The sequence below is a fragment of the Ictalurus punctatus genome, chromosome 26 (genome assembly GCF_001660625.3).
Source record: "Ictalurus punctatus breed USDA103 chromosome 26, Coco_2.0, whole genome shotgun sequence".
In the NCBI taxonomy this organism is placed as follows: Eukaryota; Metazoa; Chordata; class Actinopteri; order Siluriformes; family Ictaluridae; genus Ictalurus; species Ictalurus punctatus.
The window spans coordinates 8274716-8346804 of record NC_030441.2 but is presented as its reverse complement, the minus strand read 5'-3'; the positions used below and the strand labels follow the sequence as shown (position 1 = coordinate 8346804).

Below are 72089 nucleotides of genomic sequence, written 5' to 3'. Positions count from 1 at the left end.
CAAGCTCCTCTGGCTCTTTATCTGTGTACTCACCATCCTCTGGTGATCTGTTTATAATAAATTGAACAATGTTGATTTTTTCCCCAAGGCCAATTCGCCTTCTGAGCGTCTTGACCATCAACACAACAAAGAACATGAACGTTACACCAGCAGTCAAAGCAAGACAAAAGGCGGCAGATCAATTAAAAGATTTTTTTAATTATCCAAAGACTACATGTTTTATAGTCACAGATTATAATGAATGCTAAACATTGTTTTTTTTCCAGCCAAAAATCTATCCAATGCTGACACATGGTAAGCCTCTGCAATTACAACAGGTCTTGCTTAGGTGTTACGTTACTAGTTTTCACAGTTAAGTAATAGCATATCCCCCGGTGTACTCCTCAAACTTTTACTTTTTCCGGCGGCAGCAGCAGCAGATAATGATCATCAGGAGGAGGAGAAAAACTGCACAGCCTCCAATTATCCAGACTCCAATGTTCATGGAGTCTGAGGCTAAGGGACAGAACCACACAAATGAAAATTTGTGAAATGAAATGAAAAAAATGAAAAGAGAAAACCAAAAACTGATAAACAGGAGAACGGGTCAACATTTTAGCATGATAAATACACAATTATTAAAATACTTGCGTGGCATGACGGCCAAAGTCAGAATACAGGATGCATTGCTAATTTTATTGGCAGACGTGCAGATATAATAACCACTGGTCTCCGTGGAAATATTGTAAAGTGACAAAACTCCATTTACTGAAGAGACACATACAAAAGAGTTATGGTAAAAGAATGGAAAGGGCAGGAGGCAATGTTTCCAGATATATAACTGGACACTGAAGTTCAATATAATACCCATACAAAGACACAGGATGAAGACCAAAACACATACCATCAGTGGCCATCGGTGGATTCTGTCGGGGATTATTACTGACATCATATCTTTGCCATGTGTACGTTGGTGCTGGCATGCCCTCCTCTGAACGACAGGTCAGGCTGATGTTCTGGTAAAACTCTGCTTTTCCCTGAACAGCGCAGATGGGTTTGGAAGGAGCCACTGTTTAACAGGAGAAGATCTGTCAGAATTACTGCACTGCAAATTAGTTGCACATCTACAGGTTACTGAATAACATTATGTGGGTTTTTCACCCGACGACACTGATTGTACAGCTCTCCTGCTGCAGTCTATAACTATGATACCCTACAACAAAACGTTTATTTGTAAATCATTCATAGGACAGTTTCTGTAAGAAATGTGGTAAGACTAACTTCACATGGATTACTGTACTTTTATATATGGAATATGCTGTCGAGTTTAAATCTTATTTTTATTACGTTTACAGCATTTACCAGATGACCTTATCCAGGGCGACTTACAGGAGTGCTTTGCCGGCTCCATCAAAAACTCATCCCTCACCAGACAGGGACTAAGAATACCATCGAGAACATTTTGTGAAACCAGACATTATATACTAAGCCCATTTCCATAAAAGTTGGGATTTTTTCTAAAATGCAATAAAAACAAAAATTTGTGATTTCTCAAGTCTCTTGAAACTTTAATTAACTGACAAAAGTACAAAGCAAAGGTGTTCTGGAAATGGGGTTAATATTTCTGGAATTATTTAAAGGTTATGAAAAATGAAGAAAGTGAGTTACCACAAACTTACAAATAAACCCAAACCTAATCATTCAATTGTTTAAGAAATGCCGCCATATAAAGAAAAATGAAATATTTAGTGCTTCCTTATTACTGTTACCATTATATATATTATTAAATATTTTTTATTGACATAGGAATCAGTCAAAATAACATCTACTTCTGCCTTTCAGCCTTTACTCTCATCGCTCATTTCATTCCCTCAGCTGTCTGTGCACTTGACCTTTTATCCTCATAATTACACAATGAATTTTAACTTCCAAATTTAAAACTTCAAATCATCCAACAAGCTGAAATGTTTGTTTGCATCTAAGCTGCTCCAACAGCTTCTGAAGAGTCCCAGCGCCATCAAGTAAAACATTAACGTCTGAATATTTCTTCAATGAAATGGGGGAAATTATATAGAAAGGATCTTGAATTATTATTAATTTGCTGTTTGCATACTATTAACTGTTAGCATTACATATTTCCAGCCCGTGTACTTACCCAAAACCACAACTGTAGTGATATCTGATTGTTTTCCTTGGGTGTCCTTAGGAATTTTAACATCGCACTGATACACTCTACTGTCCTTCGATGTTAGAGAACTGAGCATCAAGTTCGCCCATCCTTTAACAATGTCTACCTGAAGTGAAGCTCGGTTAGTATATTCATCACTGACGTCCACATTATCCGTTGTACTTGAGAAGTGGTAATACCTGAGGATGTCAATCTATAAGACCAAAGAATTTAGAACAAACAAAATTTCATGATAATAGTTTATAGCAGAGCATGTGTTTATACCGTGCAAACATTACACATCTTTAGGTTTTTCATTATTTAAGGCATGTTCAGGAGGGTTATAGTTTGCTGGACTTAAAAATAGATTTAGTGATATGTAAACTGTATGCTGTATGTTATATCTATGAATGTAGATTGAATCAAGTGCTGGAATTACAGCTTCTCTTATCAGTACACACACCGGGAGTCCCAGCAGGCCATTTCATACCTCACTTACAATCATTAAAACAATTCAGAAGAAATATAAGGAAGGTGAAAAGGAAGGTGCTGAAGCAGCACAAGAAGCAAATTTGCTGAAGTGAGTTCATTACTTCAGAATCTGCAGGATTATCTGGATTTGCAGTCCATGAGATGATGATTGATGGGTTGTCTGCTTTCTGAGGTTTGAAGTTGCATGGTATAGTGCCGGTGCCCCCACGGGCAAATTCATAAGATTGGAGTGGGATATCAACAGTTAATGATGAGGTCAGGTGAATCACTGTAGAGGGAAAAAAAAAAAAATTTCCATTATTATTATCTCAAACATAGCAGTGTAAACAACATAGCTAATACTTTCCAGTTGTTCTGGAAGGCAGCCACCTGCAACTTGGAAAGAAAAACACTTAAAGGGTTTCTTTTCGGTGTGTTTGAATTTGTCAAAGCTCTTAATTGAATCATTTTGGTGCAACACTGGATGGTAACTGTTAACCCAACCCCAGGTGTTCAAAACTTTAAGCACATTGCAGTATTTACAGACCAGAATCTCAGAAATATCCTTTCCATGCATGAAAGCTCTGAGACTGTAAGCTTCTCATTTTGAGAGACTTTATGTAGTAGTAAAGGTAGAGGGTCGATCAAGCTGAATTTACTGGTTTTGTGTGAGTTCTTCTATTCTTAATATTAATTAATATAGATTAGACCATTTATTTGTGATTCAGTACCATCCTCTCGGCTTATCTTGAGGCCATATCTGTCATGTTTACCTGAGACGTTACATGAGAAATTTAATGTTTTGTTACATACATATATATATAATGTATGTATGTATATAGTCTAATAGTGTTTTATGTATAATATCATATAAAGTGTATATATGCATATGTATAACTGTATATATACAGTATAATACTGTTTTATATATAATATTGTATATATGCATATGTGTAATTGTATATATACAGTATAATATTGTTTTGTGTAAAATATTGTATAATGTGTATATATGCACATATATAAATGTATAGGCTATATGCACAATATAATGTGTTTGAGTGTTGTGTGAATTGTATTTGCATGTTGTATTAGTGAAGTGACCTTGGGTGTCGTGGAAGGCACTTTTAAAAAAATAAAATGTAGTATTATTACTATTATATAACAAATAAAATGACAATATGTCTTTTCAGTGCATGCAGAGACATATCTGGGTATACAGTGTGTAGTTGGCTCACGACTTTCACCATTCAACTGGAGAAGTTTGCACCAGACCACTTTATCATCTAACAACATGCTGGGAAAGCTTTCTAGATTTATTTATTTATTTTAATCAGCTTTCTTCCCCACTGGTTTCAGAAAATGATCAATATTAACAATTTTATAACCGTGGTACTGTAACCTACACTATAAGACATGTGAAATATATTCCTATGATGTTACATGTGATATGTACTTATGTGTGTGTACTGTACATATGTGATGTATAAGTGTGAGGGAATTAATGTGGATTTAATCTACAGTTTATCTCTAAACTAACACAATTCACAGAAAGAAATAAACATGGGATTACAGGTATTCTGTAATTACAAACTGCTGTTCAGACAGATCCTGAGTGACAACACCTCACTTAGAAGACTAATTCATCTACAGATCATGTTTATGGCCTGGGATGTTAATAAAGACGTTTTTAAAAATGTACTTACCTGCATAAAGTGAATAAATCTTTACAATCATTTCTGCGTTAAAATGAAATAAACCTTTAAGGGGGCAAAAAAGAAGAAACTGCTTCAACTGAGCGCGCTTCTGTTCTCAGCCTTAAATAAGAGCCGCTGAAGCCCCGCCCACAAATCCACTCTCATCTTGTTCATGTCTACAGGTCCCAGGTCTCATTACATTTATTTCATGTCCCCTCCAAACAGTATGCAGAAATAAAAGCAGTGGGAGCTCGACAAAGTATTTAGTCTAACATTGTTCAATTCAGATTTCTTTTCCGTGGGCTTTCTTTAGAGCTCACAAACTGCTGCACAATTTTTAATGCAGTGGTTCTCATACTAGGGACCACTAGGTGGCGACAAAAGGGACTACATACTATATAGAAATTCGAGAACATTATTTAAAGCGCACCAATTATGGTTTTGAAACGTGCCTAATTTTGTTTAAAATTGTCTCATTCAATAGATTTACATGCCTCAAGGGTAAAAAAAAAAAAAAAAAGAAAAAAAAGAAAAAAAAGAAAGAAAGAAAGGAAAGAATAAATAAATAAATAAATAAATAAAACACTCATAATTTAAACTGCAGCATTACCCCCTCACCCCACCACCCCCACCCCCACCCCACAGTGCCACAAACGACTCCTTTCAGAGAGCATACTGTGCTCTGATTGGTCAGATGTCCCAGTCGGTTGTGATTGGTGTACTGCTGTCAGCGAGCAGCCCATGAATACCAAAGATGGGGCTTTTGTTACAGACCTAGGTTAGTGCAGGAAGTACAGTTTGGAATTACTAGCGACTCGTTTCAGCTGTTCAGAATCGGTTCATTCTTTTGAGAGTCAAGTGTGCTTAGATTTTTGAAATTTGCAGACGTGTTTACATTCAAAAACAGTTCTATAACAACACACTACATGAGGTAATAGGTCATATTTGAAAAACCATAATAGGTACACTTAAAAAAAATAATAAACGAATCCAGATTTACACAGGTCTCTACGGTAACAATTTTTTAGAACCACTTGTGCTCCTAATTACAAAAACTTAGGAGCACAGTCAAAAATTTAGGAGCACGGTTGAAGTTTATTATTTTTATTTTTTTTAGAGATGGTAACCTTAATGTAACAATATAACACACAAGTAGGCATGTGAAAACTTGAGCTTGAAAATTATGACAGAACTTGCAAATGAATGTACCTTCTGATAAACTAAACGTTATATTTTCAGTTAAATTTACAGGCTGTATGCAAAAAAAAACCCCAACCGTTAACCTGTTCCAGCTTGTAAACAAATACAGTAAACCTCAATGTCTTTGAAGTCTGCTCCTCTTAAATATATTTAAAGCTACACTATTAGCCATTCTCCACTGTCATGGTTCTGGGCTGAAGCCAGTTCTCGATCCGCTCTGCGTATATTTTGTATATATCTGAATAATAATGTGTCATTCATGAACGATTCGTTAATTTTTAACGGATCTTTAATATGACTCGGGAACAATGAGTTGTCTCAGAGAGTGATCCGTTCATTTTTGAATGCGCATGTGCAGCAACATCCCAGTAGGTTCTAATCTCTAGGAGGAGTTCATTAAAGTATGAGGCCTGGAAATGGCAAAATCTGAGCAAACATTTTAGAGAAAAGTCAAAATGGCTTACTTCCTGTTGATTGTATGGCATGAGTTCAAGAGACTTTTTTGTAAGATTACACATGGCTGCCAAATTGTGTACATGTAGGTGAAACGTAGTGCGAGGCACACAAATTTTGTAGGTGGCGCTATTAAGCCATTTTGGCACAATCCATTCTCAAACCTGTATCAGATCTGAATGTTCTCCACTCTTGAGATGTCTGCAAAGTTGCATGAGTTTTCGAGCATGTTTAGGCGTCAAAAATGTGATTTGTTTCACATTGAAATTTGTCAGGCTGCCACGGACACGCCCTTCAATGATAACTCAGAAGCTTCGCAATTTAGCTTCAGCAAGGTGTTGAGATTATGTAGTCTGCATATGATGCTGATCGGATGAAATCTCTAAGAGGAGTTTGTAAAAATACGTGGCATGTAAATGGTTGTTGCCAGCAGGTGGTGCTATGACTATAACTGAATATTGGCATGGAAATGTCTTCAGTCCTGGACTGTTATCAAATATGTGAAGTTCGGAGCAGATTGGACTATGTATGTTTGAGTTATAACAACTTTCTTTCTCTTGGCGAAACATCAAAATTTGTGAGATCGCCACACCCACGCCGTGCAGTGAAAACTCAAAAGCTTCGCAATTTAGCATCATCAGTGCCTTTAGATGAGACTGACCCAATATAATGTCGATGTGATTAAATCTCTAGGAGGAGTTCGTTAAAGTACGAGGCCTGGAAATGGAAAAAAAAATAGCTGACTTCCTGTTGAGTTTAGGTCATGGGTTCAAGAGACTTGACTCGTCAGGAGCTTGACTCGTCAGACACAGACCTAAGCACAGTTTTATCAGGAATTAAGTGTTAAAGTGGAAGATTTATACAAGACTAGGCTAACTATGCTAATAGGCTGAGCACAAACCAGAGCACCAGGAGTCCCATTTTGCGCTATAATGCGATGTTGCCTTGATTGTTCTACGTTTACATTTTTACATCGCACACATTTTGTAACATTTTATTTATTAAGTTCAAGAGTTTCTTTAACACTTGTTTATTTAATCTTCATATAAGATGTAAGAGAAGATATTTGTTTAAATTTAATTTTGTTTTTGACTTTTTGAACTAAAATTATTTGTTGTTTGCCTTAATAAAGTGGGTACATTAAAAATATAGTGGTTAAATCCAAACCTTTTTTCTACTGGTCTTTGTTTAAAAAAGATACAAATTTATCAATAATTATGTATACCAAATAATATGAAACATTATATTGTGCTAATTTTTTTAGCTGTACCGCCAAGCCCTAGGTGGTACTTTCTGGACTTGAAGAGGAAATATTCATGTTCCTGAAATCCTCAGTTAATCCTGGGCATTCATCTCACTCATCATAACTGGGCGACAGTTCTGTGGGTGAAAATGCCTTGTTAAGAAGAATGGTTCAAGCTGCCAAGAATGATATTTTAACTAAAATAATCACTCTTTATAACCGTGGTGGTCAGAAAAGCACCTTAGCATGCACAAAACATCAAACATTGAGGTGGATGGGCTACAACAGCAGAAGACAACACTGGGTTCCACTCATGTCTGCCAAGATAAGGAATCTGAGGCTATCATGGACACAGACTCACCCAAACTGGACAGTTGAAGATTAGGGGAAAAATCACCTAGTGTTTTTCCAGTCTTCAAATGTCCAGATTAGGTGAGTATATGCCTATGATAACCTCAGGTTCTTGTTCTTGGCTGACAGGAGTGGAACCAGATGTGGTAGTTCAGATGTGGGCTGTTGTAGCCCATCCACCTGGTTTGGCTCACTGTGTGAGCTAGTGTTTGGCAGAATTGAGACCTGTCAGCCAATAAGACACAAGTAATTCCACATATTTTCCTGTAAACCCTGTCTGACTCGTCTCATGTCTGTCCAAGATATAAAATTACAACAGTTTAATGATGTTCAGTGACATAGTGACAAACCGCTCCAAGTGGATTTTGGGCTAAAGTAAAATCTTGGGGGCTACAGTCCTGAATGCCCACTGCTAATTCTAGAGATTCACACACTTTTGCCACTCACAAATATGTAATATTTTTCTTAATAAATAAATGACCAAGTATAATATTTGTGTTTCATTTGTTTGTTTGGGTTCTCTTTTGCCTGGTAACACCATGCACAAAGGTGATAGTGGTACACACTATCAGGAAATGAAGAGTCAGGAAATAAAGAGCTGGTCATTACTCCTGAAAAGGCTATTTGTATCCATGTAGGCCATGTAGTGCACACACAGGACATAGAGCATTCAACCTCTGATCCTTGAGAGAAAAGAGGAGGATGAAAAGCAAAAATCTCAATCTCACCTTACAGGGGAAGCATTTAGGCATAAAGGCCGGGTTGGGCCTAAGAAAAACCTTATCTCAACTAAGTGAGAATTTAGTGCATGAGGAATGAACAGAGCGTGCATGTAAATCACTGACACGTTTGGCTGAAGCCAAGGCTAGGAGTAAAGCTGTCTTCAAGTATAGAAGCTTAGGGGAAATGTCCCCCAGGGGTTCAAAAGGTTGCTGACGACATGGGTCACATAATTACAGGAAGTGCTGCCTGCTACACACTAAAAGCTAGAGGTAGTGCATGAAGCTTAGGGGAGTGCATCATGCATCCCTCCTTGGCGTTTGATGTGTGCTACACTCGTGGTGTTGTCGCAGCATACCAGCATATGATGCCCCTTCAGAGCCTTCCATACTGTAATGAGCTCTAAATGTGGGCTGAGTGGAGTTTCTTTGCCCACATGCCATTCTCTGTTCTGCCCACCTGGCTGGGTGGCTCCCCACCCCGTTGAGGACGCATCTGTCTTCACCACTTTTTGCAACATGACCACCCCAAGGGGAGTACTTGGAGTGTAAAACCCTGAATACCTCCAGTGGCGCAGGGCTGCTGGGCACGAGTGCATCACTGGGGGCTACAGCCCAGAATGCCCAGGCCAGGTTATATCCCATGTTATTTCACAAACTTTTATTGTTTTATTGTTATTACACAAAAGAATTTCAGATCTATCCTGCACAAAAGTCCTGCAGGACATCATTCCTGGAGGATATCATTCCTGCATATAATTATTTCCTTCATAGAATTCTTGCAGGTGTTTCTACAGAAAAATGAGCTGAAATCATTCTATAGATGTATATCTGCATAATATTCCTGTAGGGTTTTTTTGTAAGGGGACATCAGATCCCGCTGATAACGCTGTGCTATCCTACTGAAAGGTAAACAGCTCTAAAGAGCATACATGCTATGAGACGTGACTGTATAGTACACCCCTTACTCCTGATCCCAATTACACACACACCTGATTTATACTGGTTTTGACCTTAACTTTACTTACTGTTTTTTATCTCTAATATCATGTTTGTTGATCACGTGAAATGTTGATCGCCTAAAACCCCCCAAAATATCAGCGTTAATTACTAGTAGAGAGAAGTCCAGAATAGAAATATGACTAGAGTTGTTTTTTTTTGTTGTCCAAAGGCATCTGTGGTCCAGGGACGCCATTGTGAGGGTGTAATTATTAACCACAAACAAATTAAGCTTTTTATCATTTTAGTTAACCAACCACTACCCAAAAGCTCAACATAGATTACACATAGTTCATAAAATATTTAACATTTATTACCATGCAATTAAAGGCTTGAAAGTTAAATAAGCCATATTCAGAACAGCAGTACACACCAATGTATTTAACAACTCAGGTCATCTGTCCTTAACAAAAACATTTTTAAATCCTTTTGGCAATTGAAATAAATTCAGAGTTTAAAAATATATTTTAAAAAAACAGATCTTGAGGCCTACTTAGCTTCTAGTTGGCTTATTAGTGGGGACATTTGGAGGTCTGCTGCAGTCATCATAGCGATAATCATGGGTGGTCATAACGGTCTCGGTGATCATAACAGAGGTCATAGTGATCCCAGGGATCATCATATATATCATAGTGGTTTTGACGGTTGTCATAGCAATCCATGCGCTCATCGCATTTGTCATTTCTGTCAGCTTTGCTCTCGAGACCTTTGTCTTGGTGCTCTTCAATTTCTTATGGCCCTTTATCTCTGTACTCGCCCTCATCTGGTGATCTGCTTATAATAAATTGAACAATGTTTATTTTTCCCCAAGGGCAATATGCATGCTGAGCATCTTGACCATCAACACAACAAAGAACATGAACATTACACAGGAGACAAAGCAAGAAGAAAAGCAGATCAATTAAAAACTCCTCAGGCTTGTCTTATTTTCCAACGGTGGCTGCAGCAGAAAATGATAATCAGGAAGAGAGCAATTGCACAGCCTCCAATTATTCGTGCTGTACATTCAATGTTCATGGAGTCTGAGGGATAGAACAGCACTAAACAGGAAAAAAAGGAAAATTTAAAAAGGAAGCCAAAAACTTGGTCAACATTTTAGCATCAAAAGCACACAATTATTAAAATACTTGCATGGCATGACGGCCAAAGTCAGATTACAGGATTCACTGCTAATTTTATTGGCAGATGTGCAGATATAATAACCACTGGTCTCCATGGAAATATTGTAAAGTGACAAAACTCCATTCACTGAAGAGAGAAATACGAAATAGTTATAGTAACAGAATGGAAAGGACAGGGGGCAATGTTTCCAAATAAATACAGTGGTGCTTGAAAGTTTGTGAACCCTGCATAAATATGAACTAAACCATCAGCAGATTTTCAAGTCCTCAAAGTAGATAAAGAGAATCATATTAAACAAATGTATATATATATATATATATATATATATATATATATATATATATATATATATATATATAAATATATATATATATAAATTATATTTGTTCATTTATTTATTGAGGAAAATGATCCTCAATAAATAAATGTTACATATTACATATCTGTTATGTTATAAATAAATAAATAAATAAATTTATAAATGTTATAAATAAATAAATGTTACAATATTACATATCTGTGAGTGGCAAAAGTATGTGAATCTTTGCTTTCAGTATATGCTATGACCCCCTGCAACGAAACATTTCCAGTAACTCTTGATCAGTCCCGCACATCGGCTTGGAGGAATTTTAGCCCGTTCCTCAGTACAGAACGGCTTCAACTCTGGGATGTTGGTGGGTTTACTCACATGAACTGCTTGCTTCAGTTCCTTCCACAACATTTCTTTCGGATTAAGGTCAGGACTTTGACTTGGCCATTCCAAAACATTAACTTCATTCTTCTTTAACCGTTCTTAGTAAGAAAAACTTGTGTGCTTACGGTCATTGTCTTACTGCATGACCCATTTTTTTCTTGACATTCAGTTCGTGAACAGATGTCCTGACATTTTCCTTTAGAATTTGCTGGTAGAATTCAGAATTTACTGTTCCATCCGTCCTGTCCCAGATGCAGCAAAACAGGCCCAAACCATGATACTGCCACCACCATGTTTCACAGATGTGATACGGTTCTTATGCTGGAATGCAGTGTTTTCTGTTCTCCAAACATAATGCTTCTCATTTAAACCAAAAGTTCTATTTTGGTCTCATCTCTCCACATTTTTTTTTTCTAATAGCCTTCTGGCTTGTCCACATGATCTTTCGCAAACTGAAGAGGGGCAGCACTGTCTGTTTTGGAGAGCAGTGTTTTCCTGATGGTGGACTCATGAACATTAACATTAGCCAATGTGAGAGAAGCCTTTAGTTGCTTAGAAGTTACCCTGGTTTCCTTTGTGACCTTGCAAACTATTCCAGGTCTTGCTCTTGAAGTGATCTTTGTTGGTCGGCCACTCCTGAGGAGGGTAACAGTGGTCTTGAATTTACTCCATTTGTACACAACCCATCAGATTGTGAATTGGTGGAGTCCAAACTCTTTAGAGATGGTTTTGTAAACATTGCTAGCTTGATGAGAATCAACAACTCTTTTTCTAAGGTCCTCAGAAATCTCCTTTTTTCATACCATGATACAGTTCCACAAACATGTGTTGCGAAGATCCGACTTTGATAGATCCCTATTCTTTAAATAAAACAGGGCACTCACTCACACCTGATCATCCCATTGATTGACAACACCTGACTCTGATTTAACTGCTAATTATAGAGGTTCACATACTTTTGCCACTCACAAATATGTAATCTTTTTCTTAATAAATAAATAAATGACCAAGTATAATATTTGTGTTTTATTTGTTTGATTGGGTTCTCTTTGTCTACTTTTAAGACTTGTGTGAAAATCTGACGATGTTTTAGGTCATATTTATGCAGAAATACAGAAAATTGTAAGGGTTCACAAACTTTCAAACACTACTGTAACTGGACACTGGAGTTCATTATAATACTTATATAATGACACAGGTTCAAGACCAAATACACATACCGTCAGAGGATTTGGGTGGATTCTGACGGGGGTTATAACTGACATCATAGCTTTGCCATTTGTATGTCGGTGTTGGCGTGCCCTCCTTTGAAAGACAGGTCAGGCTGATGTTCTGGTAAAACTCTGCTTTTCCCTGAACAGCGCAGATGGGTTTGGAAGGAGCCACTGTTTAACAGGAGATCTCTGAGAATTACTGCACTGCAAATTAGTTGTACTACAGGTGACTGAATTAGGTTATGTGGTGTTGTTTTTTACTCTACCACACTATCCTAGCGGCAGTCTTTAAAACAAAGTGTTTTCCTATCAAAAATGGTCCAAACTATTTTTTTTGGAAGCCAAGCACCCTTAACTATACAGCATATCCTTAAAGAACAACAGGTTACTGTCTGTAACCCTGGTTCTCTGAAACATCGAGTGGAGAGATTGACCTATGGAAGGGCATTTGTACCTGACCATCCAATTGCACCAAGTCTGGCTGTTACAGACAGGAGTGCGTGTCCAATGCCGGCTAAGGGCACACCCCTTACCCGAGTACATAAATGTCCTGCACCTCTTCCTCAGTTAGCAAATTCGCTCCTCATGTAGCAAGCAGGGCAAGCTTGGTGGATCTCTCCACTCAATGCTTCAGAGAACTAAGGTTACAGACCTTAGCCTTAACCTACTGTTCTCTTTCATTAACTTGTGTTTGAGATCCACCTATGGGAGGAATGGACAACTCCTGAGTTGTCCATCACACTCACAATGAGGCCCTGTAAGCCGGGGGGGGGGGGGGGGGGGGGGGGGGCTACATGAGTGCTGCCGGGACTGGGGAGCTACAGTTCATCGAGGGAACCATGAATGCCAACATGAACCGTGACATACTGAAGCAGAGCATGATCCCTTCCCTCCGGAGACTGGGCCACAGGGAAGTATTCCAGCATGATAACGACCCCAAACACACCTCCAAGATGGCCACTGCCTTGCTAAAGAAACAGAGTGAAGGTGATGGACTGGCCAAGCATGTCTCCAGACCTAAACCCTACTGAGCATCTGTGGGGCATCCTCAAATGGAATGTGGAGGAGCACACGGTGTCTAACATCCATGTCATCTTGGAGGAGTGGAAGAGGACTCCAGTGGCAACCTGTGAAGCTCTGGTGACCTCCATGCCCAAGAGGGTTAAAGCAGTGCTAGAAAATCATGGTGGCCACACAAAATATTGACACTTTGGGCCCAATTTGGACATTTTCACTTAGGGGTGTACTCACTTTTGTTGCCAGCGGTTTAGACATTAATGGTTGTGTGTTGAGTTATTTTGAGGGGACAGCAAATTTACACTGTTATACAAGCTGTACACTCACTACTTTACATTGTAGCAAAGTGTCATTTCTTCAGTGTTGTCACATTAAAAGATATAATCAAATATTTGCAAAAATGTGAGGGGTGTACTCACTTTTGCGAGATACTGTATGTGAGCACATGATGAGTGTTTTGCACTGCTTTCTCTCTGGAATTGGCTATGATAAGCCAATTGTCTATTTAAGTTAGGATCCTGAGACCCGTCATTTTCAGCATGGCTAAGCCTACCTCCGCACACAGACAAAACACTCTTTGACTCAATGAGAGAGTGGGGTACTACTTAAACTACCTTAGGAGGGAGGAGATGTTGTCTTTCAGAATGTGATCGGAGTTCTCCTCTGTATGAGAAGAGATAACTTCTTGCAAACTGATTCGGGGTCTGACCCCACCAACAGAAAGCTTACTTTTCTTTTGGATGTGGACTCAAAGCCCCCTAGGGCCATGTATCAGTGGCTTGTTACAAGTTTTCAGTCTGCCAGCGTTCTGGAAATGCCGTCATACAGGAGGAATAGGTGGCCACGTGGGGTTGGCCTGGCACGCCATTGATTTCCTCAGCAGACACAGCTTGCGAGCCTTTTCATGCGAGCCTTGCAAGCCTTGTCATGCGAGCCTTACGAGCCTTCTTTTTGTCATCGCAGTGTTGTTGTCAAAGCAACAGCGCAACCAAAAAGTGCCAGGCTGGGCTCCACCGGCACTCCTGCGATGTGCTGCTTCTTGCTAATGAGGAGAACTGATAGGTTAAGCCAGCGCGCATGCTTACCAACTACCAAGAGGGCCATGGAATGTCCACTTGCCTAGATGGCTCGGCATGCATTGCAGAGGAAAAGTTAATTAATGGTGATATTCTCCTTCCAGAGCACCCTTTCTCCAGTTGCTCCCCATGTCAACCAGGAGCTCAGCCTGGTAAGCTGATAGAAGCAAGGAGACATTGAGGGCCTTGACAGGCAAGGCAGAGGCCTTATAAGAGGCCTGGTGGATGGACCCAGAAAAACGGTCCATTTTGCTGGGGAGAGTGGGCTTGAGGGGAACAAGCAGGCCACCTTGGGAGGGGTTAAGTTGTCAAACAATGGAGGGCTCAATGGTGGGGGGGGGGTCACCCATGCCGAGAGCCACTGTATCCTTAACCTCAAGGTCTCCCCAGCAGTGTTTCATGTGCTTGGCACATGCAGGGAGGACTAGGGGGAGCCGTTTTCTCAGGCCATGCTGTGCTGTGAAAAAGTATCTGATTTCTTCTCACACTAAATTCTTTTAGATCTTCAAATGAAATACAACATAAAACAAAGGCAACCTGAGTAAACACACAATACTGTTTTTATTTTTTTATTGAAGCAAAAAAAGTTATCCTACACCTATCACCAATGTGAAAAACAAACTGCCCCCTTAAACTTAAAATCTGGTTATGCCAGTTTTGGCAGCAATCACTGCAACCAAATGGATTTTGAATTATTATTAATGTGCTGTTTGCATACTATTAACTGTTAGCATTACATATTACCAGCCGCTGTACTTGTCCAAAACCACAACCGTAGTGGTATCTGATGGTTTTCTCTGGCTGTCCTTAGGAATTTTAACTTTGCACTGATACACTCTACTGTCCTTCGATGTTAGAGAACTGAGTGTCAAGTTCGCCCATCCTTTAGCAATGTCTACCTGAAGTGAAGCTCGGTTAGCATATCCATCACTGAAGTGCAGATCAGGTGCTGCACTTGAGTAGTAATACGTGAGGATTTCAACCTATAAGACAAAGAATTTAGCACAAACAAAATCATAAACCATTTCATGATAATAGTTTATAGCAGAGCATGTGTTTATACCGTGCAAACATTACACATCTTTAGGTTTTTCATTATTTAAGACGTGTTCGGAAAGTTATAGTTTGGTGAACTTAAAAATAGATTTAGTGATATGTAAACTGTATGCTGTATGTAATATCTATGAATGTAGGTTACATCAAGTGCTGGAATTACAGCTTCTCTTAACAATACACACACCGGGAGTCCCAGCAGGCCATTTCATACCTCGCTTACAATCATTAAAACAATTCAGAAGAAATATAAGGAAGGTGAAAAGGAAGGTGCTGAAGCAGCATAAAAAGCAAATTTGCTGAAGTGAGTTCATTACATAGTAACTATCAGGATTATCTGGAAATGCAATCCATAAGATGGTAATTGATGCATTGTCTGCTTTCTGGGGTTTGAAGTTGCATGGTATAGTGCCGGTGCCACCATGGGTAAATTCATAAAATGGGAGTGGGATGTCAACAGTTAAAGATGAGGTCAGGTGAATCACTGTAGAGGGAAAAATACATTTCCATTATTATTATCTCAAACATAGCAGTGTAAACAACATAGCTAATAGGTTTTTTTCTGGCAGGCAGTCACCTGCAACCTGGGGGAAAAAACACACTTAAAAGGTTTCTTTTTGGTGTGTTTGAATTTGTCAAAGCTCTTAATTGAATCATTTTGGTGCAACACTGGATGGTAACTGTTAACCAAACCTCAAGGTAAATGGGATGATTCAAAGTAATAAAGCACTGGCTAAGACAGAAATGTGACTGGTGGCACAAAAAAAGATCTACCTTTCAGATTAGGCTCAGCAATTTAATTTAGTTCCTCAACTATGATTTTTTCCAAAACTTTTCATCCATGAAAGCTCTGAGAGTATATGCTTTCTCATTTTGAGTGATTTTATGTAGTAATAAATGTAGAGGGTTGGCCATGCTGTTGCTGAATTTGCTTCTGATGGACTGTTTTTGTGCAAGTTCTTAGATATTCCTACTATGTGTTTAACTGGCAAGATTTAATTTTTGATTCAGTACCACTATTTCGGCTTATCTTGAGGCAATGTATGTCATGTTTACCTGAGAAGTTACATGAGAAATAGAATTTAAAACAAATTTGTCATTTATACAATCATGCTTGAAACCTACATTTTATAACTGTTTTGTAAATTTAATACTCTTGTTATTGCTGAGATTCTTTGAGAATGGCATTGAGTGTTGGGATTTTAATTATGATTTAATATTAATCAAATAAAAATGATAACTACTACAATAAGTGGTGTAGCAGCTTTTAAAACACTTCTCTTTGCAGTTTATACTCATTTCTATCGGACATTACTTTTTTCTGACATTACAATTTGTTCTATTGCTTCCCTGGCGATCTCCAGCAACCAGTCCGAATCAAATTATTGACACTGTATGCATCCCTATAGACATGTAGAAATGTATGGTATTTGTAACAATCAGAAAGTGTTACAGCGGATGTTTTCAGGTCAGGTCACCAGTCACTCCTCCATAAACTTGTGCTGATTTAAAGCTGACTTCTTCACTTTGCAATAAGGCGTACACACTGATGTATCATCACATAGCAGAACCCACATGTACATACTACATGTACATACATCTACCCCTTCCTTACCTGCGACACATGAGCAAGTTATAGAAGCTACAGGCCCAAAACCACATACTGCCATATTTAATAGTAGACCATGTGGAATAGTTTTTTTTCTTTTTTTCTTTTTCCTTAGGCATTTTGCAGTACTGAAGTTTTTTTCCATGCATGCTAAATTCTGAACAAGCACTAGATGCCACCTCCTGTATACACTGCCGTAAATATTTATTATGAAAACAATAAAATGACTTTTTTTGTTGCATTTGGTCTCTCATTTGTTTTTATGCACTTGGAAATGGAGAATGCAAAACACAAAAGACCTTATGCAAAAGAAATCATTATTTCTGTACCTATATGTCCCGAACACAGTGTTTGATATTTTTTGGTGTAGTGTCTAATGGTTGCTCAGTAGCGTTAACATTTTGACTGGCTGTGTTCAGGATCCAAGGGCATATTTTGGTTTTGGGCAAAGTTAAAATGATTATGAGGTGATTGTTTCATTTTGAAAGAGAAGTTATAGGTTTGGTGAATTTAGCTTGGATATTTGGAATTGTGCTTATAGTTTTGAGAAAGGGATAGGAAGTTTCATGAAATATGTTTTAGCGATTGTGAAAAACTATAATACAAGTTTCTCTTATGCTCCAAAACGACAAACCACTAAAACCACTACTTCCTTCAGCATCCATTTAAAAACACACAGTGGTTTGCACTATATGGTTTCAACAAGCACTGACAGTGTTTCAAATGAATATGGGTGAATAATCAAGTGAATCAAATGAATAATCAAGGGTGGCAGCATCATTCATATATTTATTTATATAACTATTGTATCACTGTGTGTAACTAGTCAGTCTCATGACTTCCACCACTCAACTGGAAAAGTTTGCACCAGACCACTTGTATCATCTAATGGCATGCTGGGAAAGTTTCTAGATTCATTTATGATTTTAATGAACTTGTTTTTCACTGGTCTCAGAAATTAATTTATATGAACAATTTTATAACTGTGGACATGTGAAAAATATTCATATGATGTTACATGTGATATGTATAAGTCTGAGGGAATTAGTGTGTATTTAATCTACAGTTTATCTCTAAACTAACACAGTTCACAGAAAGAAATAAACATGGGATTACAGGTATTCTGGAATTACAAACTGCTGTTCAGACAGATCCTGAGTGACAACACCTCACTTAGTATGCTAATTAATCTACAGCTCATGTTTCTGGCCTGGGATGTTAATAATAAGTTCATAACATGCTAGAAATGTTACTTACCGGCAAAAAGAGAATAAATCGTTACAATCATGTCTGAAATTATGAAACAAGCCCTTTCTTTGGATGAGAATAAAAGTAAACCTGCTTCAAATGAGCACGCTTCTGTTTTCTGCCTGAAATTAAAGCCACAGAAGCACCGCCCACTAATATATTCTCATTGTTTTCACATCAAGTGCCCACCCCGCACACACTTCCTTTGACCTATATCTCTGGCACCTTGCCTGCATAATAGAGTTCTAAATAATTTTGGTGAGAGTCTAGAATGACTTTGTGCAGTTCTACTGCTTGTATCAGTCTGCACTGCACTTTCTACTGTTTTCTTACAAAACTTTTGGATCAGCTCATTAACCTCAGTCCCCCTAACAGGGAACAGAGAATACATAAAACATGCAGCCTAAGAACTCTACAACCAGGATTGGGAATACATTAGTTATTAACTGGAATATCATCCTGTACATTTGACTGAAAGCACTCCTGTACTGGCCAGAACTTGAACAATATGATCAATGTTTAGGAACAGGTTTTAACCCAACTCCTGTAAAGAACTGTAGAGAAATGTTTACTGAATTAACACCCTCTGAAAATTGTCCGAGCTTTTTTTTATTCATTTTAATTTTATCAGTATAATGTAGTTTGCAAAACTATTCCCAAATAAAGAAATATAAATATAAATATTGCATATGTATTCACCCCCATTGAAATATAATGCCAAAATTAGTTCTGATGGAACCAGTTGTTATTAAGTCACAGAATTAGATGAATAGAGTAAGTCTCACTGTTTACCTGTGAGTTACTTGCTTTTGTTGGCGTCTCACAGCTCACAGCTGTGAAAGCAAATCTTACAGGTTTTTTTACTTTTTATTTCATACACACTAATACAAACTAGTAAATAATGCACAATAATACAAACTTTTGTTTCACAAGATAAAAACAAAACACAAATCAAATAAGTGAAACAGATTCTGGATTTTGTTTGATTTAATATCAATAAAGTCGTAGTAAATTGTATGACTTCTGAAATCTAATCTTAATCTTACTATTTATAGATGGTGATGAGTGGAAATGGTGAGGGGAAAATCACAAGGATGTCTTAAAACAGTATGAATAAGGCCCTGAAGTTTAAATACTCAACTAAACTTACATGTGATTTTCTTAATGGTTCTACAAATCAGGGGCTGTAGTAATTTATATGATATCTCAGAGTTATTTTTTCTAAGTGGTTTCTTGCATTTTATTCATTCGTAAGGTGCAATTTAGCATTGCCAGTCTGCCTACTGTACCTGCATGTTTTGGACAGCTTGAGGAACCCAGAAAACGTTTCTTTCCACTGTCCAAAATCATGCAGGTTGGTGGTTTAGCTATGCCTAATGGCCGCTAGGTGTGAATATGTGTATGTGAGCGCATGTGTGGATGGTGTCCTGTGAAGGAGTGGCATCCCATCATAGGTGAATTCCCCTGCCTTGTGCCCAGTGTTGCTGGGACTGGCTCCCTGATCAGGACAAAGTGGTTAATGAATGAATGAATGAATGAAGAAAGGAATATTTGTAAAACAACTTGCATGATCCAGTCATGGTTCTCAACCATTTAATAGATTCATTTATATTGGGGGGGGGGGGGGGGGGGGGACTACACAAGAGCAGAATAAACAGAATGATGTCCTCAGAATGTATTCCCTAAACATAATATACTGTACTGTGTATTAAGAATCACAAACACAAAGAGGTTTGTTTATTCAGTGTACCTACTTTCTACTGTATTATCTGAGTATTTCTTAGCTGTGTCTGGCTTTTACATTAAAAAGCCTGTTTAATAGAGATTCTCCATTGAATGCGTTCTAAAAATGTGCTTGCAGGTCCTAGTGTGAGCAATTCAAGGGGAGAACATGGAAATGTATTTACTGTATTTAAACAGGACGGAGATTTCATTTTCTGCTCCTACTGTATCAGCTCCACTATTGATGTTATATGCAGAGAAAGAGTTTTTAACGATAGACAAAATCCCCTGGCTTTCCCTGATACTTGCTTGAAAGATGTAGATTTTCCACAGATGGAATCTTTATCTTTTTGAACCTCTTGAGCCGCACATTTAAATCGTCGAACTCAAGGTCTAGTCACAGGGGGTTAAAGGAGCGAAATGTTAAGTGGTGGTACCTGCATTAACGGTGCCAGTGGGGCTGGACACAGCCTTGGTCACTGGGAAGGTCTGTATGGCTCTGGTTGTGTTAGGCAAGCATGCCTGAGTGGTTCTAAGTACAACAGAAAAACCATATAGAAACAGTGGGACTGAACAAGCATTAACAGTGCCAATGGGACTTGCTACAACCTTAGTCACTGGGGAGGTGTGTATGGTTATAAGCTTGCGTTAGGCATAGTGGCAAAGCTGAAGGAAGTGCGGTAATCCTATGGGCACCAGAGGAGGTGTGACAGGAAGTAATACCATAGCAGGGGAACAGCTACCTGTGTAATCAATGACATTCCAAAAAGCACGCTTTTACTGTACCGCAGACTGTAAGTATTGCTTCATGTTGTTTTGAGTGGTACACATTTGCATGCGGTGGCATTATTCCTCTCCTAATATTCTCACAAATTGGTATTTCATTTTAAAATATTTAATTAAAACAGTTTATATTTATATTAAATGAAATTGCATGAAATATGCTGAAGTTATCAATCCGTTTATTTTCATTGTGAGCCTATAAAAGTAAACTTAGGCATTTACCCAATCAGCAATGTTCCCAAGCTTTGGCAGCCACAACAGTGTTGCAGTGCAGGTTAGTGTATGTTTAAATTCCCCATAGTTCCACATAATTCTTGCTTTGAATGATTCCACCCTTGATACTGAAGCTCAAAGAGGTGTAAAAAAAAAAATATATATATATATCATTCTATATTCATTTGAAACAATGTCAGTGCTTGCTGAAACCAGAGTGCAAACCACTGTGCATGTTTAGATGGTTGAAGGAAGTAGTGGTTTGAGACACTTCATGATTCAGAGCAATTTTGATGTTTTGGAACCAACATAAGAGAAACTATTATTACAGTTTATCACTACCGCTAAAACATATTTCATTTAACTTCCTATAAGCACAATTCCAAATAGCCAAGCTAAATTCAACAAACCTATAAATTCTCTTTCAAAATGAAGCGATCGCCTCATAATCATTTTAACTTTGCCCAAAACCAATTAATTTAATTAAAACAATTTACATTTATATTAAATAAAAGTACATGAAATATGATTGAGTTATAAGATTTCAATCCGTTTATTCTCATTGCATTCACACTGTGTACTACCTGCACTAGCCTACGTGGTTCCGGACTGTGTAACAAAAAGCCTCGCCTCTGGTCTTCATTGGCTGCTCGCGAACAGACGGAGCTGAAACTCGTCATGGTAGTGGGCGTTTCCTTTCTGACACACGCTGACAGCAGTAGACCAATCACAACAGACTGGGACATCTGACCAATCAAAGCAGAGTATGCTCTCTGAAATGAGTTTAGAATGAATCCTTTAGGACAGATCATTGATTGATACGTAAAAAATGGTAACGCTGCAATTTAAATTATGAGCACATTAGTTTTTTGACCTTGGATGCATGTAAATCTATAGTATTAGACCTTTAAAACAAAATTAGGCATGTTTCAAAACCATAATCGGTGCGCTTTAAACCTCATTTGACCTCAGTTCCCTAACGAGGCGTTTTCTGTCACAGTGCCTGATCATTTTAGGCTCTGTTCATTATTACTATAGAAACGCATCGAAATACTTTACCTTACAGATTCCACAATAGTTAACCAGTACTCAAAAGCTTTACATAGATTACACATAGTTCATAAAATATTTAACATTTAATATCACACTGCAAAAATGTTGAAACAAGCAAGACACACTTAAATCTAGTTAAAGTGCAGTAAAATCAAGCAAAAAAAAAAAATCTGATAATGGGGAAAGCAAAACTGATTTGGTAAGAATTCTTGAAAACAGTGTAGCTCGCTTCGCAACAACTACGCCACCCCGAGAAAACGGGGAAAATAACCCAAATAAAGACACGCAAATACGTTCCACTTAGAACAGGCAAGAGGCATGGGTTTCCATACAAACATACATTTTATTTAAAAGTTAAGACTGGCCAAGAATTATTGAAGAAGAAAAAAAACAGCAACCAACACAGCCAGGCATTGGTTAAATAAAACTGTCACAAGAAGAAATTAACAATAATCATGAGGACTGAGGCTTCCTGTATGAAGGGAAGGCTAGTACGACAGCACCAGCTATACAAAAGGGAAAAGCACCCCACTAATCAGAATCATACCCACAAAAAAATTCACTGCAAATAAACACAGCAATAGTAATGACTCTTAATTAAGTAAAGCCCCCCCAAATCAAGCCTCAGGAAGCACTCAGCTCCTACAAGGAGAAAACAAAAACACAAGATCAATTACAATATGCTCAAAGCAGACAAACAAAAGAATAAAACAAAACAAAGACAAACTTACTGTCACAAAAACATAGATAACCCCGAGCTCAAACTGATTACAGGTAGCAAGTTTAACAAGACTGACCAAAACCACTACTACCACATAGCAGTATCAGCATAATTGACAAAAAGCTGTTAAAACAGTTTAAAACAGTTAGTGACAGTAACCAACACAAAGCAAAATAACAAAACAAAACAGAACAGAACAAAATAAAACCAAATCAAAGCAAAACAAGCAGAATCAAGCAGCAAAACCAAACAGCAACGTGGCTCCGCAAGTGAGGGGGAGGAGCTATACCGAAACGACCACATCTCACTCAGCCTGCCTTAACGCATGCAAAATCGAAGACCCGTGATCCGATGACGTGATACTCACGATGGCACATACAAAAATCATGATGGCGTCTTTAATAGTTGTGACGCCAACAGCTGGTGCTCCGACCGGAGCTACGTTAAATCACCAAGCTACACAGTTGGGAGCCTTGACGGCACACCGCACTGAGAGTGAGCAGCACATCACACCTGCACACAGTCTCGCTAGCCCAACGTCACACTCTGTAATCCATAGCAACGAAAGGAAGGGGCGGGTTTTTGACCATGACGCATTCCGTGAGGCCTAAACAACAGCTTATATACTATGGTAGGAAGAGAGCTCATTGGTCACATAGTTAATAAGGGTGACGTTTTAGTCACAGCACACCTCACTACAACAGCATAAAAATGTAGTCATAAAAAAATGCTATTGGGTCTTAAAACTAGATAAAAATGCCAAGCAAGCTTTCGCAAGTTGTGCTTATTACAAGCAATGGAAACTCCGTTATTTAAGATAGACTTGCTTAAAATGAGTATTTTGGTATATTGATTGATCTGACTTTAAGAATTTATCCCTTAAGCTAAGATTAATAATTAGCTTACAATAAGACAGTTTTTTAAATTGAATACAGTGCAAAACAAACAACCAAGAACCATAAACGTAACAATGGACACAAGGCCACATGGCGATTATGAGAGCGGCTGTGACACACACGACAACACATGAACAAGACAACAGTAAAAGCTTGACAATTACATGCTGAAAAACTAGCGGTGTGTTCGACTTCGGCTGTGGCTGGATGGAACCGATCGACGAGAGTTGTTGTTCGCAGTTGGGGGAGGAGTCGAAAACGGAACCGTCAAGTCGGACATTTTCTGCTTCTCGTAGTTGTTTGCTTTCTTGGTCACAGACGAAGTGGAGTAGATGTAATATTTCTCAGATAAACAGACATCTGAATTTTACATGTAACACTGGAAACACTTTTCCCTGAATAGGTTAGGTTAATACAGTGCCTGTATGTACAAGATGAAAGTTCAACATGAGCCTGTATCATTTAAAAACCAATAAAGTGCGGCCTATATTTTTTATCAGTTTTATTTTGATAAACATGCTACAATATAACATTAAGGCCCTGTTTACACTAGTGCGTTTTGATTTTAAACGCATAACTTTTGTCGTCTACACTACTCCGGCGTTTTGAACGCTCGAAAACGGAGACTTTTGGAAATGCCGAAGAACCCGTTTTAGTTTGAAAACTGCAGGCTAGCGTTTCAGTATAAACAGACCAAAATGAAAACTTTTGGAAACGAAGGCGTGGCTTCACCCACATTCGCCCCCTGATTGGGTCTTCTGGATCATTGTGTATCCTTCCCTGATTCGTCAAGCCCCTACCTTATGACCATTACACTACCTTGATCGTATACACAACAACACGGAGACTGAACCGCAAGCTTTGCTGGCTTTGTTGTTGTTCTTAGCAGCCATTGTGCAGTTAGATTCTGTATTTTATAATACAGCAGCTGCCTACATGCGCAAGAGGCGAGCTATCATTAGAGCAATCGACAACAAATCTCATTTCGAGTGGCGGAAGCCCGACGTGGAGCACCTGTTTGGATTAGCAACCGACTTCCTGTTATATTTGTATGCGCATGCCCAGTGTGCATGAATGGTCATGTGACATGCGTATTCAGACGTGTAGTGTGAACGAAGATCTTTTCTGAAACACGGCAGAAACTCCAGTGTGGACGACGATCGTTTGAAAACTGTGTTTTAAAATGAAAATGCACTAGGGTAATCAGGGCCTAAGATTACATGAAAGGGGTTTTTACTGTTATAAAAATATGGATTTGTGAGCCTTAGTGGAACTGAAGGTGTCAGAATAAACACGAAAAACACGTCATTGTTGTCGTGGGTGAGTCTGGACAATCGTGAAATAGATGTGGAGAAGCTGCGCTCTGGAGAAGCTACACTCTGGAGAAGCTGTGCTGGCTGAGGGAGACGGCTGCTCTCATATCACTATTGGGGTACTTTGATGCCATACGTCACAGTGATGGGGTCGGCGCCGTCTCAAGTTCTGACCGGCATGCACTGCTTCAAGTCAGCCACCAAAGTCAAACACACCTTAGAACTTCTATAGGGGTGCTTATTAGGGGTAACACAGAACAGGCTGATGGGTAACGTAGTTCAGTGTGGATTTCAGCATAACTATGACACATAGCTGCTTCATTAAAAGATTTAAGTTGAGCAAGTGGTCTTAGTCTTAAAATAAGGAAATAAATTGTGTTCCTCTGCTGGAATATTATGCAAACCATTGTTATAGCTTGTTACTGGTAAAATCTAGCTTACTATTTGCTGGAAGATCTTATTAAGAAAAAGATAGATATATTTTCTTAAAATGAGATTACCTTTCTAATGCAAAACATGCTTGACAAGATTATTTTTCTTTTTATACACACAAAAAAGGCAAATTTTTCCAGAAACAAGACTTTTTACTTTCTTGAAATGGCTTTTTTCTGGTGTATTACCATGCAATTAAAGGTTTGAAAGTTAGCCAAGCCAGAACAAGTAGCAATGTTACAAAAAAAAAATAAACAAAAAAATTAACCGTCTTTTGGCAATTTCAGAGTAAATTCAGAGTTTAAAAATATGTTTAAAAAAGAGATCTTGCAGGCCTACTTAGCCTCTAGTTGGTGGGAACATTTGGAGATCTCCTGCGGTTATCATAATGATCATCAGGGTGGCCATAACGGTCTCGGCAGTCATCATAGCGATCTCAGGGCTTGTCATAACCATCTCTTTGCCGATCATCGCATCGGTCCCTTCCGTTGTCATCACAACCATAACCATCATGACCATCACCATAATGGTCAGAACGCAAGTCATCATTCTGTTCAGAATCACATTGACGGTTATCTGGCTGACAGTGCGTCATAGCGTCATCATAGACATCAGGGTGATCACTGCGCTCATCGCGTTCATCGTTTCTGTCAGCTTTGCACTCGAGATGTTCGTCTTGGTGCTCTTCAAGCTCCTGTGGCTTTTTATCCGTGTACTCGCCATCCTCTGGTGATCTGTTTATAATAAATTGAACAATGTTGATTTTTTCCCCAAGGCCAATTTGACTTCTAAGTGTCTTGACCATCAACACAACAAAGAACATGAACGTTACACCAGCAGTCAAAGCAAGACAAAAGGCAGCAAATCAATTATAAGATTTTTTTAATTATCCAAAGACTACATGTTTTATAGGCACAGATTAAAATTAATGCTAAACATTGTTTTTTTCCAGCCAAAAATCTATCCAATGCTGACACATGGTAAGCCTCTGCAATTACAACAGGTCTTGCTTAGGTGTTACGTTACTAGTTTTCACAATTAAGTAATAGCATACCCCCCGGTGTACTCCTCAGACTTTTTCCGGCGGCAGCAGCAGCAGAAGCAGCAGATAATGATCATCAGGAGGAGGAGAAAAACTGCACAGCCTCCAATTATCCAGACTCCAATGTTCATGGAGTCTGAGGCTAAGGGACAGAACCACACAAAATAAAATGAAAAGAGGAAACCAAAAACTGATAAACAGGAGAAAGGGTCAACATTTTAGCATGATAAATACACAATTATTAAAATACTTGCGTGGCATGACGACCAAAGTCAGAATACAGGATGCATTGCTAATTTTATTGGCAGACGTGCAGATATAATAACCACTGGTCTCCGTGGAAATATTGTAAAGTGACAAAACTCCATTTACTGAAGAGACACATACAAAAGAGTTATGGTAAAAGAATGGAAAGGGCAGGAGGAAATGTTTCCAGATATATAACTGGACACTGGAGTTCAATATAATACCCATACAAAGACACAGGATGAAGACTAAATACACATACCATCAGTGGCCATGGGTGGATTCTGTCGGGGATTATTACTGACATCATATCTTTGCCATGTGTACGTTGGTGTTGGCGTGCCCTCCTCTGAACGACAGGTCAGGCTGATGTTCTGGTAAAACTCTGCTTTTCCCTGAACAGCGCAGATGGGTTTGGAAGGAGCCACTGTTTAACAGGAGAAGATCTGTCAGAATTACTGCACTGCAAATTAGTTGCACATCTACAGGTTAGTGAATAACATTATGTGGGTTTTTCACCCGACGACACTGATTGTACAGCTCTCCTGCTGCAGTCTATAAGGATGATACCCTACAACAAAACGTTTATTTGTAAATCATTCATAGGACAGTTTCTGTAAGAAATGTGGTAAGACTAACTAATGTAAACCTCTACTTGATCAAATCATAGAATTCACATGGATTAATGCACTTTTAAATATGGAATATGCTGTCGAGTTTAAATCGCTTATTTTTATTACGTTTACAGCATTTACCAGATGACCTTATCCAGGGCGACTTACAGGAGTGTTTTGCCGGCTCCATCAAAAACTCATCCCTCACCAGACAGGGACTAAGAATACCATCGAGAACATTTTGTGAAACCAGACATTATATACTCACCATTTTGTGAGAGAATTGTTAGTCAGTTCAAAAAGAACAATGCTAAACACAAGCTTGCAAAAAAATTTAGGTCGTTTATCATCTACAGTGCATAATGTTGTGAAAAGATTCAGGGAATCCGAAGAAATCTCATTGAGTTAAGGGCAAAGTCGGAAACCACTGTTGAACTTGCGTGACCTTGGAGCCCTCAGGCGGCATTGCCTGAGAAACCGTCATGCTACTGTGATAAATATAACCGTCGTCACTTAACACAGTCCGCCACTGCATCCAGAAATGCAACCTGAAACTCTATTACGCGAGGAGGAAGCCACACATCAACTCTATGCAGAAACACCGCTGGGTTCTCTGAGCCCAAGCTCATCTCAGATGGACTGAAAGGCAGTGAAAACGTGTGCTGTGGTCAGATGAGTCCACGTTTCAGCTTGTTTTTCAGGAAAAATGGACGTCGACTTCTAAATATGAAAGGTCATGCCAAAGATGAAAAAGACCAACCAGACTGTTATAAGTGAAAGGTGCAAAAGCCAGCATCTTTGATGGTATGGGGTGCATCAGTGCCCACGGCATGGGTGACTTGCATATGTGTAAAGGTACCATTGACACCGAGACATATATTGGGATTTTTAGAGAGACATATGCTGCAATCAAGGCAAAGTCTTTTCCCAGGAAGTAAATGGTTATTTCAGCAGGACAATGCCAGGTTTCATTCTGCATGTACTACAACAGTGTGGCTTCGTAACCACAGAGTGCGTGTGCTTGACTGGCCTGCCAGCAGTCCAGATCTGTCTCCTATGGTGCATCATGAAGAGGAGAATCAGACAATGGCGACCAAGCATAGTTGAGCAGCTGAAGTCTTGTATCAAGCAAGAATGGGCAAAAATTCCACTTGCAAAACTGCAACAATTAGTATCCTCAGTTCCCAAACGATTAAAAAGTGTAATTAAAAGGAAGGGTGATGTAACACCCTGGTAAACATGCCTCTGTCCCAACTTTTTTTGAGTGTGTTGAAGGCATCAAATTCTAAATTTGTTTATATTTACAAAATGCAATTAAGTTGGTCAGTGAAAACATTGAATACTTTTTCTTTGTACTTTTGTCAGTTCAGACTTGACAAATCACAGATTTTTGTTTTTATTGCATTTTAGAAATGATCCCAACTTTTATGGAAATGGGCTTAGTTTATAATGTCTGGCTTCACAAAATGTTCTCGATGGTATTCTTAGTCCCTGTTACGATTTCCCCTCGAGCCAGCGCTGCAATATTGTAGCGTGCTCGGAAAACCAAAACGCATGCTTGTGCACGAGCCAGGTGCGCGAGCCCTTAGTAAATGCACGTTTTTCGGTCTTCAATGACATTGACTTTGTTTACATAGGCCACGTGCTTTTGTTATGGTTATGTTCTGTCTCTGTCCCTGTTTTGTCATTGGTTGTTTTCTGAATGTGTGTTGTCATTGGTTTCAGCTGTCCTGTGGTTAACCCTTGATTACGTTGCCTATCTCTTTAATAAACGTCTTTTACTGCACTTGGAGCCGTCCTAAACCTCCCTTGCATGGATACGTGACAGTCCCCAACTTTTCTGGAAATGGGGTTAGTATTTCTGGCATAAATTAAAGATTATGAAAAATAAAGGAAGTGAGTTACCACAAACTTATACATAAACATGAAACTAATCATTCAATTGTTTAAGAAATGACGCCATATAAAGGAAGATGAAATATTTAGTGCTTCCTTGTTACTGTTACCATTATATATATATATATATATATATTTTTTATTGACATAGGAATCAGTCAAAATAACATCTACTTCTGCCTTTCAGCCTTTACTCTCATCGCTCATTTCATTCCCTCAGCTGTCTGTGCACTTGACCTTTTTTGAGGAGATTACACAATGAATACAATGAAAAATTCAAAACGTCAAATCATCCAACAAGCTGAAATGTTTGTTTGCATCTAAGCTGCTCCAACCACTTCTGAAGAGTCCCAGCGCCATCAAGTAAAACATTAACGTCTGAATATTTCTTCAATGAAATGGGGGAAATTATATAGAAAGGATCTTGAATTATTATTAATTTGCTGTTTGCATACTATTAACTGTTAGCATTACATATTACCAGCCCCTGTACTTACCCAAAACCACAACTGTAGTGATATCTGATGGTTTTCCCTGGGAGTCCTTAGGAATTTTAACTTTGCACTGATACCTTCTACTGTCCTTCGATGTTAGAGAACTGAGTGTCAAGTTCGCCCATCCTTTAGCAATGTCTAACTGAAGTGAAGCTCGGTTAGTATATCCACCAATGACATCCAGATCATCCGGTGTACTTGAGAAGTGGTAATATGTGAGGATGCCAATCTATAAGACCAAAGAATTTAGCACAAACAAAATCATAAACCATTTCATGATAATAGTTTATAGCAGAGCATGTGTTTATACCATGCAAACATTACACATCTTTAGGTTTTTCATTATTTAAGGCATGTTCAGGAGGGTTATAGTTTGCTGGACTTAAAAATAGATTTAGTGATATGTAAACTGTATGCTGTATGTTATATCTATAAATGTAGTTTGAATGAAGTGCTGGAATTACAGCTTCTCTTATCAGTACACATGCCAGGAGTCCCAGCAGGCCATTTCATACCTCACTTACAATCATTAAAACAATTCAGAAGAAATATAAGGAAGGTGAAAAGGAAGGTGCTGAAGCAGCACAAGAAGCAAATTTGCTGAAGTGAGTTCATTACTTCAGAATCTGCAGGATTATCTGGATTTGCAGTCCATGAGATGATGATTGATGCGTTGTCTGCTTTCTGAGGTTTGAAGTTGCATGGTATAGTGCCGTTGCCCCCACCGGCAAATTCATAAGATGGGAGTGGGATATCAACAGTTAATGATGAGGTCAGGTGAATCACTGTAGAGGGGAAAAAAAAAACATTTCCATTATTATTATCTCAAACATAGCAGTGTAAACAACATAGCTAATACTTTCCAGTTGTTCTGGAAGGCAGCCACCTGCAACTTGGAAAGAAAAACACTTAAAGGGTTTCTTTTCGGTGTGTTTGAATTTGTCAAAGCTCTTAATTGAATCATTTTGGTGCAACACTGGATGGTAACTGTTAACCCAACCCCAGGTGTTCAAAACTTTAAGCACATTGCAGTATTTACAGACCAGAATCTCAGAAATATCCTTTCCATGCATGAAAGCTCTGAGACTGTAAGCTTCTCATTTTGAGAGACTTTATGTAGTAGTAAGGGTAGAGGGTTAATGGAGCTGGTTTACTGGTTTTGTGCGAGTTCTTCTATTCTTAATATTAATTAATATAGATTAGACCATTTATTTGTGATTCAGTACCATCCTCTCGGCTTATCTTGAGGCCATATCTGTCATGTTTACCTGAGACGTTACATGAGAAATTTAATGAATTGTTTTGTTACACGCTCGTCATTTAAACAATTATACTAGAAATATACTTGAAACCTACATTTTGCAACTGTTTTGTAAACTTAATACATTCCCTTGTTATTGCTCAGAATGGCATAATGTCTTAGGACTTTAATTCTGATTTAATATTAATCAAATAAAAATGATAACTACCGAAACAAGTGGTGTAGCAGATTTAAAAACACTTCTCTTTGCAGTTTATACTCATTTCTGCCTGACAAACTTTTAGACAGTTTGTAGTACGACTTCTCCAGCAACCAGGCTGAGTGTAAATATTGACGTGTAAAAATTTATGGTATTAGTAACAACCAGAAAGTGTTACAGCAGATGTTTTCAGGTCAGGTCACCATAAACTTGTGCTGATTTAAAGCGTACTTCTTCCCTTTGCAATAAGGCGTACACGCTGAGGTATCGCAGCACAGACCAAAACCCACATGGACATACTACATGTACATACAGTGCTGTGAAAAAGTATTTGCCCAATCTAGATTTCTTCTGATTTTGTGTTTAGTATTATCTTATACTAAATAGTTTTAGCTCTTCAAACGAAATACAACATGAAACAAAGGCAACCTGAGTGAACACACCATACAGTTAAAATAGTTTGTTTATTTATTTATTTTTATTGAAGCAAAAAAGGTTATCCAACACCCATCACCAGTGTGAAAAACTAATTCCCCCTTAAACTTAAAAGCAGGTTGTGCTTCTTCTGCAGCAATAACTGCAACCAAACGCTTTCGCTTTCACTTACTTCTAGGACTTACTCCTGTAAGTGTATATACATACACTCTGGCTCTTACACCTCTACTCTGTTCATGTGATTCATGTGATTGTTTTTAATTAAGAAATGTCTTCGAAACACGTGTCTACTGCGATTTTGATTTCTCCACTGAAGTAAAGGGTCACAACATTATCTTGGGGTAACATGAAGACATAATACCAACATAAATCTGTCAGAATGTCCCCATACATTTATTTTGTCTGGGGTTCCTAGTACTGTACCTCGCCTATTACTTCATAGACAAGGCTCATGGACTCTTAACTGACCTGTAAAACATGCTTGATGAATTTGCCAGTGCGATTATTAACACAAGTTTCTCTTGTGCTGGTTCCAATTCTAAAAAAAGCCCTGCATCATGAAGTCTCTCCAACCACTACTTCCACAACCATCTAAGCATGCACTGTGGTTTGCACTATGGTTTTAATAAGCACTGACACAGTGTTTTCCCACACGTCTTTGAGCTTCAGTATCAAGGGTATCATTAGTTTATACAACTACATGTTAATAACCAAGTCCAGCGGTTCCCAAACTTTGTGTAAATGTAAATGGACATTATGAACTGTCAACAACCCCAAGCCTTGAGCCCACTACAATCTTTATTCCAGATTTATAACTGACGAATTACTGTAATACTGGAACATTTGTTCATATAAACAGCAATAAGACTGAGCTACTCGTTGTTGGCTCTAAAAGAGCACTCTTCACCCTCTCTGTTGACGGCGGCACTATACCATGCCCCACTCAGGTTGAGAGTCTTGGTGTCATTTTAGATAGCGCACTCTCCTTTGCTGCACACATAAACAATGTTTCTCGCAGTGTCTTCTTCCATCTACGGAACATGGCAAGACTACACCCATCCCACACTCAACACAGCACAGAAGTCTTGGTCAATGGTAATGTTTCTGCAATTCCATCCGGTCTGGCATCCATAATAAACTACTTCACCGGCTCCAAAGAATCCAAAACTCTGCAGCAATGATCATTACATGCTCCAAATCAACCAGCCATGTAACACCTCTGCTCATCCAGCTTCTCTGGCTTCCTGTTGCCTATCGAATCCAATTCAGTATTCTGCTTCTCACAGGCCCTACATAATCATGCTCCCACTTACCTCACTAACCTCTTGGAGAACTACACCCCTCCCTGCTTACTGTGATCCTCCTCAGCAGGTCTACTAGCAATAACAGACATGAACTTTACCACCATGGGTAGAAAAGCTTTTAGTCACATTGCTGTGAAACCATTTCAAGATTCAAAAGTCCTTTAAAATCTCATCTCTCTTCAGGCTTGCACACTCTCTGTGACATAGTTACATAATACTTAATTCTAATATATTTTAATGTTATATATATATATATATATATATATATATATATATATATATATATATATATATATATATATATATATATATACATCCATCCATCCATACATCCATCCATCCATCTTCTACCGCTTACTCCTTTTCAGGGTCATGGGGAACCTGGAGCCTATCCCAGGGAGCATCGGGCACAAGGCGGGGTACACCCTGGACAGGGTGCCAATCCATCGCAGGGCACAATCACATACACACTCACACACCCATTCATACACTACGGACACTTTAGACATGCCAATCAGCCTACCATGCATGTCTTTGGACTGGGGGAGGAAGCCGGAGTACATGGAGGAAACCCCCGCAGCATGGAGAGAACATGCAAACTCCGCACACACATGGACCCGGCGGGAATCGAACCCCGGACGTGTGAGGCGAACGTGCTAAACACTAAGCTACCGCACGCCCATATATATATATATATGATATTGTGTTCTAATGTTTTACGTATAATATTGTATAATATATATATGCACATGCATGTGTATATATATATATATATATATATATATATATATATATACATAAAAACTTTGTGTTTTAGTGTTATGTATAATTGCATTATATATATATATATATATATATATATATATATATATATATATATATATATATATATATATATATATATAGTATTATCACAATTATATAACAAACATATTGACAATATGTCTTTTCAGTGCATGCAGAGACATATCTGGGTATACAGTGTGTAGTTGGCTCACGACTTTCACCATTCAACTGGAGAAGTTTGCACCAGACCACTTTATCATCTAACATGCTGGGAAAGCTTTCTAGATTTATTTATTTATTTTAATCAGCTTTCTTCCCCACTGGTTTCAGAAATTGATCAATATTAACACTTTTATAACCGTGGTACTGTAACCTACACTATAAAACATGTGAAATATATTCCTATGATGTTACATGTGATATGTACTTATGTGTGTGTACTGTACATATGTGATGTATAAGTGTGAGGGAATTAATGTGGATTTAATCTACAGTTTATCTCTAAACTACCACAATTCACAGAAAGAAATAAACATGGGATTACAGGTATTCTGGAATTACACACTGCTGTTCAGACAGATCCTGAGTGACAACACCTCACTTAGAAGACTAATTCATCTACAGATCATGTTTATGGCCTGGGATGTTAATAATGATGCTAAAAAAAATTACTTACCTGCATAAAGTGAATAAATCTTTACAATCATTTCTGCGTTAAAATGAAATAAACCTTTAATGAGAAAAAAAGAAGAAACTGCTTCAACTGAGCGCGCTTCTGTTTTCAGCCTTAAATAAGAGCCGCTGAAGCCCCGCCCACAAATCCACTCTTATCTTGTTCATGTCTACAGGTCCCAGGTCTCATTACATTTATTTCATGTCCCCTCCAAACAGTATGCAGAATCAAAAGCAGTGGGAGCTTTTAGTTGTGACTCAGCTCCACAAACTCTTTAGTCTGACATTGTCCAATTCAGTTTTTCTTTGCAGGCTTCAGGCTTTCTTTAGAGCTCACAAACTGCTGCACAATTTTAATGCAGTGGTTCTTATACTGGGGGCCGCCAGGTGGCGACAAAAGGGGCTACATAGAAATTCGAGAACTTTATTTAAAGGGCAGCTATTATTATTTTGAAACGTGCTTAATTTTGTTTAATAAATGTCTCGTACAATTTTACGAGCATCAAATGTAAAATAATAATAATAATAATAATAATACTTTAATGTGCGCATAATTTAAACTGCAGCATTACCATTTTCCCCTCAGTGTCACAAATGATCTGTTCTAAAGGATTCATTCCAAACTCCTAATTTCAGAGAGCATACTTCTGCTCTGATTGGTCAGACGTCCCAGTCTGTTGTGATTGGTCTACCGCTGTCAGTGAGCAGCCGATAAGGACCAGAGGCAGGGGTTTTTGTCACAAACCTAGGTTAGTACAGGGAGTAAGTCTGGAATTACTTAAAACCTCTTTTACCGGTAGCCAAAAAATGGCATTTTTGTCTGTTTTGGGGGTACCTGTGTTCAGCAGTGATTTGTTTTGTGATATCACACACCACAGTAGTGGTTAATGGCTCATATGAAAGTAGACGCTTAAGACTTTAAGAATTAGCAGTTATTTCAAGTATTTCTTCTTTTACCTAGCCTACCTGGGACATTCAGAATTTTTTTTAATTATAAAAAAAAAAATTACTTTTAACACAAATGTTATATCTTCACAGCAAATGTTGATATCAACCCCATTCTTGGTCTCAAAGATGCCCCAAGTAGTTGTCCATGAACACCCAAAATATGAGGAAGTTATCTCTAACCACTAAAATTGCGTGTAAGGTTATCCAAACACAGGTTAAAAAAAAAAAAAAAAAACCTCTCCAAATGGCACCAAACATCTCCAAATGACATAAAACCTCTCAAAATGGCACAAAGCCTTTAAAAATTGCAGACTTCTAGAAATAGCATTTTTTTTTTTTTTTTTTTTTAGAAAAGGCGCAAAATAACCTCTCCAAAAGGCACCAAACGTCTCCAAATGGCACAAAATGAAAACAAATGGCAGTAGCATGAACTCTGTTACAGAATGTGTAATTTCACACACACACAAAAGTCTGAAACATACTTATAAAATATAATGTTTATTAAAAATAGTGCCAGAGCCCCCGGTGAAGGAGCACTTGCTCTCCGAATGGCTCAAATGATAGACACACGAGTGACACCTCTCCTCTGACTTCTTTGGGGGTAGATCGAGCACCTCAACTCAATCCACATAGTCTTCCTCAAAAAAAAAAAACAAGAAAAAAAAAGAGCCACTCGGAAATAGCTGTGACGCATTCAGGCTTTTTCGGGAGCGCGCCGCCGCTATAAGACGCCGATAAATCGCACGCTGAGCGAAAACCAGTAGAAAACTAGCGATCAGAAAAAACTGCCAAACATGCAAAAACCTGCTGTATAAAGTTTTGCAGAAAGACCGCTATAGCGAAGCTACCATTTCCTGATAGTTTCTCTGCACGGCCCTGTAGCGCTGTGCTGATTGGCCTGTACCCGCTGACACACAGCTCAAGACGCACGCGTAAATGGTTTGCTTGTGCTGATTACGCGTTGAATTTCCCAGCCTCTGAGTGGCCAATCATGTCGAGTTGGGGCGTGTTTGAAAGCTAGAAGTATCTACAATTGGTCCAAGTGGGTGTCAATCAAGTTAGACTGCCCGATTAAAACTTAGGAGGCGGGTTGTTCAGCATAGCCAAAGCAGATTCGCTTTTTTTTTTTTTTTTTTTTTTTTTTTTTTTTTTTTAAATAAATAAAGATGGTGTCTCAGTTCAGTCTATGGCTAATTACTAATTTCCAGAGGGGTGGGATACCAAAACACTTAATGCATTTTGAAGAGGACATTTGTGACTAAATATGGATCTGATGGACTTTATACCGATGGAAATGTGCATGATTTATAAAACCGCAAGCGAACTGGATTTTCGTCTATGTAGGTAATGTAAGGTAGTAAACTTTTATACAAGTCCGATCTTTGGTTTAAATGTTATAATTTTATTGTGGCAGTTGTATACGGTGTTTTACTGTCAAAAAAAGCTTTAGTCGTGCTCTCCGATTTATCTCTGTCTCAGTGACTACGTTTACACGGACAGCAGTAATGTAATTATTGACCTTACTCTGAGTAAGATAATAATGTGATTAAGGTGTTTACACGAGTCTCTTTTAGAATACTCCTGTCATGTTCCCGTTTTACATGTTATAGAACATAATTAGATTAACAGCCCGCGTCATTACGTCACCGCGTCACGCCGTCCGACGTCCCTCCAGAATTTCACGCATCAATTTCACGCTCCACTGCATTCAGCCTATGGGGAGGTCATGGAATGAACGAACGACTCCGAACCCGAACTAATCATTTGTGTTTCCAGGGAACAGATGTGATAAACGTGGCGTGATAAAAAGAACGACCCGGATCGGGAGGTGAACTAACAGACTGCATAGCCTGAAGCCTAATGCTAAGCAATTAATCATTTCTGTTTCTCATAATTCAGCCTCAGCTGCATCAGCCTATAGTTTATTAAATACTAGATGTGTTGGGGAATTTAACATGTAACATTTTAATTATGTTCTGCTGAAATGAACAACATGGCTCGAAAAAAGATTCGTTCATTTTGCTGAACGAGATTCAAAGATCTGAGTCAGTAAAATGATCCGAACTTCACATCACTACTGAATAATCTCATATAGGATGTGATTGGGTGAGTTCACTTACCCACCAGATGCAAAGCGCTTTAGTTTAATGGTGTTCATTACTGAGGCTCTGATCAGGATTTTTATGACCGAAACCGATCCAGATACCAATCCTTTTTTCTTTATGCTTCAATCAGGAGGTCAGTCATAAACAGTTAAATGTAAGCTCTCTGGGTTAAATAAGAACATGAAAATTGGAGTTGACTTTTCTGGTGATGTCGGGCAACTGTGAAATTACATGAAGTGAATGCGCTGTCTATTAAAGTTAGTGAAGAGAGTGAAGGAGAGCAGCAGTGTACTGTATGTGTACAGACTGAACAGTTGCTACTCTTGCTTATGATTGGTGAGGAATCATTTAATAAAGAAGTTTGACTTGCACCCCACCTTGTAGCATGAACATTAATACATTAATTATTAAATTAATAATAATAATAATAATAATAAGCACCGGGGTCGGTGTCTTCTCCTCTACCCCCACTAGTGTGTAGCATCCCTCTAGATGATGCAACAGCAGCCATAGTGCAACAGAACACCCACCATACACCAGTTATTAGAGGACAGGAGAGAGTGATGTAGCCAATTCAGAGATGGGGAATATTAGAAGGGCTAATGGGGGAATTTTGCCAGGACATACCCCTACTCTTTTACAATAAGTGTCCTTGGATTTCACATTTTTAATGTGCAGAGTCAGGACCTTGGTTTAACGTCTCATCTGAAAGACAGTGCTGTTTTTATATTACATAGTGTCCCCGTCACTATACTGGGGCATTAGGCCCCACACAGACCACAGGGTGAGCTCCACCTTTTGGCCTCACTAATACCACTTCCAGCAGCAACCTTAGTTTTCCCCAGGAGGTCTCCCATCCATGTACTGGGCAGGCTCAACCTGCTTCAAACTGCTTCGCTTCAGTGGGAAACCAGGCATGAGCCACAAGGAGATATGTACTGCATGTAATATACTGTTAGAGAGTGTATTACATGCTAGAGAGTTAGAGAGTGTATTACATTACACCATACCACATGCTGATAAAGCCTAAGACTACTTTAAATGGATAGGTTTTTAGATAGAGGATGTAGTCTCTGAGCTGAGAAAGTTTACACAGAGAGCCTATCGTTTGGGGGGTGGGGGGGTGAAATTGCAAAAATTCAACAACTCTAGGGGAGCCCACAAAAGGGATGCACCCTACACAATGCTGAAAAATTTGAGAACCACTGTTCTAATGTATACAGCTTTATTTATAAAAATAAAATAAAATAAAAATTTTAAAAAACCCACCACCACATTTGATAAAACTACTAAGAGAGAAAAACCTTTCTGCTATTTATTAGAAGAGAGAAGTCCAGAATAGAATAACGACTGGGATTTTTGTCGGAAAGCATCTGTGGTCCAGGAAGCCGTTGTGAAGGTGTACTTATTGAACACTTCTTTCAGGTTTCAAACATTTCCACATTAAAATACTTTGCCTTACAGATTCCACAATAGTTAACCACTACCCAAAAGCCCACAGATTACACCTAGTTCATAAGATATTTAACATTTAACATTTAATATCATGCAATTAAAGGTTTGAAAGTTAGCCAAGCAATGTTCCGAACAAAAATAAAAATAAAAAAAATAACCTCCTTTTGGCAATTTCAGATAAATTCAGTTTAAAAATGTATTTAAAAAACAGATCTTGCAGGCCTACTTAGCCTCTAGTTGGCTTATTAGCAGGAACATTTGGAGATCTACTGCGGTCATCAGGGTGGCCATAACGGTCTCGGCGGTCATCATATCGATCACTTCGTCTGTCATCATAGTCATTTCGGCGGTCATTTCGGCGGTCGTCATCATAGCGGTCATTTCGGCGGTCATCATAGCGGTCATTTCGTCTGTCGTCATAACGGTCACTTCGTCCGTCGTCATAACGGTCACTTCGTCTGTCGTCGTAGTCACTTCGACGGTCATCATAACGATCAGCATCATATTGACGGTTAAGTGGCCGCTGATCATCACGGTCTAGCCGGTCATCATAGCGATCATCGTGTTCGTCGTTTCCGTCAGCTTTGCTCTTGAGACGTTTGTCTTGGCGCGCTTCAAGTTCCTCTGGCTCTTTATCTGTGTACTCGCCATCCTCTGCTGATCTGTTGATAATAAATTGAGCATTGTTTATTCCCCACCCATGGGCAATTTGTCTGCTGAGCATCTTGACCATCACCACAACAAAGAAAATGTACATTACACCAGCAGTCAAAGCAAGACAAAAAGGCAGCAGATGAATTAAAAGATTTTTTTAAATTACCCAAGACTACATGTTTTATAGCCACATTCATATTGATGCTGAACATTTTTTCACAGCCAAAAATCTACCCAATAGTAATTCTCAATTACAACAGCTCTTGCTTAGGTGTTACGTTGCTTGACACACCAGTTTTAACAATTATGTAATAACATACCCCATGGCGTACTCCTCAGACGTGTCCTTTTTCCGGCATCGGCGGCAGCAGCAGACAATGACCACGATCAGGAGGAGGAGACCAACTAGACAGCCTCCAATTATTCCTGCTGTGGATCCAATGTTCATGGAGTCTGAGGGAGAGAACAGCACAAAACAGTGAAGGGAGAAAGAAAAAAAAAAAAAAAAAAAGTGACGTCAAAAACTGAGATAGAAAAAAAAAGGATTAACATTGAAGCATGATGCACAGTTTAAAAAAAATAAATAAATACTTGCATGGCATGACGGCCAAAGTCAGATTACAGGATGCACTGCCAACTTTATTGGTAGACGTGCAGATATAAAAACCACTGGTGTCCGCGGAAATATTGTAAAGTGACAAAACTCCATTCACTAAAGAGAGAGACATACAAAAAAAAGTTATGGTAATAGAATGGAAAGAGCAGAAGGCAATGTTTCCAAATAAATACAGTGGTGCTTGAAATTCTGTGACGTCTACGTTTCTGCATAAAAATGACTTAAAACATCAGATTTTTACACAAGTCCTAAAAGGGAGGCAAAGAGAACTCAATTAAATGAGACAAAGATATTATACTTTGTCATTTATTTATTAAGGAAAATGATCCAATATTACATATCTGTGAGTGTCAAAATTACGTGATCCTCTAAGATTAGCAGTAAATTTAAGGTGAAATAAGAGTCAGGTGTTTTCAATCAATGGGATGACAATCAGGTGTGAGTGCCCTGTTTTATTAGGTTCATGGAAGTGTATCATGACATGAATAAAGGAGATTTCTGAGGACCTCAGAAAGAGAGTTGTTGATGCTCATCAGGCTGGAAAAGTTTACAAAACCATCTCTAAAGAGTTTGGAGTCCACCAGTGCATAGTCAGACAGACTGCATACAAATGGAGGAAATTTATGGCCATTATTATTCTCCCCAGGAGTTATCTACCAACAAAGATCACTCCAAGAGCAAGATGGGTAATAGTCTGTGAGGTCACAAAAGAACCCAGGGTAACTTCTAAGCAACTGATGGCCTCTCTCACATTGGCAAATGTTAATGTTCAGTCCACCAACAAATGGTGTGCATGGTAGGGTTGCAAGGAGAAAACCACTGCTGTCCAATTCAAACACTGGTGCTGTCTGCATTGGGTAAAAGATCAGTGGACAAGCCCGAAGATTACTGGGAAAAAAGTTTTATGGATGGATGAGAACAGAATATAATTTTTGGTTTAAATGAGAAGTGTTATGTTTGAGAAAAAAACACTGCATTCCAGTATAAGAACCTTATCCCATCTGTAAAACCTGCTGGTGGTAGTATCATGGTATCATTTTCCTGCATCTGGGCCAGGACAGCTTGCAATCATTGATGGAACAATGAATTCTGAATTATATCAGCGAATTCTAAAGAAAAATATCAGAACATCTGTCCATGAACTGAATCTCAAGAGAAAGTGGGCCACGCAGCAAGACAATGACTCTAATCACAAAAGTCGTTCTACCAAAGAATGGTTAAAGAAGAATAAAGTTAATGATTTGCAATGGCCAAGTCAAAGTCCTGACTTTAATCCAGTAGAAATGTTGAGGAAGGACCTGAAGAAAGCAGTTCATGTGAGGAAACCCACCAACATCCCAGAGTTGAAGCCGTTCTGTACTGAGGAACGGTCTAAAATTCCTCCAAGCCGATGTGCAGGACTGATCAACAGTTATTGCTGCACAAGGAGGTCACACCACATACTGAAAGAAAAGGTTCACATACACCCCCCCACAGATGTAATATTGGATCATTTTCCTCAATAAGTAAGTGACCCGAGTATTATATTTTTGTCTCATTTGTTTAATTGTGTTCTCTTTGTCTACTTTCAGGATTTGTTCAAATTTAATGTTTATGTAGAATATCACAAACTTTCAAGCACCACTGTAACTGGAGTTCAATATAATTCCCATGCAAAGACACAAGATGAAGACCAAGTACACGTACCATCAGTGGCCTTGGGTGGATTCTGTCGGGGATTATTACCGACATCATAGCTTTGCCATTTGTACACCGGTACTGGCATGCCCTCCGCTGAACGACAGGTTATGTTGATGTTCTGGTAAAACTCTGCTTTTCCCTGAACAGCGCAGATGGGTTTGGAAGGAGCCACTGTTTAACAGGAGAAGATCTGTCAGAATTACTGCACTGCAAATTAGTTGCACACCTACAGGTTACTGAATAATGTTATGTGGGATTTTTACCCAACACACTGATTGTACAGCTCTCCTGCTGCAGTCTATAACTATGATACCCTACAAAGTGGTTTCCCATCAGAAGGGGTCCAAACTATTTTTTGGGAAGCCAAGCACCCTTAACTATCCAGCATATCTTTAAAGAACCATTGAAAAACCCAATTTTCTAAGAGTGGACACATTAACTGCAACCACCCATATCTCCTTCTTGGTCTCCTGATTACCTGCACAGTAAAAAAATATTTATAAAAGTTAACAAGTGAAAATATCTTAAATATAGTCAAATTCATCTAGTATTTTAGATTATTCTGTGTATTTCTGAGGAATCTGAATATTTCTGATATTCAGAAATACAATCAACTAAATGACTAAAATGATTAAAACCCATGTGTAAACATTTAGAATAAACCTTTGTATGCTCTTAAGTGTTTGAAGTCTATCAATAAATACATCCTGATAATGGTTCACTATATCACAGACTAAAACTATCAGTCTAAAAACTAATGGGTAATATAGTAAAAGAAAAGCACCAAAAAAATTATTATTAAAAAAAAAAAAAAAAAAAAAAAAAAAAAAAAAAAAAAAGAGTGTTATTATGCTAATTTAAGTACTTTAGGAAGAGGAAGGTCTTTATTAGGTGTTGTTTGAAGACTCAGCTGTTTGGACATCTAGAGAAAGTTCATTCCACCACCTAAGAATCTTTATGCATGTCTTCCTTGTAGAGATGGTGAGACCAGTCAAGCAGGGCTCAAGGATTGGAGGGCACGTGGTGCAGTGCAGGGTGTGATCAGTGATTTGAGGTAGGTGGGCGCAGGTCCGTTTTAGGCAAGCATCAGGTGTTTTAAAGCTGATCCAGGAAGCTACAGGAAGCCAGTGGAGGGAGCGTAGCAATGGGGTGTTGTGGAAATCCAGTAGTGCAGCTGCATTTTGGATCAGGCGCAGAGGTAAAATGGCTGAATAAGCACCTCAGTGGCCTGTAAAGATAGAAATGGACAAAGGAGAAATCGACATGAGTGTGGCAGATTAGCAATGCGAGAGGAAAAGGACAGTTGATTGTCCAAGGTTACACCAAGGCTGTGTTCAGTAACCGAAGGCGAGATCAGAGAGTTTTCCAGGGAGATCACAAGATCCTGACATGGGGATGAACAGCAGTTCAATTTTGCTGGGATTTCATTTCAGCTGATGAGCTGCCATTCATGCTGAGATCTGAGCAGAAACAAGGAGGGTCTCAGGGAGGGGAGGAGAGGATGAGTTGCGGGTCATCCACATAACAGTAGTATAAGAATCTATGTGAGGATATGACCTCATCAAGCGCTCAGGTATAGAGGGAGAACAGAAGAGGACAAGTACTGAGCCTTGTGGGATACCAGATGAGATTCTGTGGGGAGCAGATATGGATACCCTCCACATCAGCTGGTATGAGAGACCTTTCAGGTAGCAAACCACTGCCATGCTGCACCACGAATTCCAAGACTCCTGAGTATTGACAAGAGAGTCTTGTGGTTGACCGTGTCAAACGCTGCTGAAAGGTCGAGGAGGATGAGGATTGATGACAGTTTGGTTGGTCATCAGCATGTAGCTTCTAAGTGAAAGCCAAAAGAGCAATCTCTGTGGAATGTGCCGCTTTGAAGCCAGACTGGTTAGGATCTTGGAGGTCGTTCAATGAGAGACTCACAGTTGTTTGTAGGCAGTGCATTCAAGAATTTTAGAAAAAAAAGAAGCGATACTGGTCAGTAGTTGCTGATTAGAAAATTGTGCCGGTAAAGGAGAAGGGGAATCCTGAGTGGGTATTGTAAGAGTTGGGGTAGGAGTGAAGGGCTGGCAGATTTTTTTTTCAATCTTCCCATCATAAAACGTTGCAGTCTTCAGCAGTCAGGGAGGATGGAGTCAGTGGAGAAAAGATAAGGCATATTCTGTTGAGTTTAAATTGCTCATATTTACTGCATTTTAAGCATTTAGCAGACACCTTTATCCAGAGCGACTTACTTCGCTAGGTCAGGGACTAAGAATTCCAAGTTCAAGAACATTTTGTGAAAACCAGACATTTTATATTTCTGGCATTAACTAAAGAATATGAAAAATAATGAAAGCAAGCCAAGACTAAATGAAAATCATTCAATTCTTTAAGAAATGCCACCACATAAAGGAGGACTGGCCAATCTGTCTGCATATAGCTGTAAATAAATGCATCAGCTGATGAAAGATTAGTGCTTCCTTATTTCTGTTACCATTATATGCATTATTAAATATTTTTGACATAAGTGAGTAAAAATAACTTCTACCTTTCAGCCTTTATTCTCATCACTCATTTCATTCCCTCAGCTGTCTGTGAATTTGATCTTTTATGAAAAGTTTACACACAAGAATTTTGACTACAAAATGACTCCAACTTCAAATCATCCAACAAGCTGAAATGTTTGTTTGCATCTAAGCTGCTCCAACAGGTTCTGAAGAGTCCCGGCACCATCAAGTAAAACATTAACATCTGAATATTTCTTCAATGAAGTGGGGAAAATTAAGGATTTTGAATTATCATCATTAGCTTGCATACTATTAACTGTTAGCACTAGATATTACCAGCTCCTGTACTTACCCAAAACCACAACAGTAGTGATATCTGATTGTTTTCCTTGGGTGTCCTTAGGAATTTTAACATCGCACTGATACACTCTACTGTCCTTCGATGTTAGAGAACTGAGCATCAAGTTCGCCCATCCTTTAACAATGTCTACCTGAAGTGAAGCTCGGTTAGTATATTCATCACTGATGTCCACATTATCCGGTGTACTTGAGAAGTGGTAATATGTGAGGATGCTAATCTATAAGACAAAGAATTTAGCACAAACAAAATCATAAACCATTTCATGATAATAGTTTATAGCAGAGCATGTGTTTATACCATGCAAACATTACACATCTTTAGGTTTTTATATTATTTAAGGCATGTTCAGGAGGGTTATAGTTTGCTGGACTTAAAAATAGATTTAGTGATATGTAAACTGTATGTTATATCTATAAATGTAGTTTGAATCAAGTGCTGGAATTACAGCTTCTCTTAGCAATACACACACCAGGAGTTCCAGCAGGCCATTTCATACCTCGCTTACAATCATTAAAACAATTCAGAAGAAATACAAGGAAGGTGAAAAGGAAGGTGCTGAAGCAGCACAAGAAGCAAATTTGCTGAAGTGAGTTCATTACTTCAGAATCTGCAGAATTATCTGGTTGTGCAGTCCATGAGATGATGATTGATGGGTTGTCTGCTTTCTGAGGTTTGAAGTTGCATGGTATAGTGCCGTTGCCCCCACGGGCAAATTCATAAGATTGGAGTGGGATGTCAACAGTTAAAGATGAGGTCAGGTGAATCACTGCAGAGGGAAAAAATAAATTTCCATTATTATCTTAAGCATAGCAGTGTGAACAACATAGCTAATACTTTCTAGTTTTTTTTTCTTGCAGGCAGCCACCTCCAACCTGGAAGAAAAAAAAAAAAACACTTAAAGGTTTCTTTTTGGTGTGTTTGAATTTGTCAAAGCGCTTAACTGAATCATTTTTGGTGCAACACTGGATGGTAACTGTTAACCAAACCTCAAGGTAAACAGCATGATTCAAAGTAATAAAGCACTGGCTAAGACAGAAATGTGACTGGTGGAACAAAAAAGATCAACCTTTCAGAGTTCCTCAACTATGATTTTGTCCAAAACTTTAAGCAAATTGCAGTATTTAGAGACCATGATCTCAGACGCATCAAAATAATAAGAAGAAAAAACCTTAACCTTTCTCGAGTTTCTTGAGTGTTATGGCAAAGGCTGTAAACACTTATGTAAATGTGCTTTTTTGTTTGTTTTTTATTTTTAATACATTTGCAAAGAATTCAAACAAACTTCTTTCACGTTGTCATTATTGGTATTGTTTGTAGAATTTTGAGTAAAATAATTAATTTAATCCATTTTGGAATAAGGCTGTAACATAAAAAAAATGCGGAAAAAGTGAAGTGCTGTGAATACTTTCCGGATGCACTGTAGTAGTAAAGATAGAGGGTTGGTCAAGCTATAACTGAAATTTACTGGTTTTGTGCAAATTCTTAGCTACTCGTAATGTTTGACAGTACTTAGTTGGCAGGATTAGACAGACATTTATTTGCGAATGTCTGTCATGTTTACCTGAGAAGTTACATGAGAAATTGTACAATTATGCTTGAAACCTACACTTTGAAAAAAAAATATATATATATATATATATATATATATATATATATATATATATATATATATATATATATATATATATATATATATATATATATATATATTGCAGAGAGTCTTTGTGAATGACAATACCTTCATATTTAATTTGATTAATTATTAGTCAATAAAAAATTATAACTAGTAGACTGAAAAACTGTCTTTGCGATTCATACTCATTTCTGTCTGAAAAGTCTCCAGCAACTAGGAGACTTATATCGACACTATGGATTCCTACAGCCATGTACAAATTTATGTCATTTGTAACAACCATAAATTGTTACAGCAGATGTTATCAGGTCAGATCGTTCCTCCATGAACCCATACTGGCACTGCTTCCTACCTTCCCTTTGCAAGAAGGCGGACACGCAGACGTATTGCAGCACATATCAGAACCCATCTATCTACATATTACATGTACATATGTCTACCCGTTTCTTATGTGCTACACATGAGCAAGTGACGGAAGCTACAGACCCACATATTGCCATATTTAATAGTAGCCCATGTGAAATTGTCAAAAGTATGCTTATTATAATAAATTGGTAGTACTGTGGAAAAACTTGGATTAAACTATGTATTTGAGTGATGGCAAAATAAAGTTTGCTGAAGCAACAATGCTTTCCCTCCCAAATGTTTCGAAAGAGTTCATTACACAACGCTTTTAAAACACAGCGCACATTAGTGACATCTGGTAGTCAAAAGCATGAAGTGCAGATAGTAATTTTTCGGGGGTTTGACAAGACTTTGTTTGAGCCCACAAAATTTTAATCCAGATGTACAGTGGTGCTTGAAAGTTAGTATTATTGAAAGCAGAAATATATATATATATATAAATAAATGACCTAAAACAGCCTAAAAAGTCCTAAAAGTAAATAAAGAGAACCCAGTTAAATGAGGTGAAAATATTATACTTTGTCATTTATTTATTAAGCAAATGACTCCAACATTACATATCTGTGAGTGGCAAAAGTATGTGAACATCTAGGATTAGCACTTAATTTCACCTTCAAATTAGAGTCAGGTGATTTCCATCAATGGTATGGCAATCAGGTGTAAGTGAGCGCTGTGTTTTATTTAAAGAACAGGGATCTATCTAAATCTGATTTCACAACACACATTTGATGCACACAAGTGCATCATGGCATGAACAAAGACGATTTCTGAGGACCTCAGAAAAAGACCCGCTGAAGCTCATCAGGCTGGAAAAAGTTACAAAACCATCTCTAAAGAGTTTGGACTCCACCAATCCACAGTGAGGCAGATCATGAACAAATGGAGGAAATTCAAGACCACTGTTACCCTCCCCAGGAGTGAGGACCATCAAAAAATCACTCCAAGGGCAAGACGTAATAGTCTGTGAGGTCACAAAGGAATCCAGATTAACTTCTAAGCAACTAAAGGCATCTCACATTAGCCGATATTAATGTTTATGAGTCCACCATCAGCAGAACACTGAACAACAATGGTGTGCATGACGGGGTTGCAAGGAGGAAACCACTGCTCACAAAACACTGTTAGCAATCTGCAGACAGCACCAATCATGTAGACAAGCCAGAAGGCTATTGGAAATGTTCTGTGGATAGATGAGATGAAAAGTGAATTTTTTGGTTTAAATGAGAAGCATTATGTTTGGAGAAAGGAAAACATTGTCTCCCAGCATATGAATCTTATCCCATCTGGGAAACATGGTGGTGTTAGTATCATGGTTTGGGCCTGTTTCGCTGCATCTGGAGCAGGACGACTTTCCATCAGTGATGGAACAATGAATTCTGAATTATATCAGCGAATTCTAAAAGGAAAATGTCAGGACTTCTCTCAGTGAACTGAATCTCTGATAGTATCGGAACTGTGAACTGAAGAGAAATAGGGTCATGCAGCAAGACAATGGCCCTAATCACACAATTCGTTCTTCCAAAGAACGCTCAAAGAAGAATAATGCTTTGGAATGGCCAAGTCAAAGTCCTGACCTTAATCCAATAGAAATGTTATGGAACGACCTGAAGCAAGCAGTTCATATGAGGAAACCCACCAACATCCCTGAGTTGCAGCTGTTCTGTACTGAGGAACGGGCTAAAATTCCTCCAAGCCGATGTGCAGAACTGATCAACAGTTACCAGAAACATTAAGTTGCAGTTATTGCTGCATAGGGGGTCAAACCAGATACTGAAAGCAAAGATTCACATACTTTTGCCACTCACAGATAAGAAATATTGGATCCATCCATCCATTTTCTATACCGCTTATAAATTTTCAGGGTCACAGGGAAACCTGGAGCCTATCCCAGGAAACATGGGGCACAAGGCGGGGTACACCCTGGACAGGGTGCCAGTCCATCGCAGGGCACACTCACATACACACTCACACACCCATTCATACACTACGGACACTTGGACACGCCAATCAGCCTACCATGCATGTCTTTGGACTGGGGGAGGAAACTGGAGTACCCGGAGGAAACCCCCGCAACACAGGGAGAACATGCAAACTCCGCACACACATCGCCCCGGTGGGACTTAATATTGGATCATTTTTCACAATAAATAAATGACCAAGTATAATATTTTTGGTCTCATTTGTTTAACTGGGTTTTAGGTCATATTTATGCAAAAATTTAGAACATTCTAAAGGGTTCACAAACTTTCAAGCACCACTGAATCACCGAGGGATTACTGGAACATTTGTTCATATAGCAAACATAATGGCAGTATCTTTTCAGTGCACGTAGAGACATCGGGGTACTTTGTTTTTACAGTATTTTCTGCTTTTCCTCCTTATTGACGTATGTTGGTAAAGACACATTCAATAAACGTTTCTCCATACTTTGGGGTTTATTTTCTGTTGTTCCACCGAGTCGGAGACACTCGATGCTGTTAAACATCGAGCAGAGGTACAGTAGATCAATGGGGGGGAATGTTTATTTCTTTATTGCTGAACTCCAACAACTGTACAGTGAGTCAGTGTTAAAAAAAAAGAGGACTAAAATTGAATACGACTCCAAGTAAGATTTCACAAGAAGCAGCACACAAATTTAATTTTTATAGTGATATTTGTTATAATTTGTTTCATTAAAAAAAGAAGAATTTGGGAACCCCTGCATACTACCAGATGTTAAAACTTGACCATTGGTGGCGTTGTTTGCCCACAGTTTAGTATAATTGGGTGGTATGTTTGGCCTTTTTCTAGTTAAAGATAATTAAGCATTAACCAAACTCCACCACTTAGTCAAGATTAAACCTAATCAGCTTTTCCACAAAACTCGAAAGGACTATCTCTCATTCCTTACGGAGAATTAAATGGACAAGTATAGCAAAACAAAAGGAAACCGCCATAAACAAATGAAGCTCGTGAACACAAGGCGTTGGCTCGTGACTTCCGCCATTCAGCTAGAATTCTTTCACGAGACCACTTGTATTATCTAATGGCAAAGTATCCTAGATTTATTTATGACTTTAACTAAACTTGTTTTCCACTCTCGGAAATTAAATCAATATTCACAATTTTATAACGGAGGACATGCTTTAAAAAATCACCTGCATGCAATTAACCTGGGAAAACATTTCTTCAAACAAAAGAAAAAAAAACAATTAGATTATTCTCTATAATGGTTTTCAATTTTTTTTTTAATGAACGTGATTATTATTATACACGAAATATTTCGGGGGGGGGGAACAAGGACGTGAAATATATTCATATGATGTTACATGTGTTATGTGCTTTAAGGGTGAGGGAATCGTTTAATCTACAGTTTATCTCTAAACTAACACAGTTCACAGAAAGAAATAAACATGGGATTACAGGTATTCTGGAATTACAAACTGCTGTTCAGACAGATCCTGAGTGACAACACCTCACTTAGAAGACTAATTAATCTACAGCTCATGTTTCTGGCCTGGGATGTTAATAACAAGATCATAAAATTCTAGAAATTTTACTTACCCGCAATAAGCGAATAAATAGTTAGAATCATGTCTGCATTAAAATGAAATAAACCCTTTCTTTGGGGAGAAAAGAAAAGCTCATACAGTAGAAACTGCCTCAAGTGAGCGCGCTTCTGTTTAGTGGCTAGAATAAGAGCCGCCGAAGCCCCGCCCACTAATCCAGTCTCATCTTGTTCATGTCGTCAGGTGTGGAGAGGTTAGCACCTGAGCTAAGGTTTCCACAAGGGGAAAATATGTATATATACTCTTCCTTTTTAACAGGTTCAAAAATTTTGATATACAACATTATGTTTGCTCTTTTTCTATGTGTATCCTCAACATTATAATTTACATACAGGTAGTTTTTGAATGTGAACACTGAAAATGAGGCAGAAACAGGAAGTGTATTTTCATGTTCACAAACATGCGGAGATGAGAAAAACCGGTTTGGTGAGAGTTAGACACTGAGGGAGGACAGACACACACACACAGAGTTTTCTCTCTCTCTCTCTCTCTCTCTCTCTCTCTCTCTCTCTCTCTCTCTGTGTGTGTGTGTGTGTGTGTGTGTGTGTGTTTTTAAAGGTGATTTCCTTTGAACTATGCAATGCTGGAGTTAAATATTTCTATCCCTATAAGCACACCAAAACATGGTTATTTGGGCCATTTACCTGGACAAGACTGAACTGGAACAGAGGGAAACACTGGGCTATTTTTGTAAAGGCCTCCTAACCACTCAATGGAATAATAGGTCCATTTAAATAGCCATTACGTAGATACAATTTTTGTAACACAGAGTTTACACGAAGACCTAGATAGGTCTTTTTAATACTTAAGGAAGACCTAGGCCATTGCGTCACTGAGCATGTGTTCAGAGAGCATGGGGAGAAAATGTAAAATACTTCTGATAGCAAACTAAGCTCGAGCATGTATCAACATGTAACTGACTGTAACTGTAACTTGAATCCTCATTTTGTACTGGGGGATAATTATTGCTTTTCACCATATTCCATAAATAATTCCTGCCTTATTTTATTTAAAATTATTTTAGTGCTTGTTTGTTAAAAAAAGAAACATAAATATACCTCGCATAAGTGAACATACATTTTAGACTGTACAGTTTCTTTATTGTACATTTCCTTCTCCATGGATAGCACAATAGAAGCAGTACAGGGACTTTCCAGAATAAGTTAATTTCAAATGAATCACCGACTCCTGCAGACCAATACGAACTCAAAGTAAGCAAGGGGTCTGAGAACGTCTGAGAGAACTAGTGAAAATGTTTCTGTTTGGCGTTCGTTTTCAATTTAACACAAAGGTTTTCTTTAGAAAATGATATTATCAGCAACAACTAGAGTCAAAAGTAGAATCTTAAAAAAATATTGACATGAATTTCAGAAGTTCTTAGTATTTGGGATGTCCCTTTTTTGCTTTATTGACAGACTCCCCAATTGGTAGCATTAGTGTTACAGTATATGACAGGTTTTGTGCTATGTTGTTCTGTATTTTGCTGAGTATTGTCACTGCTTCCTTTTTTCACATCCCTTCATATTCTTGATTCTAGAAAGATTGTCTGGCATCTGTTCAAGCTATGAAAAATGGCTAGTAAAAATAGTTCCTACCAACAGCAAGACCATGTCTTTGGTGCATGTGTAGTGCAGCAGGTGGCAAAAAAAAAAGAGTGGCATTTGCTACAGTATCAAGATGAGAAAATATGACGCAATACACCAGCTCTGTGTGGCAGCCAGATCGTGTTGAGATGTGTGGGAAATGATGATCTATTTACACTTTGTTTTTCAGTGAGCTGCTGAAAAGTTGAAAAAAGAGAGCCAATTTGGAGCTGAGCTACTGAGAGTTTCCCTGAAGGCACCGTGTCAAGCCCTTGTGCATGCTATTTAGTTTAACCACTTTTTTTGTTTTTATTTTTTGATGAGAGTGTCGTGGCAAAATGCATATGGAGAAAAATTTTAATAAACACCCCACTGCTGTTTCCCATGCTTTCTTCCATTCCCTCACACCTAGCATGGTATCACACCTTATTTTGAACAAACATTTCCAGCGAAATTGGTTTCCGTTGCAAAAGTGAAAACAGAGTAGAAATTGTTTTCTTTGGTTGTTGGAAAATGAATTTTAAAAAGGCTAGTGATGGTTATATCAAGAGAGCTGCTTGTCTGCCAGATAACTGTGAATGAAAAAAATGATATGTTGATAATTAATCAGCATAAGAAATTAAATAAAATAATCTGCTTGTCCCATGTGCCCAAGCTGGTGATATATGTCCACTCCGGTTCTAATTTTAATGCTATTAGTTGCACATACATTGTGCTGCTTTTATAGATAATAATTGTAATCATGTCAGTAAGATGAAATGCATTGAAGAATGGTGTGCGTCACATGGACAGTGATAATGTTTCTATAAATGGGCAGTAAAAGGGTCGCTGAGATGCTTTTTATCATCATTATCCCCACGATACCCTTCTACTTCTGTGGAATAGCTTTTATCTGAGCATTCTGGTCGTATTTTGTCCCAGCTGGCAAGCAGTTATTGTGCTTTTACTCACTGTTGTATAGCGTGCTCAGCCATTTTAAGGTGTGGGATAACTTTAAAGCCCTTTTTTTCTTCAGAATGTTCCAATGTGGCGTCATTAAAAGGTTACAGCACATCTAGACACTCACCTGTATTCATCAGCACTCAGTGAGGACACATTAGTTTGTAGTGATGCTGCCCCACTGGCCATCCTATTTGTTCTTAGGCCAGTCTGAGCCTCTCACTAAATCAATGAAATAAATAAGTTAAATAAACATGTTATAACATTAAAATGCCTCTAAATTACATCTAAGAAATGAAAATCCCATTCCAAGTCCAGGTACTAATATTGGATTGTTCCCCACTTTTCTGCTATAACAGCCTCCACTCTTTTGAGAAGACTTTCCCCTTGATTTTGGACCACGACTGGGAGGACAGCCCGATTCAACCACAAGAGCTTGGATGAGGATGCCTGGTGAAAAGTTGACTTTCCAATTCATCCCAAAGATGTTCAGTGGGGTTGAGGTCAGGGCTCTGTGCAGGCCACTCGAGTTCTTCCAATCCAACCCTGACAAACCATGTCTTCATGGAGCTCGCTTTGTGCACAGGGGCATTGTCACGCTAGAACGGGTTCTAACCCCTTAGTTCCACTGAAGAGAAATCTTGATGTTACAGAATATAAAGACATCCTATACAATTGTCTGCTTCCAACCTTGTGGCAACAGTTTGGGGAAGACTCACATATGGGTGTTATGGTCAACTGTCCACAAACATTTGCCAATTCTAGTGTACCTTTGTAATGGAGCTGCTTTAAAGCACCATTTCACTTATCAAGCTTCTGGCTTGATGAATGAAAATCAAAACTTGTGTTACTGAGCCCTTGCAGTGTGTATGTACCATGCATCCTCAGTTAGGTGGTTTTCAACGTTGTTGGATGGTCGGATTTCCAGGAGTTATAGAAACACGTTAACTTGACCAGGAGTACATCCAGGATGGGTCAAAGACAAGCAATCTGCAAACTGTGTGAGAACAAAGCTGCATCTGTGTTCATTCAGAGTGTACAAACATGCTTCAGAGGCTCGAGCCACATTTCTCTTGCGTTGATGACAAACTAATAGTTCTCAAGTAAAACTGTACATCTGGGAAGGAAAAGATAGTGCTTAGTACTGTTTCTTCAAAACTGTACCATGTTGAGTCATTTGAAGCTGCAAATTGTAGAAATCAGCATTCTGTTCAACAGTTTCATTCTTTCATCTCTCTCTTATTTCTCTCTTATCTCTGTATATGATCTCATTCTGCTTACTGACATGGTTGCTCAGTCAGTGATCAATGTTTTACAGAGGGAGTATACTGTAAGCTCCAAATTACATACGTAACATTATTCCATATGGTATTTAATTTGTTACAAGAACATTGGTTCATATTGTTGCAATTCCGGTGGGTGTGGATTCTTTCACATCCCTTTTTTCTACTGTTCTCCTGTTCCACATACCAGGAGGGGTGGCCATGTGTGTAATGTGGTAATTAAATTTCAAAAGCTCAGCATGAACACACACACACAAATACAATATCTCTCTCTCTCTCTCTCTCTCTCTCTCTCTCTCTCTCTCTCTCTCTCTCGCTCGCTCTCTCTCTCTCTCTCTGTCTCTCTCGTTTACATGGAACTCATTTCCCTTTTGTCTGTCCCTCGAATTAGAATTTATTTTTAGTAGTTAAATGGTATTTTTCTATTTGTCCGTAATTAAATAAATGAGATTTTATTGGACATTTTATTGTCTTGTATTGGTTATTACTTTGATCTTGCAAGAAGCTGTTCAGAGACTTCTAAGCCTTTAGAAGTCATTGATTATGATTGCTCTCAGGTAAAATTAAGCTGGACTGAATATATGTGTGCAGAGAGCAAAGTGACCACATGTTGCATCAATCTGATTCTCATTGCTGATTTTTAATTACAGGTAAGACATTGCTGTGAAAAAGTATTTGCCCCATCCTGATTTCTTCTGTTTTTGTGTACATCTTATACTAAATAGTTTGATTTTCAAACAAAATACAACATAAAACAAATGCAAGCTGAGTAAACACATAATACTGTTTTTTTACTTATTTATCTGAAGCAAAAAAAAAAAAAAAAAGTTATCCAGCACCTATCACCCATGTGAAAAACTAATTAACCCCTTAAACTTAAAATCTGGTTGTGCCACCTTTAGCAGCAATAACTGCAACCAAACTCTTCTGATAACTGGAGGTCAGTCTTACACTTACTTCTAGGACTAGGACCTGTTTGGTTTACACCAGCTATAACAGGACCCCTGTCTTCCAAACAGTTCCATTTTCGACTCATCAGTCCACAGGACATTCTCCCAAAAGGTTTGAGCATCATCAAGATGCATTTTGGCAAAATTCAGGTGAGTCTTAATGTTCTTCAGGGTTAGCAGTGGTTTTCACCTCACCACTCTTCCATGGATGCCATTTGTCCCCAGTGTCTTTCTGATAGTGGAGTCATGAACAGTGACCTTTATTGATGCAAGAGAGGAATGCAGGTCCTTTGATGTTGTCCTTGGCTCTTTTGTGACTTCCTGGATGAAGGGCTCTGTACAGGACACTGGAGTTCCTTAACACCAAACTCATCAAACATTGTATTTATGGGCCTTGATTTGTGCACAGGGGCATAGTAATGCTGGAAGTGGTAAGTGCCTTCTCCAATCTGCTAAAACAAAGTTTGAAGCATAAAATGTCTTTGTATCTGGTAGGATTAACATTACCCTTCACTGGAACTAAGGGAACCAAACTCTGAAAACAGCCCCAGGCCATTATCCATCCTCCACTAAACATTACTGTTGGCCCCATGCATTCCAGTAGGTAGCGCTCTCCTGGCATCTGCCAAACCCAGATTCGTCAATCAGACTACCAGATAGTGAAATGTGATTCATCACTCCAGAGAACACAATTCCACTACTAAAGGGTCCAGTGACAGCATGTTTTATATCACACCAGCCAAAACTTGGCATTGCACACTGTGATCTTAGGCTTGTGGTCAAGGCTGCTCAGCCATGGAAACCCAATGAAGCTCCCCACGTACAGTTATTTGCTGATGTCGCTTCTGGAGGCAGTTTGATTCACTATAGTGAGTGATGAGTTTTTCCACCGTGCTGTTCTTTTTTCTTCCACCAATTCAACTTGGTTGCTTATATTTCAGTTCAGTTGGAATGAAACACAGGGTGAATTCTCACTCATAACATAATATAACACCAAATTGCTTGTTTAATCCATTCCTCTGGGACAGACTCACCAAGAGGATCTAACACATTGGCCATGGGACACCCTTAGCAGTTGCTAAATCAAAAATATTGGTGACCCTGCATGCTAATGTGCAACAATATGTCTTTTCATGTTTACTTTGTGGCCAGGTTAAGTCACCCTCACCCTCTACCAGCAAGCAAAATCTGAGGGCAATTAGGTGCTTCTGTTTTCTTTTGGTATTACTTTCTTTGTCCCACTTTATGTACACTGATTTTCGTCTTCCCGACCTTTTATACTTATTAAGTCAAATCAAGTGTTTTTATGGTCATTCCTCTATATAGCTAGTATACATCAGAACAAAATGTCATTTCTCCAGGACCATGGTGCAAAACAGAACAGTCTGCAAGACTGCTTAAAGTGCACTACACAACAGTGTGAGATGAGTGCAGGACAATAAATAAACAGAACGGAACAATAGATACACAGGGCAATTAAAACACGGGACAATAAATACACAGAACGTGGGCTGTAAACTGAAAACTGGTTTGGAATGTAGCAGCAATATTGGCAGCAAAAATGAGTTCCATAATAAAAGCAATTGCAGCTTTGTAAGGTGCAGGTGTGCAATGTTTTTGAGTCATACTGGGTTGGGTGTTTGACTAACCCAGGTGAGCGTTGGGAGGCAGCAGCGTGTTGAGTAATCTGACTGCCTCAGGAAAGAGGCAGTGGTGTCTGCCGGTGGTAGCATGGATGCACCTGTACCTTATGATGGATGGCAGGAGGGTGAAGAGTCCATAAGAGGGGTGATGGGGGCATCTTTAATAGTGATGGCTTTGCAGATGCAGCAGTTGTTGTATGAGGTATCGATGGTGGGGACTTGAATGGATGATCTTTCAGCTGTTGTCACAATTCACTGTAGGGTATTGCGGTCAGAGGCTGTGCAGTTTCCGTACCACATAGTGAAACAGCAGGTCAGGACGCTCTCTGTCATCCCTCAGTAGAAGGTGGTGAGAGGCTTTCTTCAGCCTCTGTAGGAAGTGGAGGAAGTGCTGGGCCTTCTTGGCTAGACAGGTAGTGTTGAGAGTCCAGGAGAGGTCCTCTGTCATGTGCACACCAAGAAACTTAGAGCTTTTGACTCTCTGCACAGTTATTCAGTCTGTACAGGATTTCGCTGAGGTTTTTTTTTTGTGATTGTTGTGGCCACAAATGCTTGATTTTGTTGCGGCTTTTTTAAAAATTTGTGATGCAACTTACGGACATTTTTGTGCTTTTGTTGTTTTTGAATTGGCGAAATCACAATTGCACGGAATTATTTGCACTGTCTTTCGCAGTGATGTTTGTTGGTAAATCAGACTTTTTAACTGTACTCATGTTCGACGCACGTGAATCGAAGAGGGCTTTGGCTGAATGTGCATTGTGATGAAGTAAAATGATGCGTCTTGGCCCAAATTTACGAAAAATCTATGGTAATTTTGAAAAATTGCTAGCTCCTCTGAATATTGATTCTGAAGATTGAATATTGATTCTGATTCTGATATTGCAGAGTTTGCTTGATTTGACTTTATTTTCTAATATCGCAAAATCACAAAATACCAGAAGTACTGGATGTTCAACTGATGTGCAGTGGTGAGTGGTCTGCTCAGGTCTTCTTGAAGTCAGCAATCATCTCTTTAGTCTTATTAACATTAAGAGATAGATTATTGTCTGTAAAAGCTGGTTCGCCTCCTCTCTGTAAGCTGACTTTGCAGCACAGTTGTGAGTAAACAGAAGTGGACTGAGCACACAGCTTTGGGGGGGCGCCGGTGTTCAGTGTGGTGGTGCTGGAGGTGGAGTTGCCGATCTTGGCGGCCTGGGGTCTCCCAGTGAAAAAAGTCCAGAACCAGTTGCAGAGGGAGGTGTTCAAACCCAGAAGGTTTAGCTTTGGTATCAGTTTATGTGGGATGAATGTGTTGAATGCTGAACTAATGTCTATAAACAGCATTCTTACATAGTTGTCCTTTTTGTCCTTGTAGTATTATTTAGTACAGAAAATTAAATGAACAGACAGCGAAAACGATGCGATGCGATCTTTAACCTCCATTACTTTAATCAACTTCTTTTTTTTTTTTCTTCCGTAACAGTTCTCAGACTCAATTTAACATGTATATACCACAGTGCCATCTAGGGGACATTAATGGTATGGCAATGCAACAGTACAATCAATAAGAGAGAACACAACAGTAAGTCAGAGAAAGGTGGATAGTAGAAGATTTGGTGTCCCCTGTTGAATGATTGGGATGTTAGGAGTACTGAAATGGGTCCAATGCGGTGGGAAGACTACACTTTATGTGTTTCATGACAAGCCGCTCGAAGCACTTCATAATGATAGGTGAGCGTGCAGTGGGCCAGTATTCATTCAGGCAGGACACAGATGATTTCTTTGGCACAGGGATGATGGTGATCATCTTGAAGCACACAGGGACAACTGCTTGACTCAGGGAAATATTGAAGATGTTTGTGAGGACATCTGCAAGCTGATCAGCACATCCCCTGAGCACCTGGCCAGGTATGTTGGACCTGAAACTTTCCTGATGTCTACTGCACACAGACAAAGCACTTGGTCGGTGGAAACTGGGGTGGTCTTCCCTGCTGGCATATTGTTCTGTGCTTTGAACCATGCGTGGAAATTGTTCAGCGCATCTGGGAGCGAGGTGTCACCACCGCAGTCCAGTGGTGCAGCTTTGTGGTCTGTGATGGCCTGAATGACCTTGCCACATGTGCTTGTGTCCTAGTTATTTACTTGTAGGAAGTGACTGTGGATTCTCTCTGTGTAGTTGCACTTCACCTCTTGATAACCCAGGACAGATTGGCCCTTGCTGGCGTCATCTGTGTGTGTAGTTAATGTCTACAATGTTATGTATATACTGTAGTTCCACATTTCCACATTTGTGTGTGTATAGTGTCTTTTGTTGAATCATTAAATCCTTTGTGCATTTGAGTATATTGTCTCTTTGTGCTTCCTTTGATTAACGCTACATGTCTACATATACAGTACATAGTAAATGTATGGAGATCTACACTCCCTTTAGTGCATAGAGACCATTTATACTTTATACACTTAGCTTACATACAGTAAAAACTGCCTTTCTTCCTAGCTTTCTTCCTAAACGAGCTAGTGGGGAATGAGGGCATGGAGGCACCAAATCAATGCTGATTGGTAGTTTTTTCATTTAAATTTGCTGGTGCTGACCCTTGAACAGCATGATTGGCGTTAATAGAGTCTGTGATGAGCGTCCTCTTAGACAGCCTGCTGTGCCTACGTGCGATTCTTCCATGCAGCATGTCGATAGTTAATATTAGGCTATTAGAGCTCAGTCCTGGTTGTGCTACATTTTAGTCATTATGACGCACTATAGCACTAATGAGAATGTAGGATGTGAACAAGGCATCAGGGTGGGTGGACAAGAAAGGACAAGAATGTTAATACTTCTGTTAGTGATTAATTCATCTCCACTCTCATTCCATCATCGTCATCCTTGTGTCAGTAGGCCCTGTCCTTTTGCAATTGTTGGATCCTGTTTGTTACTGAACCTGATTCTCCCCTCATTCATTCATCTTCAGTGACCGCTCCACCTCCAATATTTTAATTTTAACTAATGAAATATTTATTTTTATTTTATTACCTAAAACTACTTATTGGTAACTAGTCCAGTACACAAATATCTGCATCTTTTTTTAACAAATATTTGAAATATCCTGACAGTGTGACTGTACTGGATTATTATTCTAATGGCTAAACTATTTTCACATGAATTTTATGGTAATGAACATCAACCTATGTTGTACTCTTGCCCTCATCTCTACCAGAACATAGTGTTCTATAGACTGCAGTCTGAATATGAGACAGAAACTTATCTCACATAAAATTGACAAAATGCTTCAACAAGGCAGTGTACAGACCTTTGTTTTAACTACGCACATGTCAATTCACCTTCTCTCCTTATCTTGAAGTAGGGGTAACCCACATGTTAGATTTTAGCGCTATCTACTTGGCTAATATAAACAGGGACGTAAGAATAATGTCATTTTAAACCAATTTAGGTTCTGTGAAAACGTCTGGATCTGGATCTGAATCTGTTCCACTAACTGAAACTCTGAAACTCTTTACTCTGAAACTGAACAGAGTAAAAATACTTCATTCATTTTTTACATCGTGTACTGAGTACATCATACTTGGAAGAAAATGTAACTTAGTTGCTATCTATCAGTGACGTGCTTGATTGACTCATCAGATGTTTCTAACTAGCCACATGCAAATTAATGATGATATGCTCAGGCTGTTAGTCAAAAGGTTTCAGCCAATAAACTAATCTGCATTTCAACAGTCCACACCAGAAGACACCACCTGGTCTTTCAGAATTGAGATCAATTCAAACATATCCTCACTTGGATTGCATACACATGAAGATACATGATGCAAAGGAAAATACAAGTAATAGGTGAAAGCAGTTCAAACTAATACACCTTGTCCCTTGCTTCATCTGCCCATTATCTTTCCTTTAAAGATGTCTTGGATTTCTACGTTGCTGTAGCAACTGCTTAAGCTATTGAAGCAGATTTGTTTGTTTGTCTGTTTCGAGTATTAAAAAAAAGCTATAAAGATGTGCTGGTCTGTGCAGATGTAGCTGTCAGCTGAGGCGGTGAAAATGGCAGAACTGACATTACTGGAAGTGTTAGCACATGATGCCCTTAGGAGACAACAGATATTTAGAGACCAGTATGCTTTCATTTTTTTTTTTTTTTCAAAGGATGAAAGCTGGTTTAGAAATTGATTCGCCACAGCATCTGGTCAGTTTTATGGATCAAACCATTTTCTTTTGACCTCACTTACATTGCGCTGGATGGATGACACCAAATATAGCTCTGTAATTTCTTTCCGTATTCTAGTCTTTTGTGACTCTGTTGGAAATGCTGCTAAATGATATGTTTTCTAGGAGATGTAAGTCAACAGTATTTCAACTTCTGCATCAGAGAAATACTTTTTTTTTTTTTTTGGCCATTTAGTAGCCATTTGGCAGTTCAGCTGGTGGGCATGTGCCAGGTAATTTATTTTAGATTGCCATTTATTAACATATATGTGACTATGAAGAAAATCACAGTTTATGGAACTTTTGTAAATTCAGCATAAATTTTGTGGTAACTGAAACATAAAATGCTCATACAAGTTGTAATAAATAGGACTTGTAAGAATCCATGTAAAGGAGGTTTATTATCAAGATAATCCATATTGTTTTTCGGAGGATTAAAGATGGATTATAAATTGGTTACATTTGCCGTGGCATCTGGTCATATTTGTCCATATTTTAGCTTTTTCAGGTGATGGAAATGCTGGTAAATAATTATTTTTTCTCACAGTTCTGAGTCAGCAGGATTTTAACTTCTGCTTTGGGTTTATTTATCAAGACAATCCGCAATCCAAAACTCAAAGTCAAATCTACAGTAATTCCAGAATCCAAAGAACAGACAAAAACAAAAGGGTCACACTCAGTATGGCAAACACAGAGCAAAGGCTTCGAACTAACACAAATAATCTCATAATTTCTCTCATAATCAGTGAGGCATCACAATGACTGAAAGTTATGTATGAAGGATTTAGTTGAGGTCAGGTTAACATTAAAACATTATAAAGCCCATTCTCATCCAGTCATCATTTAAAAAAGAGGAGGAAAGGAAGAACTGCTTGCTGCACAACAATCCCTCCCTCCCCCACCCCCAGTCCTCTAATTCAGTAAGAATTCTCAACAATGACACTAGCTATGTTTCCATCTAAGTTGCGATTCAATTTATGCAAAAAAAAATTGGAATGTCGCATAAAACATTTGCAAATAAAGCACCGTTTCGATCCCATGTGTTCAAGAGAACAAAATCGTCACTTCCGGGGAAATCGTCACTTCCGGCGTAAAAATATCAATACAAATGGAAGTTGTTACAGCCAGAGGTGCGTAGAGTAAGCAAAAGCTGTACTCAATTAAAAGTATTGTCACGTTCTAATAATAATGACTCAAGTCGACGTAAAAGCACTCATCAAAATAATGTCGAGTATGAGTAAAAAAGGATCTCATAAAATGACTAGCGAGTAACTTCATATAACGATTTATTTAATCTATGAAGTATTATACTTCATCAGAATACCATTTATGCCCAAATCAGGGGTGAACTGGAACCAAAAAGCGGCCCTGGACTTTCTGGCCTAGAGAGGATCACCACACCCAGCCCACAACACGACCTATCATAACACACAACACACCGGCTCACTGATAGTTAGACCAATTTTTAACACCACGTCCCAGCATAAAAAATATAACACAATACAGAAACATAAATGCTATTTAAACATATATATTTGGAGTAGCACTGAACAGGTATCAAGTCATATTTGTAAAATAGGCAGACTGAAACAGAAGAACAGTGTGACAAAGAATATAAAACAATCAAGACAACACGTTAGCTAGTCAGGGTGCATCGTCTGGGTGTAGTGTAGGAGAACTGCGCCACTCAGACAGGGTGCATCGTCTGGGTGTAGTGTAGACCTGCACCACTCAGACAGGGTGCATCGTCTGGGTGTAGTGTAGGAGAACTGCGCCACTCAGACAGGGTGCATCGTCTGGGTGTAGTGTAGACCTGCACCACTCAGACAGGGTGCATCGTCTGGGTGTAGTGTAGACCTGCACCACTCAGACAGGGTGCATCGTCTGGGTGTAGTGTAGGAGAACTGCACCACTCAGACAGGGTGCATCATCTGGGTGTAGTGTAGGAGAACTGCACCACTCAGACAGGGTGCATCGTCTGGGTGTAGTGTAGAACTACACCACTCAGACAGGGTGCATCGTCTGGGTGTAGTGTAGGAGAACTGCACCACTCAGACAGGGTGCATCGTCTGGGTGTAGTGTAGACCTGCACCACTCAGACAGGGTGCATCGTCTGGGTGTAGTGTAGGAGAACTGCACCACTCAGACAGGGTGCATCATCTGGGTGTAGTGTAGGAGAACTGCACCACTCAGACAGGGTGCATCGTCTGGGTGTAGTGTAGGAGAACTGCACCACTCAGACAGGGTGCATCGTCTGGGTGTAGTGTAGAACTACACCACTCAGACAGGGTGCATTGTCTGGGTGTAGTGTAGAACTGCACCACTCAGACAGGGTGCATCGTCTGGGTGTAGTGTAGAACTGCACCACTCAGACAGGGTGCATTGTCTGGGTGTCGTGTAGAACTGCACCACTCAGACAGGGTGCATCGTCTGGGTGTAGTGTAGAACTGCACCACTCAGACAGGGTGCATCGTCTGGGTGTAGTGTAGAACTGCACCACTCAGACAGGGTGCATTGTCTGGGTGTCGTGTAGAACTGCACCACTCAGACAGGGTGCATCGTCTGGGTGTAGTGTAGAACTGCACCACTCAGACAGGGTGCATCGTCTGGGTGTCGTGTAGGAGAACTGCACCTCAGCTGTACAACTCCTCAATCAGAAACTTTATATTTTAACATTAATATAAATCCACAACTGAATGGCACACTATCATCCTGTAACATTAAACTCACCTGTCATCATGTCTACAGATTTTCTCTTGGGAGCAGGTCAGCAAACCTTTAGGAGGGAATGAGGAGGAGGAGAAAAGGAGTGTATACATATGAGTGTGTGTGTGTGTGTGTGTGTGTGTGTATGAGAAAGTGTATATTTGAAAGAGAGTGTCTATGTGTATGAGAAAGAGAGTTTGTGTGTATGAGAGAGAGAGAGTGAAAGAATGAATTGCACTTGCTAGAATAATATGTAATGCATTTCATTAGCTCTGTACTTGTTCTCTGCATAATGACAATAAAGTTGAACCTAATCTAATGCTAGAACCATCAGCACCTGCAGAACTGCAACTTGCCTTCATGCCAAAGGCAAAATCTGTTCAGATAAAACATGTCAAAGCAGCTGCCTCTAACGCCTTAAACCGTTTTTCACAGAGCTTTGCAGCTCCACCTGATCTTTTCTTCCCTTCCCTTTTTCATCCATGGAAATTAGTGATGTGTCGTTCGCAAACAAGTCGGCTCTATGAGCCTTCAAGTGAACCGTCTGAGAGCCGATTTAGAATTTTTTTTGTAAATTAATACAAGAAAGAATAATAGGATGGTCTTTTCGCCACACTGCTCGGCCATGCGCACTCCATGCACTGACTGAATGTTGTGACGATGTATATGTGCGTGCGACAAATCACGTGTGATAACATTCTCCATTTGACTACATTTAATACATGCATTTTAATAAGATAGACAACATATAGGCAGAATGTAGAATTTCTAAGGTAAAAATATCACATGGAGCGGGAGCTACTGACATCCTTCACAGCCATATTAGAATTGTACATCCAAGAGTGAATCCATCCATTCATCCATCCATCCATTTTCTGTACTGCTTATACTTACTGGGTCGCAAGGAACCTGGAGCATATCCCAGGAGGCACAAGGTGGAAGACACCCTGGATGGGGTGCCAATCCATCACAGGGCATAATCACACACATTCACACACCCATGCATACACCATGGACACTTTTTTGAACATGTCAGGAAGACTACAATGCATGTCTTTGGACTGGGAGAGGAAACCGGAGTACCCAGAGAAAACCCCTGAAGACTCTGCACAAACAGGGCCATGGCGGGAATCGAAACCTCAACCCTGGAGGTGTGAGGCAAGCTCACAAACCACCAAGTCACCATGCCCCCCTATACCAAAAATTCATGATTCAGAAAAAAGATTCAGACCTCATCAACTACCCAAACATACCCCTCGCTCTCCACAATTTTTAGTATTCTGAACCAATTATCCCATCACATGATTTGTGGAGACAGAATCCCATGACTTTTTGGGTGCAGATTTAGAATTTATTCTGTAAATGTGTTCCCATTGTAGTTTATTCGCATGTCTTCTTACCGAATAAAATCGTCCTCCTCAATTGAGTGCATAAGTCTTGTATGCGTATTTTGGAGATTTTATTTGCATCTGGTGTTTCCATCCAGTGTTTTTTTATCTTTTAAGCAATATCGCAGAATTCGCATAAAAATACATGCATGGAAACATAGCTAATGACAAACCATGTGCTTTATATAGTCTGTGAACAAGTTAAGAGTCTCTAGAATTCAGGGGAGGGGGCCCTCTGGTGGCATGGTGGTGAATTGTTCCTGATGGATGAAAGAGGTTTTCTTTTGCAGATTTGTTCCACATCAAAATGATGGTCAAGGTTGTTTTTTAAATATATATATATATATATATATATATATATATATATATATATATATATATATATATATATATATATATATATATATATATATATATATATGTGTGTGTGTGTGTGTGTGTGTGTGTGTGTGTGTACACAGTGCCTTCCACTAATATTGGCACCCTTGGTAAATATGAGCAAAGAAGGCTCATATGAGTAAAGGGAAAATTGTCTTTATTGTTGTACCTTTTGATCTTTTGTTAAACAAATTCACAAAAATACTCTGCTCTTATGGATATCCAACAATTGCAAAGAAAACACAGCTTTCTCAAAAACCAAATTTGTTAAATATACGTGTGCAACAATTTATTGGCAACCTTTTAGTCAATACTTTGTGCAACCTCCCTTTACCAAGATAACCTGGTGAGGTTGGAGAATACATGTCAGGGGATCTGAGACCATTGCTCCATACAGAATCTCTACACATCCTTCAAATTTTGAGGTCCACACTGGTGGACTCTCCTCTTCAGTTCACCCCACAGGTTTTCTGTGGGTTTCAGGTCAGGGGACTGGGATGATTATGGCAGGAGCTTGATTTTGTGGTCAGTAAACCATTTTTGTGTTGATTTTGATGTGTAATTTGGATCATTGTCCTGCTGGAAGATCCAACAACGGCCCATTTGAAGCTTTCTGGCAGAGACAGTCAGGTTTTCATTTAATATCTGTTGATATTTGAGTCCATGATGCCATGTATCCTAACAAAATGTCCAGGTCCTCTGGCAGAAAAACAGCCCCAAAACATTAAAGAGACGTCACCATATTTAACTGTGTTCATGAGATACTTTTCTATATGGCTACCTCTCTGTGTGCACCAAAACACCTCTGGTGTTTATTGCCAAAAAGCTCTATTTTGGTTTGATCTAGCCATAGAACCCGATCCCATTTGAAATTCCATTTGAAGCATTTCTTGAAACCCTTCCAAACAGCTTGTGGTGATGTCGGTGACTTCAGATTGTAGTTTTGGAGACTTTCTGACCCCAAGACACAACTAACTTCTGCAATTCTCCAGCTGGGATCCTTGGAGATTTTTTGTCCACTCGAACCGTCCTCTTCACAGTGTGTTGAGACGATATAGACACACGTCCAATTCCAGGTTGATTCATAACATTTCCAGTTGACTGGAACGTCTTAATTGTTGCCCTGATGGTGAAATGGGCGTTTTCAATGCTTGTGTTATTTTCTTATAGACACTTCCCACTTTGTGTAGCTCAACAACCTTTTGTCGCACATCACAGCTATATTCCTTGATCTTACCCATTGTTATGAATGACTAAGGGAATTTGGCCTATGTCTTACCTCATATTTATAACCCTGTGAAACAGGAGGTCATGATTAAGCAATTTCCTGTTCCTAAAAACCCAGGTGTACTAATTTTTTTTATCATTATTATTTTAATATCAGTGGGAATATGCTTCAAATATATTTTTCTCATATGAATTCATAGGGATGCCAATAATTGTTGCACATATATATTTAACAAAGATTATATTGTTACAAATATAGAAACAGTTTCTCTGAGCTAAGGTCGGACTCCACCAGAGTCAGATTATAACGAAGCTGTTATTGCATGTTGTCTTTTGCTGTGCTAAATGTGGGCCAGCATGCCCTACCCCCTCCATTTTCTATTACTTCATTCAGTAATGAAAGGCATGTGACCCCCACATGCTGCTTTTATCCTTCTTCCCCCTTTTCATCCTCACAGAATGTTCATTTATTCTGACAAGGACTGAATGTGTGTGTGTGTGTGTGTGTATATATATATACACACACTTGAGCCACTTTATTAGGACCGTGTCACGATATCCACATAATGGAGGTTAGGACAGATGCAAGTGCAGATAAGAGCTTTTAACAAAACGAGGCAGGCAGACAAATCCAAATTATGAGACAATAGCGTAGTCAAAAACAGGCCATGGGTCAAGCGATCAGCAAATGGACATAAACGAGGCAAGGCAAGAATCGAAAACAAGAAACCAGATCAAAGAACATGAAACAAAACGAGGAACAGGGTACAAACGCTTGGTATGGTGAAAACACTCAATACTTTGCAAAGTAATTGTGTTCAAACAGTCTCTTTATACTGTGGTTGTGAGTGCTGTGAATTTGATGCAGGTGTGCGTCATTATAATAAATATGAGTGTTCTGGGAACTGCAGTTCATGGCGGCCATGTTTGTAGGCGGCAGTGCAAGATGGGAAATGTAGTCACTGGTTTGCTGTGATATGACAGACCACCTTACTAATACTGGGTAAGACCCCACTTTGCTTGCAGAACAGCTTCAATTCTTCATGGCATGGATTCTTTCTGGATGAGATTTTTGTCCAAGTACTATCACTGGCAGAGGTAGGTACACAGTAAATCTCAATAGTCAATGACAAGGGCAAATAAAAACACTCAGAAACAAGAAGATCAAGGCAAGGGTCATACACAGAGTATCAGTCAAGGCAAAATGGCTCAGAACCTATTAGATTGACAAAGTATAAGGCTATGAAGTATGTGTGTCTGTGTCCATGAGATTTATATTGATGACAAATAGGAAATGAGAGTGATTGCAGAAGAAGAAATGTTTTTGGCTGACAGACGTAGAACACAATGTAGTCTTCTGCAATTGTAGCCCATTTGTCTCAAGGTTTAATGTGTTGTGTTTTCTGAGATACTTTTCTGCTCACCACAGTTGTAAAGAGTAGTTATTTGAGTTACCATAGTCTTCCTGTCAGCTCGAACCAGTCTGCCCAGTTTCCTCTCTCTCACCAAAAGTCATTACCACCCGCAGATCTGCTTCTCACTTTACTTTTCTTCCATTTCTATTCCTCGCTCACTAACAAGGCATTTTCACCTGCTTTTTTTTGCACCATTCTGTGTAAACTTTCAGGAGATCAGCAGTATCTGAAATACTTAACCCAGCCCATCTGGCAGTAAAAACGATGCCACGGTCAAAGTCAATGAGATCACAATCTTTCCCTATGCTGATGTTTAATGTCACAATTAACTTGACCTGTATCTGCATGATTGTATGCGTTACTGCCCCATGGTCTGCTTATTAGATAATTGCATGAATGTGCAGGTGTACAAGTGTTCATAATAACGTGACTTAGTGTATATCCATACCTCAGTTCCATTCTTGAAAATAAAGCATTTATTGTCTCTTAAATAGTAATCATTTCCCACACTTAAAATCGATCTTCCTAATCACATGGAATGCCATCTAAATCATAAAATCTCAGTGAACAGTTGAAAAAACTGATCGCGAATTGCCCTATGATAAGGCACAAAACACAAACATACAACTGCCTGCATAACCTAAACAGGGAACACATGCTCATGCCTAAGCCGGTTTCTCAGGAAAGGCAAGACATGACAGGCCCAGGTTTAGTAGCAACATAATCAGACAATGTTTACAGCACACGCTCATATAACACCTTTGACTGAATAAGAATTCTGACAGTGTGTGAAGTAAAAATTCTTTGGCTGTCCTTGCTACACAACAATCACATTAAAGATAACATACGGAACGTATGGTTAATGCTCATTATGGGACTGAGTAGCTTTCTACCTTACTGATAATAGTGTTTACGTCATGTTCCGCTGCAGATAATCAATGCAAAAGAATGAAACGCTAGTAATAAAACTTCCATTTGAATTAATGTGTATTCTGAGCACCCACAGCATTTCTATGATATTTCTAAAACCACCCACAAGCTACAGCAGAAAACCTGTTTAGAACAGATATACATATTGCTAATTTAGCATTTTATCACACGGTAAACCAACGTCCTGTCTCCAGTCAATTTCACACAAGTGCATATCAATTGTTTAATGTTAACTTCTTTGGTCATTCCAGATGTACAGATAGGCCCCATGGGGTTACTTGAACACCTTCACTCTTGCCTGGCATAAATAATAATTCGAAGCGATACAGCCTTTGAGTGACACCAGGAGCAAATATGTAACCTGGGATACTCCAGAGGACTCAACTATGGCGGCTTCACTAAGCAAAAGCCACTTTAGTGAGGCACAGTTGGCTCAGACTTGTCCAGGAATAGAGTATGTCTGGTCTGCTTGAGTTCCATTTAAAAGCAAAACACAGCATCTGGCAAGACAGCTTATCTCACTAGATGACTGGAGCGATATGCATGGAAGTGTGTGTGTGTGTGTGTGTGTGTGTGTGTGTGTGTGTGTGTGTGTGTGTGTGCATGTGTTTAATGTGGCTCAAATATAAAATATATTTACTGAAACAAAGATTCTGTTCCTATAATAAAAAAGAAGCATCAGTAAAGAATAATCAACAGTATACTACGAGTGAATCATATCAGACAGCTGTGTGATGTCTGATACGAAGCTGTTAGAATTTGTCAAACATGAACAGATCCATATGTCGCACTTATATATGGCATATATTTAAAGGCTATGAGCTCTTCAAGCCAATATGGTATTTGAAGAAGATTTTTTTTTCTTGAAACTACTGGTCTAATATCACTGGGCTGATCTAATCAGTGAAATGACTGTATTTCTTCATGCTCAAACTGCCTTCATTAATAAACAATGCAGTGAAGTGCTATTTGTCTGAAGTGTTATTGATGATCATTAGTAGTGGTGGGGTTAGGGGATGGTGCCCTATTTTTTCAATTCGATTAAATTCAATTCAGTTGTATTTGTATAGCGCTTTTAACAACGGGCATTGTCTCAAAGCAGCTTTACAGAAACGTATAAACACAGGATACAGATTTTAAGTGTGGGAATTTATCCCTATTGAACAAGCAGGTGGTGACGGTGGCGAGGAAAAAAAAAACCCTAAGATGATATGAGGAAGAAACCTTGAGAGGAACCAGACTCAGAAGGGAACCCGTCCTCATCTGGGTAAGAACGTTTAGTGTGAAAATAAAGGAAAGTTCATTATGGTTTGTACATGAAGTCTTTGTTGAACTAGTCCACTGTTCACTAAAGGAGACCTGAGTGCAAAACTGTGTGTGGTAATTGCAGTCCCAAGGCCATCGCAGCAACCGTAGTCCCAGCAACCACAGCGAGAATGTCCATGTGGAATTGAGGTCCAAAACCAGTTCCATGGTACTTCAAGCGGTACTTCAAGCGGCATGGTTTCTCTTAAGTCCCTACCACAAGATGTCTGTGCACATCTTGTGTTTGTGTGCAAGTGAGTGAGATTGGTCAGTCGATTTTAAGCCTTTGGTTGCATTAGAATGCTAAAGCAAAATAAGGCTAAAATAAGTTCATTTAAGAAAACATTCCTTCACAGTCCTTTTTGATCAAAAGTACTGTTTATTAGTCATATGTTTCATGTAATCAAACCCATACCCATCTTTTACCACTCCATTATTTCCTCTACTATTCTAGTCTCTGTCAAAATGTTCTAATGCCGTACATTTCAACCTGCATACAGTAACTATAATAAACACAAACCCTATTAATGCATCAAAGGTACAGCTTATTCAGCCGCGGCAGATTGTTTCATTTTGTAGATACACGGGGTGTGAATTCTGAAGGGTGGAAATTGGAAATAACTTAAAACGTGTAGAAACACCAGATGAGCAGCCGTAGAAGAGCTTTTTCTTTCCACATGGTTTCTTAGTTAACTATTACTAGAAAGTCATCTTATTATCCTTTATGAACAATCACACTTACCATACCTGATTCAACTCGTCAACTAATCACTGATCACGTTAATGAATCCTTTGTGGGCTGCATGGTATGGTGGCCAGAGATCTAAACCAGAAAAGAGCAAAAGTATGAGTCTAGGAAGTCACGAACTGTATAAATATCTGTATACTGACAAGATTTTAGCAAAAGAAAAAATGCATGTACATTGCTGTACAAAAGTCTTAGGCGCCCTAATTTTTGTGCAAATGTTGCTATACATGTTTATTTTATTACTTCTACATTATTGAGTCAGTACAAAACTTTATATTTTATATTTCCAAACATTAATTTTCCAACAAAAAATGTTTTTTTATGTCAGTTCAAAAGGCATCATATTACCCAGCAGACCACATTTCAAACAGAAAACCGTAATGTCAATATAACATAAGCAAAGGATTCGCACACCAAATATTATTTTTTTGTTAGTTTGTTTGTTTATTACTGTTTTTAGTATTTCCTTATGTAGAAGCATTTCATTTCATAATTTTTGAAGGCATATTCGCTTTCAGAGACAGATTTTCTTTGCGTGTGCGTAATACTTCTTACACCGTATTGTATATTAAAAATAAATAAGCGTATTTGCATTGTACAGTTAAACAAGATAGTGAAATTGAGTACATGATGAGAGGTCACGGTTAGAACAATGTGGTCCATCACATTTATTCATCTTCAGTAATCACTTAATCCTCATTAGGGTCAAAGTGGATCTGGAGTTTATCCCAGGAACATGAGGGCATGAAGCAGGAATAACATATTGGATGGGATGCCAGGCCACTGCAGTGCACCACGCACACACACACACACACACACACACACACACACACACACACACACACACACACACACACACACACACACACACACACACACACACATTCAATGAACGCAGACACAGGGACAAACGCAAAAGCATACAAACTTGCATTTGACAACATCTGACTAAGGAAACTCTTCCTGGGAAATGAAACCGGTAACAGCAGTGGATGTTTTTGCTGCTTAGTACATCTGTTTGTGACTTTAAAATGGGGGTTGTTTGTTCTTATTTACACGAGTGTGATGACCACACTCCCTTGGTTTCGTCTAAAAAAAAATGTAAGTGCAT

General features: G+C 38.9%; 3 protein-coding genes across 4 annotated transcripts; all 3 read right to left on the bottom strand.

Moving 5' to 3' along the window:
• Positions 1–178: 178 nt before the first annotated feature.
• Positions 179–4437, bottom strand: LOC108258955 (cell surface A33 antigen). 2 transcript variants are annotated; one of them, XM_017458022.3, is made up of 6 exons: positions 4324–4437; positions 2740–2906; positions 2135–2360; positions 884–1048; positions 627–747; positions 179–495 (listed from the first exon to the last, which is right to left on the bottom strand). In XM_017458022.3, exons 1-6 carry the CDS (start codon positions 4352–4354, stop codon positions 384–386), a joined length of 822 nt encoding a protein of 273 aa, XP_017313511.1. In that variant the 5' UTR covers positions 4355–4437; the 3' UTR covers positions 179–383. The 2 variants fall into 2 exon arrangements, with proteins under 2 accessions (XP_017313511.1, XP_017313513.1); XM_017458024.3 differs by having other exon boundaries at positions 631–747; positions 4324–4435.
• Positions 4438–22406: 17969 nt separating this feature from the next.
• Positions 22407–34769, bottom strand: LOC108258954 (cell surface A33 antigen). The gene is made up of 6 exons (XM_047151242.2): positions 34399–34769; positions 30356–30522; positions 29741–29966; positions 26996–27160; positions 26500–26858; positions 22407–26179 (listed from the first exon to the last, which is right to left on the bottom strand). The coding sequence occupies exons 1-5, from the start codon at positions 34427–34429 to the stop codon at positions 26698–26700; spliced, it is 750 nt and encodes a 249-aa protein (XP_047007198.1). The 5' UTR covers positions 34430–34769; the 3' UTR covers positions 22407–26179; positions 26500–26697.
• Positions 34770–38655: 3886 nt separating this feature from the next.
• Positions 38656–50434, bottom strand: LOC108258953 (cell surface A33 antigen). Its single transcript, XM_017458020.3, has 7 exons — positions 50290–50434; positions 45308–45474; positions 44700–44925; positions 41859–42023; positions 40152–40268; positions 39877–40009; positions 38656–39564 (listed from the first exon to the last, which is right to left on the bottom strand). Exons 1-7 carry the CDS (start codon positions 50318–50320, stop codon positions 39129–39131), a joined length of 1275 nt encoding a protein of 424 aa, XP_017313509.1. The 5' UTR covers positions 50321–50434; the 3' UTR covers positions 38656–39128.
• Between the last annotated feature and the right edge of the window lie 21655 nt (positions 50435–72089).

What these genes read in the sequence shown, in the direction of transcription:
- LOC108258955 (XM_017458022.3), bottom strand. Translation starts at nt 4,354, where the DNA reads ATGATTGTAAAGATTTATTCACTTTATGCAG. An exon ending in GATTTATTCACTTTATGCAG is followed by an intron (nt 2,907 to 4,323) that starts GTAAGTACATTT and finishes TTCCCTCTACAG; the next exon opens with TGATTCACCTGACCTCATCA. An exon ending in ATAATCCTGCAGATTCTGAA is followed by an intron (nt 2,361 to 2,739) that starts GTAATGAACTCA and finishes TTGGTCTTATAG; the next exon opens with ATTGACATCCTCAGGTATTA.
- LOC108258954 (XM_047151242.2), bottom strand. Translation starts at nt 34,429, where the DNA reads ATGATTGTAAAGATTTATTCACTTTATGCAG. An exon ending in ATAATCCTGCAGATTCTGAA is followed by an intron (nt 29,967 to 30,355) that starts GTAATGAACTCA and finishes TTGGTCTTATAG; the next exon opens with ATTGGCATCCTCACATATTA. An exon ending in TCCACCCATGGCCACTGATG is followed by an intron (nt 26,859 to 26,995) that starts GTATGTGTATTT and finishes GTGTCTCTTCAG; the next exon opens with TAAATGGAGTTTTGTCACTT.
- LOC108258953 (XM_017458020.3), bottom strand. Translation starts at nt 50,320, where the DNA reads ATGATTCTAACTATTTATTCGCTTATTGCGG. An exon ending in TATTTATTCGCTTATTGCGG is followed by an intron (nt 45,475 to 50,289) that starts GTAAGTAAAATT and finishes TTCCCTCTGCAG; the next exon opens with TGATTCACCTGACCTCATCT. An exon ending in CACTACTGTTGTGGTTTTGG is followed by an intron (nt 42,024 to 44,699) that starts GTAAGTACAGGA and finishes CCTGTTAAACAG; the next exon opens with TGGCTCCTTCCAAACCCATC.